This window comes from Mytilus edulis, chromosome 11 (genome assembly GCF_963676685.1).
Source record: "Mytilus edulis chromosome 11, xbMytEdul2.2, whole genome shotgun sequence".
Classification (NCBI taxonomy): domain Eukaryota; kingdom Metazoa; phylum Mollusca; class Bivalvia; order Mytilida; family Mytilidae; genus Mytilus; species Mytilus edulis.
In genome coordinates, this window is record NC_092354.1 from 58,298,941 (window position 1) to 58,371,029 (window position 72,089).

The 72,089-nt window shown below is 32.7% G+C and overlaps 5 protein-coding genes across 5 annotated transcripts; 3 read left to right on the top strand and 2 right to left on the bottom strand.

Moving 5' to 3' along the window:
* Window positions 1-10,165: 10,165 nt before the first annotated feature.
* On the top strand, window positions 10,166-22,913 carry LOC139494423 (uncharacterized). Its single transcript, XM_071282586.1, has 6 exons — window positions 10,166-10,196; window positions 12,116-12,358; window positions 17,121-17,232; window positions 18,206-18,567; window positions 22,183-22,614; window positions 22,816-22,913. Exons 1-6 carry the CDS (start codon window positions 10,166-10,168, stop codon window positions 22,911-22,913), a joined length of 1,278 nt encoding a protein of 425 aa, XP_071138687.1.
* A 2,874-nt stretch (window positions 22,914-25,787) lies between these two features.
* LOC139494424 (uncharacterized) lies at window positions 25,788-28,796 on the top strand. The gene is made up of 4 exons (XM_071282587.1): window positions 25,788-25,968; window positions 26,323-26,637; window positions 27,333-27,407; window positions 28,333-28,796. The coding sequence occupies exons 1-4, from the start codon at window positions 25,788-25,790 to the stop codon at window positions 28,794-28,796; spliced, it is 1,035 nt and encodes a 344-aa protein (XP_071138688.1).
* A 9,385-nt stretch (window positions 28,797-38,181) lies between these two features.
* Window positions 38,182-41,050, top strand: LOC139494901 (short-chain collagen C4-like). Its single transcript, XM_071283041.1, has 3 exons — window positions 38,182-38,647; window positions 39,676-39,750; window positions 40,566-41,050. Exons 1-3 carry the CDS (start codon window positions 38,305-38,307, stop codon window positions 41,027-41,029), a joined length of 882 nt encoding a protein of 293 aa, XP_071139142.1. The 5' UTR covers window positions 38,182-38,304; the 3' UTR covers window positions 41,030-41,050.
* A 6,261-nt stretch (window positions 41,051-47,311) lies between these two features.
* On the bottom strand, window positions 47,312-47,773 carry LOC139494425 (uncharacterized). The gene has a single exon (XM_071282588.1). The coding sequence runs from the start codon at window positions 47,771-47,773 to the stop codon at window positions 47,312-47,314; it is 462 nt and encodes a 153-aa protein (XP_071138689.1).
* A 15,430-nt stretch (window positions 47,774-63,203) lies between these two features.
* LOC139495911 (procathepsin L-like) lies at window positions 63,204-68,845 on the bottom strand. The gene is made up of 8 exons (XM_071284318.1): window positions 68,825-68,845; window positions 67,313-67,452; window positions 66,439-66,544; window positions 65,781-65,927; window positions 65,358-65,481; window positions 64,973-65,073; window positions 63,923-64,194; window positions 63,204-63,383 (listed from the first exon to the last, which is right to left on the bottom strand). Exons 2-8 carry the CDS (start codon window positions 67,450-67,452, stop codon window positions 63,284-63,286), a joined length of 990 nt encoding a protein of 329 aa, XP_071140419.1. The 5' UTR covers window positions 68,825-68,845; the 3' UTR covers window positions 63,204-63,283.
* Window positions 68,846-72,089: the final 3,244 nt, after the last annotated feature.

The window sequence follows — 72,089 nt, forward strand, 5'->3', positions numbered from 1 at the left end:
TACATGTATAATGAAACTGTAAGGATCCAACATAATTTTAATTAACTTGTAGTGGTATTGACACAGGTAGTTCTAGAGTGGGTCTTTGCCAATGAGATGTAGTCATGACCAGATGGAGTGTGAAATTCATCTTTCTTAAGTAAGGATTGTGGCAATTTAGACCAATGCAAACTGGACTGGTGCTGCTATAGAATTTACAACTATTTATTGCCTTTATAATAAGCTGTCAGGTTGCTACATAAAATATTATGATTCGATCAGATCAGAACTTTTTCACTGGATGTTTTTCACTTGTCACTCTTAACCTGCTTATGAAATGAATTCTTAAACATCTTTATATTATTGGTTGATATTATACTATAATATACTATATTTTATGATATACAAATACAATCAACTATTTTATGGTTTGCTGTAGTTTTGGTAAGTATTTTTATCTGTGTAGGTAAATATGTTTTGAACAGTTGTTCACAAAACTTCATCTAGATTATTTAACATTGTACTTTAAATAAAAATATCTATTTATCTATCTAGACATTATCATATATATGGACCAAGTTGTACATCCGGTAAAATATCTATCTATCTATATATGTACCAGTTGTTAGTTAAAAAATATCTATCTATCTATCTAGATTATTTAATATTATATGTACCAGTTGTACGTTAAATAAAGATATCTATTTATCTATCTTGACATTATCATATATATGGACCAAGTTGTACGTTCAGTAAAATATCTATTTATCTATTATGTACCAAGTTGTACGTTAAATAATATCTATCTATCTATCTAGATTATTTAATATATATATGTACCAAGTTGTACGTTAAATAAAAATACCTATTTATCTATCCAGACATTATCATATATATGGACCAAGTTGTACGTTCAGTAAAATATCTATCTATCTATATATGTACCAAGTTGTACGTTAAATAATATCTATCTATCTATCTAGTTTATTTAATATATATATGTACCAAGTTGTACGTTAAATAAAAATATCTACCTATCTGAGTTATCTCATATCTGGTTCACAGCTTTGCAGCGAACCGCCCTTTTTATGGCGGTTGACAGAGTCTCTGTTTTCCTCCGTCAATGTGGCAGAATTCGCTGCATAGAATCTTAATGTTAACTATGAAATTTTAGGTTTTTGGATAATACAGACTACACTTGTGTATCCCACGGTGTTTTCTAAATTTTAAGCACCAGTGTATCCCACGGTGCATTTCATATATATCTATCTTCACATATATCTATCTATCTACCTGGTTGCCATATTATCTTCGGGTAACCGACCATAGATCTATCTACATATACATGGTCTATGGTCTATATATCTATCTACAACATATCTTAGTATCTATCTACAACATATCTATCTACATGTATATATATTATATATTATATGAATCTATCATATTATGAATAAAAGCTGTGGCCAGATATCGCCAAACCATATATGTATTTTGTTTTAATGGCACCATCTGAGATAATTGACAAATATAGTCCCTAGTGTTGACAGTGGGTTACTTGCCATTACATTTTATACCCCTTCGAAATTTATTTCTCCATGTTTAATGCCTCAAATTGAAGGTAAAAAGGGGGTGTGTGAAATTACACTGTAAAAAATTGGGTCCAGAATTTTAAAGGAAAGTAGTGATTTAGTCCAACTGAAAAAGGTTAAAAATTAGCACTTCTTTAATGTTGATATAATTTGTCCCAAAAGTAGTACAACACACTATAAAAATTTCATTGAGAAAGTGCAGGTGGGATTTTTTTAATTTTCATTTATGTTCTAAAAGAAATGCACTACGAAATAATTGTGGTCTCGGACCATATACAAAAATGTACCCATCCATGTTTTGGTTCTGACGGCATAAAATTAATTAAGGAATGACTGTAATATTTTTTCTGTCTATGAAGTAATAACATAAAAAGTTTGGTGCACACTGAAAAACGCGAGTAGCGGGTTATTTAACAGTGTGCACCACATTTTTTATGTTATTTCGAATAGACAGAAAAAATATTACAGTCATTTCTTATAATCTAATTCTAAATTCCATTTTAAACCGTAGAAAACCGTGAAAAAACGTTGATGACGTCACGGTCACATGACTAAATTATGTCTATGGGCTGATTCCTGTTCTGATAAATGAATGCAGATACATGCATATTAGAATGTGAGGTTTGTTATTAATGTTTTTATGGTATTACAGCCGTGGAAGGACATCCTTGAAGCTTGATAAATATAATTACTACACGGACAATAACAGTTAATGGATGATTATTTAATATTCTAGGAAAGGGATGTTGATTGATTGGTGTTTAATGCTACTTTCAACACTATTGGGCTATTCCGTGGTGGTCAGTTTAAATATATAGATAAAGGATAGGGAAGGGAAGAGAGGACATTATTATTCATTTTAATCTGTCGCTAATCATGCCTATTTATCAGCTCTTACCAGGCAACTATATTCCTACAATGTATATGAAACCCTCCCCCTAACCCCAGAGGCCCCTCATGGGGGGGTCCTAGTAATCACATAATCACCATTTTTTTGCCAATATAATCACATAATCATTAAATATTTGCTTATCTTTAGTAATCAAATAATCATAAACTAAAAATACAGTCCTATGTAATCAAATAATCATGAAATATTTGGCTTAATAATCAAATAATCATTAAAAAAACGGCCAAGTAATCACATAATCAAAAACCCCATGAGGGTCCTCACCCCAACAAATAAATTGATATCAAATGGTGTTATTCTTATTTAACATACGTATACATTGATCAATTGTTTGTAGCTAATTTTTAATGCCCAGTGACAAATATATCATGGTCATTCAGGAAAACACGATATTAGAAGTCAGGTATATACATGTAATACAAAAACGAAGAGATGGGATATGATTGATAATAGGCAACTATCCACCGCAGTTCCAATACGAAGTGGAAGTAAGCAATACTAGACAATCGTAAGGCCTTCAACATTGACAAAAAAAACCTGATACTGTAAGGTCGTATTTTAAATTTATACAAATCATGAATTGCTCCGAGATTCAGCCATTTTTATGTAAAAGTATTCATAAGTTTTTTATGCGACGTAAATTATTTACATACATTTTTTGTAATTTTAACTATTTTCATGCGACATAAATTGTTTACTTAGATTTTTAACCGTGGAAAATTATTTTAATTCATTCAGTTTATGTAAATTATGCATATCAGTTGATATTTTCACATATATGTGTAAAGTTTTAGATGTATGTAAAGTAAATATCTTTTTTTCTCGAAACATTTTTAAATATTTTTTTCTTAAGTTTTATTCATCATGTTGAAAATACTCTAAAATCATAGTTATTAGTTTTAAAAATACAGTATTTTTAGGTATCGTTGGATTTTTAAGAACATGTATATATATTTTGTGCAATGTGTCTCATAAGCCAAATAATATGGCTGGGTATTGATTGTTTTATGTATGTTTTGATATTGTTGTATGATACATGTATGTATGTCAATCAATATGTGACACAATAATAAAATAGATTATTATTATTATTATACATTGTAAAAGGCCCGACATGAAAGTGTGAACAATTCAAACGGAAAAAACAACGACCTAATTATACATAACAAAACAATTTACAAAATATCTTCAAGACACGAACCAACGATAATCACTAAACTACAGGCTCTGGCCTGGGACAGGCAAATAAAGAATATAGCAAGGTTGATAAAAAAACGAAGATGTAACAGTACAATAAAAGAGCAACCTGAAGAAGTTGCTGATGATGATATGGAACAGTACATTGAGTATCCGTTTTTACACCCTTCTAGGAAACTTCTAAGCAAAGTTCTTGACGGCTTGCAAGAAAATGCCTTCATAGTTTTTGAGAAGTTTCCAAAAGAAGAATGTTGAAAAAGACTGTAGTAATAAAAAAAGTAAACAATTTAATATGTGTTTGAATATTTGCTTTATCCAATTAAAACAATTAAAACAATCATTTTAAAACTTTTTAACATTGCTACATATAAAAATGAGCTTGAAACGATATTCCTTTCAGCTATTGGATTGCAATTAGTTGTGAATAAAACACATTGCATTAATCAGACTGCTGTCTGAGTATATCTTTCAGCAATAAGGAAATATTTAGTAAAAGAGAGAGTAACCTCAAAAAGTCCGCAGTGTCTGAATGTCCAACGCCTCAAAACCAGACACTATGAACACTCGGCCATCATATATAATGCATCGAAATGGTTTATTGACAGATCTTATTTTCAACTTTCATTCGCAGTTATTTTTTTTTTACCCTGGCTGTTATATATAGATTGGTACTTTCATTGATACTAGTGGGTTATCGGATTTATCCAATCGAGATAGTTAAATTATCAGTTTTTAAAGTCCGAGCCTCAAAATAAATCTTGAAAATCAGGTTTATTATTTTTTTTATATTTTGCATCTACTATGAAATAAGATAACCAATATCTATAAAAAGTAAAATCACAAAAATACTGAACTCAGAGGAAAATCAATTCGGAAAGTCCATAATCACATGGCAAAATCAAATAACAAAACGCATCAAAAACGAATGGACAAGAACTGTCATATTCCTGACTTGGTACAGGCATTTTCAAATGTAGAAAATGGTGGATTGAACCTGGTTTTATAGCTAGCTAACCCTCTCACTTGTATGACAGTCGTATCACATTCCATTATATTGTCACCGATGCTTGAACAAAACAAACAGACACAATAGTTAAAAATGTCAAAAATAGGGGTACATCAGTCAACATTGTGTTGACAAACCACTGACATGACTTATATCATTTGGTATATTATTGTACTTAAACAGATGATAAACATTTCGTTACTCGATGTTGACATAACAACTTTAAACAAGATTGGACTATCGTAAATAAACATGTTTTACAAATGCGTATCTACAGAGAAGTCAATAACACAAAAAAAAACAACAACAAAAATCGGCACCAGATGCACATTTCGACATAAATGTCTCTTCAGTGATGCTCGTGGCCAAAATATTTGAAAATCAAAAGGTCATTTAAAAGATGATGAGCTATTATCCAAACAGGTACAAAAAGTTTAGCCAAAGTCGTGCAAGGAATCAGATTTACAACTTTTTGTAACAGCAACTGACTACATGACTGGTGATATACCCTGGGAGTAACAGTCCACCAGCAGAGGCATCGATTTAGTAATAGTAATAACATTGAAGATACTAATTGTTCTGCACCAGATTCACATTTCGACAATACATGTTTCTTCAGTGATACTCGAGTTCAAAATATTTGAAAATCACAAGCTTATTAAAAAGATGAGGAGCTACAATCCAAACAATGTTGTTTGCTTTGCATACAGTGGAAAACACTGAACACTGGAACACATCAATCCGTAATACAAAATATTGTGTCTTATGTGCTGTTATTTGTATGTTTGTCTTTATTATTTTTTAGCCATGGCGTTGTCATTTTTTTTCTATCTATGTGTTTAACTGTCCCTCTAGTATCTTTCGCCCCTCTTTGGGACAGATAATTTTTATGTTATCTAAGTAACTGTGAAAATTCTGTTAAACTGTATTGTATATTTTATCCTTGAGATTTTGGTATGTTATTATATATTTCCGTGCTCCTGATTAGTCTCGAGTAAGTGTGTTCGCCTCGAGAGGCGGTCGTTGGTTCGAATTCCGACCGGTTCAAACAAAGACGTTGGAATTGGTATAAGCTGTTTCAAAGCTTAATTTGCGGAATTTTAGAGTAAGAGCACAGATTGCTTAGCTGTTCGAAAAATCTATTATATTTTGTAAACGAATTGAAAAGTGAAGTTTTGTGTTTTTATCCATTATAATCACGTAAATTCAAAATATTTAAAAGGTATATATATGTAGTCATGAAGGTATTCATGTTACCCTTTGGCTGCGCTAAGGACATGTAGGTCCTTTTTCGACAGAACACGCGATATATATGTATGTGTTCTTGTTAGATAAGAAAAAGAGAGTTTTCAAAACATAACTCAAATATACTTACAAACTGGAATACTAATATAAATTACATTATATGGTTTCTTCAATTTAAATGCCCTAATTTGAACGCATAACGGTAAAACGTCATAATGATATATATCACGTTAGAAAAAGAAAATTGACGTTTCCTTAAATTCGTTGCATAACGTAAAAAAAAACGTGTTAACTACGTTCTTCATTCTATAAAATTATCACTAAACGGGATGTACTTTTCGACGTCATCAATCTGATACCAATGCCAAACATTACCACAAGACGTTTTTTAAGCTTCGTGTATTCGCAGGTGAAACATGTGTTACTTTGAAAATGATCATTGACCTAATTAATAGCAAAATGAAATAGTAACACATTGTTGGACATTAAAATTAACTCATTTGTTCTATCACTTATTCATTACACACTTTGCTAGTTTGGTACAAGAAATATCTATTAGAGCGGTTAGCATTAACTAGATATAGGCCTAGCGCATTATCTTGCACACATTGGGTAATTAATTTTTTTCTTGGTTGTTCATGAAATGAATTTGAACCAAGTCGTATAATAAGCGATTAACAATAAAATCCAATTTTATCCATTTTTGTTTCAGTTGCAATTACTTGCTGTGCGGCTGCCTCAACCGTAAATAGTAATATGATTCTTAAATTTGCCAATGAAAAATATTCAACAGGACCGATAGATATAAATAGATTCAAAACAACTGGAATTTTTCGTTGTGAATTGGCAGGACTATATATTATTGCCCTGACAGTAATGACCAACCATGAAGGACGTGTTTACGTACGCCGAAATGGATATAAACTTGTGGGCGTTTACATTGCTCCAATAGAGTGTGGTAACTATCATACAGGTTCCGGATTTGTTACGATATATTTGGGTACTGGAGACTATGTTGCTGTGGTTGCCGATAACCAATTAAACATATATGGTCACTTCGAAGAATCATGCTTGACTATTGTTAAAATAGATTAGCCTTTATTCTGAAATTATAGTGACTAGAAAATGATGTTTTCAAATCGGGATATTTTGTAAATAGTAGCTACGAAAAGCATAGAATAACACAAATAACAAACTCCGAGGAATATTCAAAATGGAAAGATCTTAATCAAATGGCCAACTGATATTAAAATTAACTTTACTTCTTTGAAACAATTCTTTATAAGGTTACCAAAGTGCCAGTGAAAACCACATTACAGGATAAAAATACCAAAACTATATATTGTTCGTATTATAGTGTTAACGTTTTTGTGCCACCCTTAAAATGTTTTTTTTTTCTTCTGAGAAACGTATGCTTTGATATATGTGCAACTGGGAACAAATATTCTATTACGTTGGCCCTTTTAAAAGGAACAACATAATAATATTTCTTGCAGTGGACTTACTTTTCTTTCATAATTTCCCCTAGTTGTAACAAATATTACTAAAGAACTTCTGTTCCATGCGAATAACAGGTAAATAGTTAAACACAATGATTTTCATTTGTGAATTTTAAAATGTTGCTTGAATTTCCATAATTAATATATTTTTTAAATTATCAAGTGCTGATTTTAGGTCTCATCTATGCCAAAAGTGTTACAGGAAATTCAGATCGCATTAAACTCTGAGTTGTTGAGCGATAGGGTAACAAATAGTCGAAAAACCTCCTGTATATGTAGAAAGTAAAATCACAAAAATACTGAACTCCGAGGAAAATTCTAAACGGAAAGTCCCTAATTATCAAATAGCAAAATCAAAAGCTAAAACACATCAAACGAATGGATCACAACTGTCATAGTCCTGACTTGGTACAGGCATTTTTAATGTAGCCGAATTATCTGACATGGATAGCTTCTGTATTTATAAGCTTTATATAAGAATGGATCAGTGTACACATTTTTAAGAAAAGCTTATCTATTATGTATTAAACCGTTTTTATGTTCAGACCAGAATTTGGAGAGAAAAAAAATCAATGTTGAAATGATTAATTATCAAAAGGAACACATTTATTGAAATAATGCACAACTGAACAAATGACGGTGTGAACTTTTGTCAACAGAATATGTGCAAATCAGAGGAGCTGCTACCATTGCCTAAGAAGCAAAAAAAATCAAATATAAAACAATTTAGAATGATATTTATATAGGCAAAGAAGTTGAATTGGTTCAAACTATTTAACAATTAAATGTATAATAAAGGGTTAAAGGCCTTATTTAAACTAAAAACAATGTTTCTCAGGTCATAAACTAAAAATTAAAACTCTACTTCATGTTTTTGACCATACAGTTAAATCAGTCTTAATGGATGGCAGTGAAAAATAGGGTGACTTTTACTATAACAAACTAAACACCCAAAGGGATAACTATTTCAAAAAACTATGTTGAGACCTGGCAGTAGAGAAGGCTCATTTAAGCTCTTGTAAATTTATACTTGTAGTAAAAAAGCAACAAATATTGCAGTTATGGGTGAACTGGGCAGATATCCTCTTTTTTTGGAGGTTTTCTTAAATATGTTTAAATATTATATATATTAAAACCTGATGATTGATTATTAAAAGAGATGTTCACCCTCTCAAAGTCTCTACTTGAGTAGCAGAAAAATAGCTGGTATTCAAGTATTCACACTTTATGTAAAGACTTCAGCATCAATGAAAATTATGCACTTAATATGAAGACAAATTTTAAAAAAAAATTATGCAAAATGATGCAATCAAAATATGATTTAATATGGCAAACTGAGCTTAATAATGATTTCAGAGGCAATACACTATATGGGAACAAGCTTAGAACTTATAGACTTTTTAAAAGCAGATTTTGCTTAGAAAATTAACTTTCTGCAGGAAAATTTTGAATATAGAAATTACAAAATTCAGTATCAGTGATTACGATTTAGAGATATAAATGGGAAGGTACAGAAATCTGACAGTGTCAGAACGTACCTGTAAATTGTGTGATAATAAGGTTGAGGATGGAATCTCTTCTTCAGTGCCACAAATTTTCAACTATTCGTCTCAACTTTTTAAATGAAATAAAACAACGGTATACAAATTTTAGTGGTTTAGATATTAAATCACAATTTATTTGGCTTATGTCTTCTGAAGATATTTTCATACTCCAGAGGCTTATGTCTTCTGAAGATATTTTCATACTCCAGTGGCTTATGTCTTCTGAAGATATTTTCATACTCAAGAAACTCGGAGAATAATTGGAAGATTTATCCACTTGTAGGTAAGTTTCCTTAAATAATATATGGATGTAGTAAAGCCCAGTGAACCCCCTTTTCTTAACCTAGTTATATTAATAACACTGTGCTTGTTGTATTCTTTTGCGTGACTTAATGAATATTTGTTATTACATTGTGTCTTAATCATATTGAATTGCTTGTAATCATTAGTATGTAATTAATGTTGATTGTTCTGCTCCTTGTTGCTGCTTTGATTAGCAATAACGTATTTGATTTGATTTATTACATAAGAAGATATCTAACTGTATGTATTACTTGGGCATTTTTTTTCAAATTGCAGTTGAAATTCTTTCGGGTCATTCTATTTTATTATTTCTACATATATTTATAGAATTATTATTAACTTGATCTGGTTGTGAATGTACATATATAACATAATTAAATAGGTGTCTTTATTGCACGAAAAAGACTCCCAAACCGTATCACGGTTTTTTGAATTCACTCTCAAGAATCGACTACTAGTCTCATGCTGGCTTCAAATCGTTTCCACTGTAATAAGCGTAACACTATTTACGTTACTTGTTACGATAAACAAAAGTTCTATAATTTCTTTCATTAATAGATTAAAACATAGGTTGTAACGGTACCATTGCACGTGAACTAAGATAAGACTTCTTTATCATTTTGGCCGACCAACATGGTGAATATGTATGTTTGTCTTATTGTTGTTATTAGTTTTCAGTATCAATTTACCCTGGCAGTTCAGAAACCGAAACGCCTTCTTATAACATACCCGGATTATACTGGTCATCAACAAATCCATAGAGATATCCAGGCATTAAAGGCTGCACTAGATGTCTTTAAACAACTCATTCAACTTTGATACAACAACAGGCTTCTGAAATCGCAAACCTTAAGATCAAGTTGCAACAACGGGAAAGGGCCCAGTTAGAAATGGAATCAAAACTCACTCAAATAGCATCAGGTACATTTGTGCAATTGAGTTTTTTTAAGAGATCTTGACTAGTCCAATGATTTATAGGTGTAACATTAAAACGTTTTGTACTGCTGAAACATTTACGCTTGTTTGTTTTAAAAATATTGTGATCTGTTTGTATTACTACACATAAAAGGAAAATGTTTCTACAGATTCGAACAATTTAATGTGCGCAAGATAAGAATAATAAACATTTCAAAGTTGTTTTCAAGTTTATCACTACGAAGTACCCGAGGTCGCATCACTTTCTCCATACAAAGTGTTGACAATGCTGGAGGATGTTTGAAAGTCCTGTCTATACCGTCTATTAAAGACAGCATGTTGTCTATGTATATATAGAGGAGGACAATTAACAACAACATATGAGATGACAATATTTTCTTCAATCTAAACAGATATGCACCCGTTTTTGTTTTTTTTTAAGTCATCATAGATACCAGGATTGAAATTTTGTATTAACGCCAGACGCGATTTTCGTCTACAAAATACTTATAAATGACGCTCGAATAAGAAAAATGTTAAAAGGCCAAATAAAGTACGAAGTTGAAGAGCATTGAGGACCAAAATGCCTAAACGTCTTGATGATCAATGTTAAATTGATTAAAAAAAAAGAGCAATATTTCTTTTAAATATGTAACATTTTATTTCATTTTTTAAGTCAATGATTAAAGTTACAAAATAAAAGGATTTAATTTTTTATTGATCATTTATTTCACTTTATAAACTAGAATTGTTTTTGGGGGGTATTTACCTCTTTTATTAAATACCTGTTTTTGAATTCAGAATAGTAAATATATTGTGTATAATACTAAATTATGATTGTATGAAGTACTTCTGTACTCCAGATTGTATTGTTTTCTGTTATCATCACGTTAAATGGAACGATGTGAATGTTTCTCAACTCTGTCGGAACATGTTTTCTTGGCCATAATTTTAAATGAGAGAATTGTAAATTATTATGGAAATTTAGTAGCTGTATCCTAATCCCTGTTTTGACGTTTTACTGATAATTGATTTGTATGAGGTTTATACAAGCCTAGCAGGAAACACATACCTTATCCATGCATCAGGTTCCATTTCTTCTGATTGATGCAGTTCTCTCAGGATTGATTTTTTACATTGATTTTTATATTCCTAAAAAATAAAAGAAATTTGAACATTACTATTTATTACTGTACAAAAAATCAGGAATAGAAGACACAGCAAATACAATAAATATAATACAAAACGATGCAAAACACGCAACAGTGCAATTGAATATTGACCAATACAATATATATATAATGCAATACAATACCATGTAATTAGTCAAGAAAAATCGTATATATTTATTACAGCTTCAAGTGGATCAGTTAATATACAGTGAGGGAGAAAATCTTGTACCAGAAATGGTACCGAACTCGTTTATTCAGGTTTGAAAATAACACAATGTATATTGCTACGTTTCTATTTTTCTGTTTAACATGTCTGCTGCGTGTGGTACTGATGATTTGTACTACGAGGCACTCGTAGATCCAGATATACTATAACGACACCCGATATCATTGATACTATATATCTATTGCCTTTTTAGACGTCATTTTGCGTATTTTTATCGTTGGATTGTGTATATAAAACACACTCTTTTTTAAGATTTGCTGTAAAAATATACTTGGAATTAATTTTAATTGTGAAATACCTATTCCTCGTGAAAACCTCTGATTCTATGCCCGGCTTTAACTTAGTATACGTTTTTAATTGGCTTGTGAAAACCTAATTGTTTTGATAATTTTTGAATTTCTAAATATTTCAAAAGACTTGAGCATCACCGAAGAGAGCTTTAATTTAGAAAACTATATTTAGTGCAGAAATATTGGTACCGTTAACATTATTCTACTAAAGTTATATTATCATTGGTTTTTTTTCAGGTATGAGAGGAGGTAGGCATTATAGTGAATCAGGAAGATCTGCAAATCCGGTATGCGTACCTCATGATCCTGACTTAGGCCCTGTTATTTCTACGAATGATGTTGGAACTCTCTATGGTATGGAATATAACGAACCATCACTCGGAAAAACTCTCAAATATCAAGATGTACCATGTGCTGTTTGCAGATCCAAACTAGTTTCATCCGTTATAATGATGCCAGGAAAAACAAGATGCTATCATGGTTGGAATTTAGAATATAAAGACATGCTTACAATTGGCTACTAGAACCATAATGGTCCATCATCATACATTTGTATTGATTATAATCCCGAAGTTATAGAAGGAGGAGTGAGGAACGACGATGGATACTTGTTGTTCCCAGTTAAAGCTAATTGTGGATCTCTGAAGTGTCCAACGTATGTACAAGGAAGTATGGTGAAATGTACTGTTTGCTCAAAATAACTATGTGATCAATATCTTTTATAATTTTTTTAAATACCGCAGTAAAAAAAAACTGCATTTAGATGATGAAGATGCATTTGAAAGTTGTTCAGGGTAATGATATTGAGAAAATGCAACAAAGTTCAATGTTTATCAGTTATTCTACTTTCACTTTGGTGGGGTTCGTGTTGTTTATTCTTTAGTTTTCTATGTTGTGCCATGGGTACTATTGTTTGTCTGTTTATCTTCTTTCATTTTTAGCCAGGCGTTGTCAGTTTGTTTTCGATTTACGAGTTTAACTGTCCTTCTGGTATCTTTCGTCCCTCTTTCAAGAACATGAAGAATGCACATCGGAACGGTTTATTTAAAGTTAGGTTCACAACCCTGTTTTTTTAGAAGGTTTGATTCTTATTTGTTAGTGTTCTGTATAGTTATAAATGACCATTTCAGATGGTATAAAATAAGCTATATTAACTACCTAAGAAATAACTGTTAAACACTTATGTTATGCCTTCGTAGAAAACAAGCGACATTCATTCACCTTTCTATCATTGAATAATGATTTATCAAAGAACAGTAAAATTACCGAGCGAGTGCCTTTTGAGAAACACATCTGGTGACTCTTCCTGACAACTTACGGCTAATCCTGATGCTTAGTTGCGTTTTTATTGCTCAGTTTACTTTTTGGGGAATTTCGGCACATGTTTGTGGACTGAATTGAATTTAAAATGGAAATTGGGAATGTGTCATAGAGACAACAACCCAACAAAAAATGCAGAAATCTGCCAAAGGCCACCGATTGGTCTTCAACATAGCAATAAACATTCGAATTCTGAGGCGGGCTTCAACTAGTTCCTAATAAAAAATGGAAACTAGTTCAGTGAAAATGGACTTCACACTAAACACCGAAACATAAAAATAGACTGAAATCTAAAAAAAAGTACAATACTACCAAGGGACTGGCGTATACTTGCGGATGTATTACATTAGTTTTATGAGATCACAAGGCTCCTTCTTTACCTCTAGCCAATGTAGAAATAAACAAAGACACTGCATTACACAGTCCAACTCAGTTAATAAGAAGTCCTAGTCTGATGTCAGAATAGGTTACAGAAGAAGCTAAGCAAAATGGCGATGATGCATCAATTAACAAAGGACTATTATCAGTTACTGATTTGCCAGCTCCAGACTTTAAGTAAACTGATTGAAAGATTATGTCTTCATTATATATACATCAAATACAATCCCGTCCATAATGGGTTTTAGTATACACTATCACAAAATATACGGGTAGAACAAAACCCGTATTTAATCAACACCTTTTTTTAGAATAAATGTTTTTATTTCCAATATTAAGACCCTATGAGTGAATAATTATTAGTTCCAAAATATGCCATCTTAAGGATGTACTTAGGTGAAGTTTTGGAATTTGTGTCGGATGTTCGGACTCCTTTGTTTTTTTTACCGTAGGATACAAGGATACATTTTTTGCCCCATAACACCCGTTTATCGTTTCATATTTAAGATTTGATAGCTCAGAAAAGGTAATTTGCCGAAAATTAAGCAAAATCTTTTTTTTTTTAATTTGATTTTGGACCCAAATAATACCAATTCAAATATAAGGAAAAAGTTCGAGTCAGCCTTTTCCCGCCATATTTTGAAAATCAAATATCTCAAATAGGAGCTCCATGTGACCTATCGATATTTTTAGCTTAATTTGTCCCTTAACTAATGCTCTACCGACTTATATCATCAGTTTTGAGTTCTTGACTTTATTCATTTCACCTAAGTACATCCTTAAATGATCTGACAACAGTATCGTGACTATCTATGTCCCTTCTCATTAAGTATGTTTAAATGTTTTGTTTTCTCTGGAGATGAATGACGCAATATTAAGCTTTATATCAAAAAATAAAAGATTGGAAGTGAAATACTTGATATAACAATACAATACAATACAATTATGAAACCCAATAACTGAACAGTACAATTAAATTCAATTTCATACGTCAAGTGATTACAAATGTATTACATTGATTATTTAACAATTAAACAAAATCAAGTCTTTTTCAGCAGAATCATTTCTACAGGAATATTACAAGATGTCTGCATGTTGATTTATGCTGAAGAATGATTTCCTTGTACCGATGATACAATTTAGTAAAAAAAATCTTACGTTAAAAGCAAGTACGTTGTTACATACAAGTCTTCTTAATAAAATGGATAATAACAATAGGAAATGACAAAACCTTTGTTATCGTAAATTTTCATTGTATGTTTATTTTGGTTTCTTTTAAAAATCAATAAATTCATACACTAATTCTATTAAAGCCAGTATATGTATCTTATAATTGTAGATCTTGGTTTTGTATGATGTTGGGTTGCTTCCCAATTGTCGTATACTGCACATATTGCTTTATTTGGTTTTGATATTGTTTATTTCTATTATGCTAAAATATAAATATTGCATTACGTTCAAACTTACAAAGGTGGGGGGGGGGGGGCTACTATTCCCCATCTTAAGATATAAAAATAACAAGAAAAGAGATAATCAAGTGTAAACGAGATGTTGCAAACTGTCAATTGATAAATACTGTACTGTATACAATATAATACAAATATCACACCTACAGTTTGGAAAGTACATACGATATCAAAACGTTATTGACTTAAAAACAAAAACACCTGAAATAATAAGACAGCGTCATTGCATTGATGTTCCTTAAAACAGTTAAACGTCCTGGTGCAAAAACCGCAATCAAAGTCATACAAGAAAAAACATACAAAATAACAAATACTGACTTTATGAATACAAATAAAAAAGGGAGCAAAATATAATGTCTTCCAACAAGACATGCCAGCAGTGCATGTTAAATCTCAAAGAGAAAAATATGGATTGAATGACATAATATAAAGATAAAAATCCGTTGTCGTATACATGACATTAGTAATGGCCAGAACTGTCATATATATTCTGATAAATTTGGTATTTTATTATGGAAGTATCACAGCAACACATGATGAAAAACGCATTCTGCTTACAGATCCTGGTTATGCGGATAATTTACAATTACACCGAGATATTTAGACATTGAAATCAGCCACCGAGAACATAAAACAGACTGTAGTTTCCCAGTCTACTTTGATACAGAAACAGACGGCTGAAATTGCAAATGTGAAGACAAGGTTGCAACAAAAGACGGCTGAAATTGCAAATTTACAAATTAAGTTACAACAAAGAGAAAAGGATCAAGTGGATTTGGAAACTAAACTACAAAAGATCATTTCGAGTACGGTAACATTTTCAATATATTTGTAATGACTTATTTTTATCCAAATAATAAACTGTGTATCCTCCGTTTGACTTTTTACGGATGTTGGTCTTCCAGTAATCAGGATTAATGTAAGGGAGGTTTGTGTGCTTATTTAAGTAAGAAAACACGTCAGTTGTTTCTTTTGTTACTTATAGTTTTTAGTTTGTGTTTTGTGTACACGGTTTTTGAGGAATTAGGAAATCAAATATATTTTTTAACGATATGGTTAATTCCCACACGTTCTTATCATATGGTACAATTAAGAGCTGAAGAGCCATATTTGAATAAGTATGTCGATATTCATTTATTAGGATACCTCCAAGTTTTTCTTTAGTGCAGTATTTTCATTTGTAGTGTTGTAAAGTTTGATCTTGATTCCCAGATTTGTCGACCTTTTACAGGTAGTTATGTGGTATAAGTTTTTGTCCTTGTTGAAGGCGGGTGTCTGACTTATAGTTTATAGCTTCTATGTATTCTATGTTGGAGGGTTGTGTCATTGAAAATCAAAACATATCTTCTTAATTTTAACTTTTTGAAAGGAACATGCTTTGGTTTGTTTTCAATGCATAAATACCGATTTTACTTGGTACTTGGGTATATATATATGTATGGTGAACTTACGAACACAACAGAATTACCTGATCCCATAAAGCACACTTCATAAGGCAAGGATAGCCTTTGTCATTTTCTCAGTTTAGGCAAGCACCCAATTTTTTCACCAACTAATTGTTTGTCTTGGGTAGAAAGCAAGAACAAAACTTTGAAAGTCATCAAGTTTAAACGTTTTAGTCGTATTCTTTTGTTTTAAATCTCATTACATAAAGCAAATCAGTTTAATAGGTTTGTTTTCTTTATTCAGACATGTGGGCACACGTGTTGTATTTAAATGAATATATGCGTTAACAATTTCGTTTTTTTTAGGTCCAACGGGTTCAGTTTATATACAATGGGGAAGGAAAACGTGTACAAAAAATGGAACGGAACTTGTTTATTCAGGTTTGGTATAATTTCTGTTAAATATTTGTTTTATAAACTTATTGCTTATGGAAGGATGAACGCTTATGTTTATATCGATTGTTTTATTTAGTATTACTAGTAATACATCTGAACTATCCAAAATGACAAAATAATCTGTAAATATATGGCAGCATTCGAAAAAAGGTTAAAAACACAAATGGACAAATATCTATTGAAATTATGTATGTGTTTATTGTAACTGTTTTTTTTTTAATTTTCAATATTCTATAGGTTTAGGCGGAGGAGGTTATTATAACAATGGGGGACGATCTGCGACTCCAGTTTGTGTACCTCATGATCCCGACATTGGACCTGTCAGCTATACTAATGGTTACTCAACAATGTATAAGATGGAATATAACGATGCAGCTTTTGGGAATAATATTGACACATTCCCCTTTTCCATTCTCAATTTTATTTATGTATGTACAAACTACAGTTAACAATAAGAAATTATGACATGTACCTTCTGTTATGTGTTTTTTATTCTCTGTACATATAAATACTTTATTGTAACACAGTCAACCATTTTCGTCAAAGTTTTATATACGCCTCCGGGTGTAGAATTCTCTCGCTGTATTGAAGATCCATTGGTGGGCTTCGGTTGTTTTCTTCTCTTCGGTTGGGTTGTTGTCTCCTTGACATATTTCCCATTTCCATTCTCAATTTTATAACAGGGGGAGAACTACAATGCCTCTTCTTAAGATGCACTCTTAACAAGAAAAGATATAATCAATTGCAAGTAAAAACGAGATGTTGCAAACAGTAAATTGATAAATACTGTACTGTATACAATATAATACAAATATCACATGCTGTGTTCTTACTTTATTTATATAAATTCTTCACATGGCTCTAACACAATGAACTAAAAGTGTTTACACGTAGCATTTTTGGCAGCAAGTTTTTTGAAATATCGGTCTCTGGTTCGTCCGCGACCTAGAGTTTGGAAAATAAATACAATATCAACACGAAGGTGGCTTAGAAACCAAAACACTTGAAATAATAAGACACCTTCATTTATGTTCCTTAAAACTGTTAAACATCCTGATGCAAAAACCTAAATCAAAGTCATATAAGAAAACAAAATACATAATAACAATCACTGACTTCATGAATACAACTAAAAATGAAAGCAAAAATATAATGTCTGCCCGCAAGACATGCCAGCAGTGCATGTTAAATCTCAAAGAGCAAAATATAGTTTGAATGACCGAATATAGAGATAAGAATTTGTTATCGTGTATAGCATACAAGATAGAAATAATGGTCAGAACTGTCATATTTATTCTGATTAATTTGATTTCCTTTTCTAGCAGCATCTTAGAGACACATGACGAAAAACGTATTTTGCCTACGGATCCTGATTATGCGGATAATTTACAATTTCACCGAGATATCCAGACATTGAAATCAGCCATGGAGAACATAAAACAGACTGTATTATCACAGTCAACTTTGATACAGAAACAGACGGTTGAAATTGCAAATGTTAAGACAAAGTTACAACAAAAGACGACTGAAATTGCAAGTTTACAAATTAAGACGGCTGAAATTGCCGATTTAAAGACTAAGTTTCAACAACAGACGGCTGAAATTGCAAATTTACAAACAAATTTACAACAAAGGGAAAAGGCTCAGTTGGATTTGGAAACTACACTGCAACAGATGATGTCAAGTACGGTAACATTTTAAATTTATATGTAATGACAATACCCTGCTGACTTATAATATTTTTTTCATAAAATAAATATTGTATCCTACGTAATTACCGCTCGATTTTTCTAGATGGAACAATTCTGCACTTAACAGCCATTGTTAAATGCGTATATATTGAGATATCTCTTGATTTTGTGTCATGTGGTATTTGGTTTTCGTTTCGTATTATTTGATCTTGTGGTGTGCTGTTGCACCACTATCCCGGATTGGGGTTTCTTATGTCTTTCAACTTTTCGTAGAAAGATCATTTTTTTCTGTTCTGATTTTTTTTTCTACTGCAGCTTGTGCAGTCACAGATGTTTATTGTTTTACCACATAATTGAAGGATAGTTTGCCAATGATGTCGTACAGTGATGGGAATTTCCCTATTCACCCTGTGTAACTAAACACTAACTCATATAGGAGTTATCTCCTCGTTTTCCCTTTTTCTTGTTATCTTTATTTCTCTTAAACCGTAAAAGACATGTTTCACCAAATTGTGTGTCTACTCACCTGCTGTTTAGGTTGAGTGTAACCGAAATCATCCAATGACATCTTATGGGAGTTATTTCACTTAAAAAATTGAAAATAAGTGATCTGATGAATACATTCATACACCATATTCATAGAGGTCTAACGGGTTTTGATATGAAGTACTTGATCCGTTTTAAGGAAATTGAGGTCAAGGTTAAAGGTCAATGTCATGTTCTTGATTTTGAACTTTGCTTGTTATGTGTATTCCGTAGAAACTGTTACAGTTAGGGATATGATGTCATCCTTTTTTATAAGTTTTCTTCCCTTATGTATTTGAAATCGCTATTTACCCCAACCATTCACGTGAATGACATGATATTTTTCGATTTGAGATCACTGACCGATGACCCTGAAAGATAATTCAAGGTCAAAGGTAAATTTTACGTTCCAGATTTTATTCTTTATTAAAAATTCATATAGGTTCATAATAAACCCATTAGTTTATTTGCATTTGATTTTTATGACATTTGACCTTTAAAAGGTTAACCGGATGTGAAATTATTTTTAACGAGAAGTATCCTTTTTTGTTGAAAAAGTACTTAATTTAAATCAGTTTGAAGTAACAAATTACACCTAAAGTGATACCTTGTAACACTGTTTTTCAAATTTCAATTCTTATTATCGAAGTTCAGGTGTAAAGACCTTCAATTGTTCTCTGAACGATTGTTTTTTTATTTTGAATATTTTTATCTATACATATATCAGGCCGTTTTCTCGTTTTAATTGTTTTACATTAGTTATTTCGGACATTTATCATGTTTATAGCTTGCTATGAGGTATGAGTTTTGTTTCTTGTAAAAGGCAGTTGTTTGACTTCTAGTTGTCAGCTTTAAGGTTATTTGGTCTCTGGTGGATGGTTGTCTCATTGGAAATCAAACCCTTTCTTCTCATTTTTATTTTTATTTTGGAAATACTGATTTTACGACAACGTGTGATTAAATACAGTCCGCCAAAAGTTAAGCACCACCTCAATATAACTGGCAATATTTGTTTAACTATTTCGAAAAAGTTATTTATGTTTGATGTTATGAATTGCCTTAAACCAACACTAAGAAAATTCGTCATGACTAAAACGATCGAACTCCGATAAACCCGTCAGGCAACTTTTATTAATGGTCACGGACATAAAGGGATTTGCATTGGTGCTTGGAAGCATCGTAGACCCTCATTTTGACAACTTCTCACTTTCGTCAAGACCATTGTTCATGGACGACAGCGCTAGACCACAAGGTGTAAGGATTGTAACCGAGTACAAAGAGCAAGAAGCCATTGCCACTATATGTTGGCCTTCCATGTCTCCAGACATGACACCTATCCAACATGTCTGGTATACTATTGGCAGAAATCATAATCGCAAAGATCCACCATAGCTAATCGTTGCGATTCAAGAGTAAAGGTTTTCTCTTTTTTTAGGAGTAACTGATTTTTAATATAAAAAAAAAATGATTTACAATAAAAATAGGTGGTGCTTAACTTTTAGCGGACTGTATGTATGGGTGATGCACTTACGAGTTCAAAATAATTACTAGCCGATATAAGGCACGTAACCCTTGTGCCATTGCCTTTGATTAAGCAGGGATCATGTTTGTTTTTACAAACTACAATCTCTTTTCCCTTGCTAAAAGGCAATACAAATTGGAATGTCCTCAAATTGATAAAAACAATCAGATGTAGTCTTTTGTTTTAAATGTCAATAATTAAGCCTATTAGATAAACAATGTGTTTTGTTCAATCAGAGACGTGTCGGCACACGTGTTGTATGAAAATGAATAAATGTGTTATTGATTTCATTATTGTTTTTAAGGTCCAACGGGTTCAGTCTATATACAATGGGGAAGGAAAACGTGTACCAGAAATGGAACTGAACTTGTTTATTCAGGTTTGATTTAATTTCTGTTAAATATTTTACATGAATAATTGCTGTTCGTATGGATGAAAGTTTATGTCAATTTCTTGATAACACGAAATAGTCACTTAAGCTATCTAAAACTACCATAAAATCTAAAATATATGAAAAAGCAAATATCATAAATACAGTTATATTAAATAAAATGTAAAAAAAATATTAATTCCAAAAAAAAATATGACATACTTAAGCTGAAAAAAAAGAAAATCACACAAAAACCGACCTCCGAGGAAACTTCAAAACGGAAAATCCCTAATTAAATCGCAAAATCAAAAACTCAAACACATTAAACGCATGAATAGCAATTACCATATTCCTGACTTGCTACATGCATTTTATCATGTAGAAAGTGGTAGACTAAACCTGGTTATGTAGCTAGCTAAACATTTCACTTGTATGAAAGTCGCATAACATTTCATTATTTTGACAACAATGTTTGCACCAGACAATTAGACACAAAAGATCAAAAATGTCAAAAATGAGGGTACATCATCCAACATTGGGTTATAATTTTCTTCACTTAAAAAAAAACAAATATGTAACAACGAATCGAAAACAGGCATATAGATACATGTAAAGCTCATTAGCGAAAATGAAAGACAAAATACAAAAATTTACCAGAACACAACGGGACGTATAAGCACAGAGCAAATTCATATGTAACAAAGAAACACAGAAAACATATATATACAAAGCACATTAGCAAAAATGAAAGTCAAGAAAACAAACATCTATCATAGCACTACAACACAATGACGGCATGTATGAAGTTCATAACCTCGTCTTATTGTATAATATACAAAAGACTATATCTTTCTACAACTTTAAACAGTGAAAGTTATATCAAAAAGGACAAATAAATTAATACTATATCATATTAGTCAGATGACAAAAAACGTCACTACATAGACTGTATACTTCAAGACCATCGTGTATTATTTGTAAAGTTGATACAGAATCATCATGATATAAGAAGCTTCCTATGAACGGTTCTAGAAAAAGGACAAGACGTTCCTAAACATACCATTAATTCATCAACAGTTATCAAACTGTAAAGATGTGTCAGCGTTTGAAAAAAAAGGTTAAAGAACAAATCTCTTTTAAAAGCGTGTATGTGTTTAGAGTAATTGTTATTTTCATTTTACATTTTTTTAGGTATAGGAAGTGGAGGTTTTATGGACAATAAAGGACGATCTGCGACTCCAGTATGCGTGCCCCATGACCCAGACCTTGGACCTGTCAGCTCGACTGGTGGTTACTCAACGATGTATGGGATGGAATATAACGATGCAGCTTTCGGTAATAACCTTTTCGATAAAGATGTTCCATGTGCTGTTTGCAGGGCTATTCACAGTACATCTGTTATAATGATACCAGGAAAAGCAAGTTGCCATAAAGGATGGAATATGGAATACAAGGGATTACTAGCATCTGGTAATCGTTTTGACAATGGAGCATCGACATATATTTGTATTGATCAGATACCTGATGTGTTAGAAGGAGGAGTTCAGGATGATAACGGATATATCTTATTCCCTGTCAAGGCTATTTGTGGATCTCTCAAGTGCCCACCTTATGTACAAAACAGTATTTTCAAATGCGTTGTTTGCTCAAAATAAAGTGTTGGTGTGTACTAGTACGTGTCTGTTTGTCATTTTCTTTTTTAGCCATTGGTTTGAGTTTGACCGTCTTTCTGGTATCTTTCGCCCCTCTTTTAAGTTGGCATTGTAATGTATGGTTACTAGTATAATCTATGTAATCATTTGCTGTCACATTATTTATTTACAGTGCATAGAGGGATCGACATCTTTATTTTTGAACCAGAATGTATGATTTTACTTCCATACTTCCAAATTATTACTGTTCCAGCCATTGGTCGAAGATGAAACTGTAAATAACATTTTTATCAACTTATCTTGGTGAGGCAGACAAATATAGTCGTTGTCAAGGAAAGCATTGATACAAATACTAACGTATATATAATATCAAACAGCAAAATACTTAATTCAAGACATGGGGTGATTGCATACTTAACTGATTACTAAATAATACGATATTCGTACCCTTGGACGAATTATTTGCGTTTGTTTTTTAGTTAGTCGAGTTAAGTCGACTTCATTGTATATCGTGAATTCCGAAATTTTTGCGATGTTTTTATTATTGCAAAAAATACATCTTATTGAAGTCAATAACTGTAAATTATAACGTGTAGATCTTGGTTTTATATGTTATTGGGTTGCTTCCCTATTGTCGTATATTGCACATATTATTTTATTTATATGTCATTCTGTTTTGATATTGCTTATTTATGTTATGCTAAAATACAATTATTGCATAATGTTGAAACTTTCGGGGTTTAGTATGATGTCCGTTATCACTAAATTATCTTTTTTAATTTAGAATCCAGCTGTTGTATATTTGACACATTTCCCATTTTCATTCTCAATTTTATTACAGGAGAGACTTAAGATGCAATCTTAACCGAAAAGAGATACATAGTACTCAATTGTAAGCGCGATGTTAAAAGCTGTAAATTGACAAAAGACTACTGCATGCGATGTAACACAAAGATCAGATTGCAAATTATTTTCTTTAGTTATATAAATTCTTCAGATTGTTTCTGTAACACAATGAATACAGTTTTTTTACGCGTAGCATTTTTGGTCAGTGAAATAGAATGTTATATGAATCGTGCATGAAACATGTGTCTTTTTAATGACCATCCCAATGTTCTTCCTCCACCCAGAAGTAAATACAATATCAAAAAGTTGCTGGCTTAGAAGCCAAAACAAGTGAATAAAATAACACAACTTCATTGTTGTTTCTTTAATGTCCTGGTGCAAATACCTTATTCATAGTCATATAAGAAGAAAACAACAACACTGACTTCATGACAACAAATACAAAAGGGGAAAAAATATAACGTCATTCCAAAAGACATGCAGTCAGTGCATGTTAAATCTCAAAGAGCAAAATATAGTCTGAATGACCGAATATAGAGATAAGAATCCGTTATCGTGTATAGTATACACGACAGAAATAATGGCCAGAACTGTCATATTTATTCTGATAAATTTGGTATTTTATGATGGAAGTATCTTAGCGACACATGACGACAAACGTATTCTGCTTACGGATCCTGATTATACGGATAATTTATAATTACACCGAGATGTCCAGACATTGAAATCAGCCATGGAGAACATAAAACAGACTGTAGTTTCCCAGTCTACGTTGATACAGAAACAGAAGATTGAAATAGCAAATTTACAAATTAAGACGGCTGAAATTGCAACTTTAAAGACTAAGTTACAACAACAGACGATTAAAATTGCAAATTTACAAATTCAGACAGGTGAAATTGCAACTTTAAAGACTAAGTGACAACAACAGACGACTGAACTTGCAAATTTACAAATCACCAAGTCGGCTGAAGTTGCAAACTTACAAACTAAGTCACAACAAAGAGAAAAGGCGCAAATGGATTTGGAAACTGAACTACAAAAGATCATTTCGAGTACTGTAACATGTTTTCAATAAATAATCTGTATATCCTTCGTTTAAAACCGGCTCTATACGGATGTTAGTCTTCCAGTAGTCAAGATTAATATAATGGAAATTCGTTTGCTTAACTGTCGGTTGTTGTCTTAAGTTTTGTATTGTTTGTTTTGTAAACATGTTTTTTTTAGGTGATACAAAAACATTTTGGCGGTATGTTTAATCCCGCACATTCTTGCCAGACGGCAAAATTCAGAGCTTAAGAGCCATGTTTTAAATACGTATGTCGGTATTAACATATATCTTAGTTTTTCCTGATTGTGGTGTTTGTTTTTCGTTTGTCGTGTTGTAAAGTTTGATATTGTGACGTGTATTTGTACCAATGTTCCAGATGTGGGGAGGATTAATATGTTTATTAATCTATCTATAAATAAGGCCGTTTGTCTTTTTGTAATTTCTGGGCCTTTAATAGCTTGCTAAATGATACGAATGATAATCCTTCCTAGACCCCGGGTGTATAACTTATAGATGATAGCTTCTTTTTTTCTATGGGGAGTGTTGTCTTATTGGAATTGATAATATATCTACTTATTTTAAAAATCTTAAAGGAACATGCTTTGATCTGTTGTACATTTTCAATCCATAAATATCGGTTTAACGAAATCCTGTGTTCATATGTTTTTGATGCACTTACGAAGTCAAAGCAATGACCTTATGACAGAAAGCACACCTCATAAGGCACTGAAAGCTTCAATTGGTCATTTCCTTTGTTTATGCAAGCATCTTGTTTTCTTAGCTTGTAATTGTTTGTCTTTGCTAAAAGCCAAAAAAAAAAAAAAAAAAAATTAGTCATCAAGTTGAAAGTTTTAGTTGTATTATTTTGTTTAAAATGTCATTCCATTATAAGCATATCAGCTTTTTTATTCTGTATGCAAACATATGGGCACACGTGTTGTGTAAATGAATGTGTTGATGATTTGATGATTTGATGATTGTTTTAAAGGTCCAATGGGTTCAATCTATACACAATGGGGAAGGAAAACGTGTACAAGAAATGGAACGGAACTGGTTTATACAGGTTTGGTTTAATTCATATTACATATTTTTTGAAAACTAATTGCCTTATGTTAGAATGAACGCTTATGTAAATATTCATTGTTTTCTTTATTGTTAACACATCTAAACCATTCCAAATTATCATACACAATAAAACAATATGTCAAATGGTACCAGGAAAATTAAGTTGTTACAAAGGGTGGACTATGAAATATCAGGGAATTCTAGCATCTAGTCAGCATGTTGATTCTGGAGCATCATCATGTATCTGTGTGGACCACTCACCCGAGGTTTTAGAAGGAGGTGTTCAGGATGAAAATGGGTATACTTTATTCCCAGTCAAAGCATATTGTGGATCACTCAAGTGCCCTCCTTATGTACAAAACAGTATGTTCAACTGCGTTGTTTGCTCAAAATAAATTTTTACAAACATATTCTCCTATGCTTATATTTTATATAGAGATGTTGTAACATATATATATTGTAAAAGGTACATCGGAATAAAGCTTTATACAAGCGTAATTTGTTTAAATCTATTACACATTTCATGCTTTCTGTCAATTTGATTCTGTAAAATAAAGGTCAGCAAATATCGTTTAACAGTAAACAGGTGATTATAAAAACATATATAATGTTATAAAGCATTCGACAAGACATGCAATCAGTGCATGTAAAATGTCAAAGAGCAAAATATAGTTTGAATGACAGAATATAGAGATAAGAATTCGTTATCGTGTATAGCATACAAGACAGACATAATGGCCAGAACTGTCATATCTATTCTGATTAATTTGGTATTTTATTATGGAAGTATCACAGCGACTCATGACGAAAAACGTATTCTCCTGACGGATCCTGATTATGCTGATAACCAACAATTACATCGTGATATCCAGACATTGAAATCAGCCATGGAGAACATAAAACAGACTGTAGTTTCCCAGTCTACTTTGATACAACAACAGACGGCTGAAATTGCAAACTTACAAACGAAGTTACAACAAAGGGAACAAGCTCAATTGGGTTTTGAATCCAAACTTCAACAGATCATCTCAAGTACGTTGCCACTTTTTTGATATATTAAAATTGACAATACCTCTTATACTTTCTTATTCAGATGAAAATCTTTCTCATGCGATTTAGTCTCCTTATTTCATCTTTTACAATTTTTATTTACACTGCTTTTTTCATGATTTTGAAAAAATCACCATTTTTGTAGTGTACGAACCTGACTTTAAATTTTTTGGTTTAAGTTTTTGCAAGCATTATATGAAAAAAGACGAGTAATTTACTCTTTTTTTGTTGCATTATTAAATTGTTTATTGTAGTGTACTGATTTATAACGTTTACAATGTTGACCGTTATATATCTTTTGGATAACTCTTTTGGTTGATTGCTGTGTAATATCCTCTTTCTCAATATCAACTTGAAATTTAATACATGTCTTTTTTTTTCCCGAAAATTCAACCAATTCCACTTTACATCGGAAGTTTTTATATGAGCTTTGCATTGCAATCAATTATACTTAATCCAACACATCTTGGTAAACAAAATACAGATATCTGAGAGCCAGACACAATCATGAAAATTTGTATTGACCAATAAGCGCTGAAAGTATGGTAAATGTTAAATAAACCCTGTCAGATAGACATGTACACCTTACAATTATTTCATACACATGTAGCCAAACTAGCTTCAAGCAAATGCATTTTAAATTTATTTGGTTTGATAAATCTAAATGATTTTTATAGCTCCAACGGGATCTGTGTATACACAATGGGGAAGAAAATCATGTACCAGAAATGGAACGGAACTTGTTTATTCAGGTTTGCTTTGTTTCTTCTATAAACAATACATATATCGATGTTCGAACTATGAGCGATATTGTCAAGTTAGCATGTTTCTTTTCAAAATAATACATAAAAAGGATAAAAGAAATTACAAGTTTGTATTAAAACATTCTTATCAACTTACTGTCTTATAAAATCTATTTGAAAAGGTACAAATAAATACAAACAAGAGCAAAAACAAACAAGGTTTCGAAAGCGCGAACAGATACAGTCATAACATTTGGTTGGTTAAAACCTACATACACACCTGTCCGTTAATTTAGACCATATGATGTAAAAATTAAATACACAATAAACAAGAATGTACCTAGTTTACGGATGCACCACTCGCACTATATTTTTTCTGTTTTCAGTGGACCGTGAAATTAAGTTTCTGACTCCAATATAGTTCTGAAATTAGAAATTTTACTCGTATCCTAGTGAAATTGTTAACTAATGTTCAAGTTGGTTGGACTGAAACAAAATAAAAAAGTACCTTAACTAAACATTTTAACCTGAAGCGGGACATACGGAGCAACGGCCGCACTGACCGATCAACATAATGCCCATGCATGGGTTTAAAAACTTGCAACTTACAGATACCAACTGAATGACCACTTTTTCTGAAAAAAAAATAGAGGCTGTACATAATTTCGTGAAAAGAGTCATAAGTAGGTCGATTTAACATGAAGCTAGACAGTTCAATGTGAAATATACGAAACTGAATGAAAGAATTTCAAAACTATTTTTCAACCGAATAAGGCTAACTGTTTAAAATCTATTAGCAAATTTCAACATATGGAAACAGGTTAAACAAAAAAATATGAATGAAACACATAGAATGTCGATTAATTATGTGTTACTTTCCAATTGATAGCTTGTAAGTACTTCATGTAACTGTTTCATTCTCAAACATTTTAAGGTTTAGGCGGAGGTGGTTATTATAACAATGGAGGTCGATCTGCGATTCCAGTATGCGTACCACATGATCCCGACCTTGGACCCGTTAGCTCAACTAGCCTTTTCTCAACTATGTATGGGATGGAATATAACGATGAAGCTTTTGGTAAAAACCTTTACGATCAAGATGTCCCATGTGCTGTTTGTAGGGCCATTCATATTACATCTGTGTTAATAGTGCCAGGAAAATTAAGTTGCCATAAAGGATGGAATTTGGAATACCGTGGAATACTAGCATCTGGTCTTCATAATAACAATGGTGCGTCGTCATATATTTGTATGGATCAATCACCCGAAGTTTTAGAAGGAGGAGCCCAGAATGATAATGGATATACCTTATTCCCAGTCAAGGCTTATTGTGGATCTCTCAAGTGCCCTCCTTACGTACAAAACAGTATTTTCAACTGCGTTGTTTGCTCAAAATAAAGTTTTGTTGAAACGTTCTACTTTGTTGGTGTTTGCTTATATTTTATATGGAGAAAATTGTAAAAAGTGTCTTTGAATAAAACTGTATTTTTATTTTATGAATCGAGTCCCCAAGATTCCTTGGAGTTCATTATGTTTGCGATTTAAATGTTTACTACAACCAAGTTTATGTCAAGTTTCTTCCTAGAAGAAACTATACTGCTGGTGGATTATTCCCCGTGGACATCATTAACTTGGTAGCTTTATGCATGATGAATACAAATAATACAAAGAACAAACCGGCTAGGAAGTCGCCCGTGTTCCTCGGAGTGCAGTATTTTTGTGACCTTTTTATCATCTCTCCTGAATTTTGATTTTGAAAAAGAAACATATCAATTAAGACTTACCATAAGAAGCTATTTACGATTGGAGCAGCAGAAAAAAATGAATAGAACTTTTAATTGTGTCGAACGGTTGCTATTCTGCATGAAAAAGTGCTAAAGTGATGGTCAATCTTTCGGATTGTTTTTATGTGTATATACAGTGGAGATCACTTCTAACCTCTCATTAAATCTGTCAGGAGAACTGTTCTAGACCAGAACGTAGAACTGTCAGCCTGACACCTTTTAGTCAGTTCTAGGTTAGAACTGTTCTAGCTAGAACTGATTTGGTCAGTTTTTTTTTTTGGAAAAAAAAGTTTGTTTCCAGTTTTTGGTGAAAAAAATAATTATGTTTTGCACCCTGAGAAAAAAAAATGTTTGTTTCATCCTCAGCTGCCACTATCTGTAATGCTAAAATTGAAAGAAAAAAATTGTTTTCGGTTTGTCGCTAAAAAAATAGATTGTTCTTCGCCGAAGTCGAAAAAAAAAGTTTGTACAGAAAAACAATCCATAGCCCCCCTCCCCCTCCCCCGAAAATCAAATGGTTGCTGCCTTAGAGAACATGTTTAACCTGTTAACCCCGCCATATTCTGCATGTTTGTGCCTGTTCCAAGTCAGGAGCATGTAATTCATTGATTTTCTTTTGTTGATGTGTTACATAAATTTTAGTTTTTCTCTCAATTTTTGTACATTAATTAGGCCGTTAGTATTAGGGGGGGGGGGCATTATTATTTGAATTGTTTTACATTTGTTATTCCGGGAGTCAGGATGGCTCATTATCACATAACAAAATTATCGGACCTCAATAACCAATATAATATCTGTTTACGAGTAGTTTTCATACCTCGGACGACCTGTTTAACAAAAATCTTTTGGCCGCATCAATCTAAACTGCCTTTATTTGCTTTCATTTCTGCAAATCTATATAGCTGCACAGTACTTCAGTTTTAATTTTAGGTCTAGAGGTACTGTAATATACAAGTAACAGCAATTTTGGAAAAAAAATGTAATTGTTCACATCAATTTATAGTGCCAGCATGCAGGGGCAGCTAGATCCAGGCTGGGGGTCCAACTATATGCTCCCATTCATATGCATTGATGTTAAAAAAAAAAGTGGGGTTCCAACCCCTGGACCCCCTCCCCTGGATCCCCTCCCCTTGATCCTCCAATGAGCATGTCCTTGTTTTATTCAAAATATTGAATCATAAACAAATATCAGTAGTTTTTATACTTCAGACTGAGTCGTGTAATAAAATATTTTGACTGCATCAACCAAAACTTACCATATTTGCTCTTTATTATGTAAATCTATATAGCTGCACAGCAATTCAGTTATAATTTTAGTTTGAGAGGGACTGTAGTATATAAATAACTGCAATATTGGAAATCAATGACCACAAATTTTGTTTCCCGCATTCATTGAGGGTGCCAGCATTTTCTATTTTTATTCAAAATATCGTATCAGAAACAAATATCAGTAGTTTTCATACCTTAGACTGACTCATGTTACAAAATTATTTGTCTGTATCAATCAAAACTGACCATATTTGACAGCATCAACCAAAACTGACCATATTTGACCACATCAACCAAAACTGACCATATTTGCTCTTTTTTATACAACTCTTATAGTCTCATAGTAAATCTGTAATATTTTTATGTAAGGGTGGAGTGTATAATCATTATAATACAAATGATCTATATTATAGGGTTATTGCATGAATATTGGGGAATATTGTTCCGAGTAGAATTTTATATTGCGCGTGCTTATATTTTTATATCAGGATGGATTGTTCAACATGTTCAATATAAACATGATAAAGGAAAGCAACATTGGAAAACAAAATTATGCTCGCATCAGTTTAAAGTGCCAGCATGTCCTCTTTTTAATCAAAATTTTGAATGGTAAACTAATTTCAGTAGTTTGATATCTCAGACTGACTCATGGATATACAAAATTATTTGTCTGCATCAACCAAAACCATGAAAACTGACCATATTTGACCGCATCAACCAAAACTGACCATATGTGACAGCATCAACCAAAACTGACCATATGTACACTTTATAATGTAAATCTTAATATATATATATATATATATATATAGCCGCATAGTAAATCACTTATACATGTAGTTACATATCACGATGGATTGTATAATTCAAATGACAGCAATATTGTAACACATTGGCTAAAAAAAAAATTCACATCAATTTAGAGTACCAGCAATTTTCTGCAAGTCCTTTTTTTATTCAAAATATTGAATTTAAACAAATTTCAGTAGTTTCGATATACATGTATCCGACTGAGTCGTTTTAACAAAACTATTTGACCATATCAACCAAAACTGAACTTATTTACACTTATCATGTAAATATATATATGGCCTCATTGTAAACTAAAACCAATAATATTTCTATGTCAGGACGGATCGTATGATAAAAATGACACCAACGTTGGAACACAATACACCTATATTGCTAATCCTGGCTGACCCGGCCTCTTGAACTTTTAAAGCATACAACAATCACTTTTCCATTGTGGCGTCAGATATTTTGTTTTATGATGTCAAATTTTTACGGGAACCTGTGCGATATCCAGTAATGGCAGACAAATAGCGGTAAGGTGTATTTATACCATATCTAAAAATTTAGCGCACCCTTATTTTCTCTCTATATCCATAATAATGAACCGTCACTAAAGTGACTTTTTAAGTCAGTTAGTTTGTGATGGTTTTTTTTTTAAACAAAACTATTTTACGGCATTATCCAACACTCACATGACTGATTCATATACTTTATTTTAAAATAAAAAGTACATGTATTGGAAGTTTTCTTCTTGGAATAGTATACTGTTAATATAATTTGAAGACAAATGGAAGAAGGCAAAGAAAAATGCATGATTTTGTTTGTAGCCGAACGTCCAGTGGCAAATGCTTCATTCATGTTCAGATGAGTATACTTTTCTGAGTTTCAGACTCCCAGATATCATTTATAATCGTTATGGATAAGTCTGGCTAAATTGACGAGATGGTGCAAATGTATATAGTTTTTTTTTACGTTATAATAATACAACACTTTTATCATTAATATCCCATAATTCATCCACTGTACAATTTTCGTATGAACATTTGTCAAAACAGAATCTTAAATGAATGTAAATCCAAGGCAAACAAGGTAAATTACGATTAAAATTCCATGAATTAAATGCAGAGATATATTTATGACATGTATGAAGAGACTGTTAAAAACGGGGAACGAAGAAACGTAAACAATGATGTTTCCTATGCAATCTTATAAAAATATTTCTCCGATGAGTTGGATAACCTCCTATTCACTTCGATATTTGTACATGTAACGTATGATCAGAAAGAAATATAGAAAATCTGCTATTATATAGCAAAGTAATTGGAAGTAATTTATTTCTTTTAAATTCTAAAGTGCATGCCCTTCCTGCAGTGACGTCAGTTTAGAACTGTTCTACAGTCCTGACTGATTTAGTCAGTTCTGCTGACAGTTCTACGGTTAGAACTGATTTGGACAGTTCTACCTAGAACTGATTTAGACAGTTCTACCCTAGAACTGATCCTGACAGTCACTACAAAACATTAAAGTCTGAAATGGCCTATATCTGTACTCGACTGTACTGATTTTTACTCGACCAGTCTGAATTTGTCTGACTTTTTCTTGACATTACTCGACCCCAGTCAGAACCATACTTGACTGTACTGAATCGTACTTGACCCTTATCTTTGCCGTTGAAAATAGTCTGAACTATTACTCGACCAGTCTGAAACAGTCTTAACCCATTCTCGACATGTACTCGACCTATTTTTCAAGTCTTAACCATACTTAACCAAAGGTCTGAACAATACTCGACCAGTCTGAACCATACTAGACCAACAAACCTCTACTTTTTTAACTGTTAAAATAAATTTCTTTTTAACTGACATATATAACAACAGCCAACAAAATTTATAAAAAACATATATTATATTTAGGATAAAAAAAAATATATTATATATAACTTATATCAAAAAGGGATAAATTTAAATAAATAAATAAAATTGTTTTTCTGATTAGTGGTGAAATATAAAGTATAACCTCTGCATGGGGGCAAACTCATAACTAAGATCACACCTGGTCAGAGGTATTAAATTCTAAATAACATTGATTCAAAATTGCAACATCCTGTTTAAATTAAATAACAAGGCCTTTCGAATATACATGTATGTACTAGATAAGTAATACACGAATTTAAGAAAATAGGGCTTTCTTTTTACCTGTAAAACACACATGTACTGAGGTAATTAGAACATGTTAAAGTGCATGTTTATTTGACAAAAAAATACCTAAATTAATTGAAAAATGTTTTTACTGTTACTTTGGAATACATTTCCTTTTTTAAAAAGGTTATCAAGGATTGCTATGGAAATTCTATTATCTTGATTATATTCAATTCTTGATTTAATAAAACAAAACAATTAAGCTCTCATTTTTTTTTAAATTATTAAGTTGTTTTATATACTATTTTATATATATCTTAATAAAAAACATTCACTGTATTATTACCTGAACTCAACTGACACCATAAATCTATACTAGGCTTAAGTTAATGGTGAAAATAGTCCAGTTACCATAAAATACTTCCAAAATATTCATAACATTTTGAATAATATTGAAAATATTAGTCACAATTCATTTTTTTTAGATTATTTGATCAGCTTGTTTTATTTATATTTTAAAAGCTGATACATATTATTATGTAAGTGTTGATTAATATTGAGTTGAAGTTATATTATGATTGATTATTGTGAAATTTTAATTTCAATACTGTATTGAATACATTTTTAATTTCAAGTTGTTGTTCAAATTTCATTTTTATTAAAAAAAAATCCTAAATTGATAAAATTCAGTTGATAGATACAAAGAATAGGTCTAGTTTGGTTAAGACTTGGTCGAGTATGGTTCAGACTAGGTCGAGTATGGTTCAGACTAGGTCGAGTACGGTTCAGACTAGGTCGAGTACGGTTCAGACTAGGTCGAGTACGGTTCAGACTCGTATAAAATGGTGAAGTACTGGTCAAGTACACATTCAGACTGTTTAGTATGGTTCAGACTACAGTCGAGTATTATCAAGTAAATCTCAGACGAATTCAGACTGGTCGAGTAAAAATCAGTACAGTCGAGTACAGATATAGGCCATTTCAGACTTTTAATGGTTTGTAGTGAGTTCTACCTAGAACTGATTCGGACAGTTCTACTTAAAACAGTTCTAGGGTAGAACTGTTCTACGTAGAACTGTTCTAGGACAGGTTAGAACAGTTCTATGACAGTTCTCCTGACAGTTCTAATGAGAGGTTAGAAGTGATCTCCACTGTATGGTCAAAAATATGTTTCCCAACTCGAAGACTAGAAAAGTTACGTAAGAAATACGCATGTTTGTGAAACGTCTAAAAATGTTTGCGAGTTAACATATTGGTTTACGCCAATGAGCCAGCAGTCCAACAAAACGAATAATCGTCCAAAACGTCTTAAGTTCAACACACGAAATATTACTTTTGGTAAACACAAATATCATGCATTTTTTTGGGGCATAACATTCATTTACATCCTAAATTAGACATTATTATAATATATTTTCGTTTCCTACACGGTCAATCAATCAGTCTTCTCCCCGGCCGGTTATCTCTTTATGGCATCCTATCATTTTTTATAAATGTCTGTACCAAGTTAGGAAAATGACAGTTGTTATCAATTCGTTTTATTTGTTTGAGATTTTGATTTTGCCATTTGATTAAGAACTTTCCGAATTGATTTTTCATTCAATGGAACGTGTACAATTTAGCTTCTAGAAACTTCATAATAATTTATGTGTTGCCTTAAGCTTGATCAACAATACTTTTTTTAACAAAGTGATTTGCTTAGAAAGATTGATTGATTATTAATGTTTTTCTAGCGCCACTTTTGACCGTCTCTATTAAACAAAAAAATGTCAATAGATCTAAATATGAGCAAGGGAACAAAATTCAAAGACATATGTATTGCCCGTGTTAATTTTCACTATGTTTATATAAAAAAAACATTTTTGCATTGTAATGTATAGTCATTGATATAATATATAAATTATTGCCGAAGGTAAACACATTCACTGTTTTAAAATTTATTTAACGATAGAGGGACAAAAACCAATCGACATCTTTATTATAAAACCAGGTTTATCCACTATTTTCTATATTTGAAAATGCCTATACCAAGTCAGGAATATGACAGTTCTTGTCCATTCGTTTTTTATGCGTTTTGTTATTTGATTTTGCCGTGTGATTATGGACTTTCCGAATAGATTTTCCTTTAAGTTCAGTAATTTTGTGATTTTACTTTTCAAGTTCAAAATTATCACTTTCCAGTTGAGGATCAAACCTGAAACTGAAAATAACCTCTCTACCAACTCAACTATAATACACAGTACTACGTCAGAAGATCATCTAGGGAGGGCGGATACACATCGTCTAAGCATTGATAAAAATACTAAGTTAAACGTGAATATATCATCAAACTGCACAACACCCACATGATAGAGTAATTGATTACTGTATAAGACGCAATGCTGGTCCTTATACGACTTTGTTTAGTTTTGGTTGATTTAGTTTGATTTACTGCAATATTCAAAATGTTTTCCTCGAAAAAACAATCACTCCAATTACATATTTTATCAAAGTCAGTATCGCTTATAGATCTTTTCTGGTATTGTATTTTTCAGGGTGGATTCCACATTGACCTTTACTGCACATATTACTTGATATAATATTGCTTATTCCTGTTTTTCTAGTATATAATTATTCCATTACGTTGAAATGTTACTACAAGGGAAGGGAAAGTATTACAATTCCACATCATTAAGATGCACTATCAAAGAGAAAAGACACCGGAGAATGAAATCGTAGATTAATCAAAGACGTACTATATAAAATTTATTTCGTCGTACGTTAATGAATATTCCGTTTGTCCGCACTTAAAACCCGTGCGGTCACCTTTCGGATCATCGACGTCGCTATAGCCTAAAGAAGACACGTGTATTCACGGGTGATTTAATGTGAATTTGTAATTGGAATTATGATATTATTGTTATGTTTTTATTTGATACATACAGCGATGTATTCTATAGAATTTAAGGTTATAGCGAGTAGCACACCTACATTATGTCGTTTGTTCTTTGTTAAGGCCATAGAATATAATTAGTTTATATTCGGACGAACGTAGTGAGGGAGAATATAAACTCAATGTTATTCACATATCACATAAATCAATTGCAGGTTTCTTACTTAATAGATATAAAGTCTTCATTTTTCTTCTGCAACACAATGAACTAAAAGTGTTTAAACGTAGCACCTCTGGTAAATAAAATAGAATGTTATAGTAGGGGTGAATGCAGCATGTGTTCTGTAATGACCATCCGAAGGTTCGTCCGTGACCTAGAATTTGGAAAGTAAATACAATATCAAAACGTTTGCGCCTTAGAAACCAAAACAAATTATATAATAAGACAGGTTCATTGTTGTTCCTTTAACGTCAAGGTTTAAAATGCATAGTCATATAAGAAGAAGAAAAAAACTCACTGACTTCATGAAACAACGCTCACCTTTGTCTATGAAGGACACAGATAGATTCATGACAAAATTGTGTTTGTAGATCATACTTGACTGAACATTCTTGCTACTTACAATTTTCTGTTTCTATTAATAAACTTGGCCTATTAGATACAGAGGAAAATATTTTGTAAAAATTTACAAAAACTTACAAATTTATGAAAATTGTTAAAAAATTGACTATAAAGGGCAATAACTCCTTCAGGGGTCAACTGACCATTTTGGTCATGTTGTCCTATATTTGGATCTTACTTAACATTATTGCTGTGTACAGTTTATCTCTATCTATAACAGTATTCAAGATAATAACAAAAAAACAGCAAACTTTCTTTAAAAAGTACAAAATGGTGGGGGGGGGGGGGGTTGCAGCAACCCAACAATCAGTTGTCTAATTCATCTAATTCATCAGGGCAGACAGATATTGACTCGATAAACAATTTAACGCCTTGTCCGATATGCTCTAAATGCTTTGGTTCATTGGTTTTAGAGTCATAAGCCAAAATCTACATTTTACCCCTATGTTCTATTTTTAGCCATGGCAGCCATCTTCATTGGTTGGCTGGGTCACCGCACACAGTTTTTGAACTGCATGCATTATTGTGACCAAGTTTGGTAAAATTTGATCCAGTAGTTTCAGAGGAAAAGATTTTTTGAAAGATTACAAAAATTAACGAAAAATTGGTAAAAAATAACTATAAAGGGCAATAACTCCTTAAGAGATAAATTGCCCATTTTGGTCATGTTGACTTATTTGTAGATCATACATTTCTGAACATTATTGGTGTGTACAGTTTATCTCTATCTATAATAATATTCAAGATAATAACAAAAAACGGCAAAATTTCCTTAAAATTACCAATTCAGGGGGAGCAACCAAACAACTAGTCCGATTCATCAAAATTTTAGAGCAGATCGATCGTGACTTGATAAACAGTTTTACTTTGTCAACTATGCTCTAAATGCTTTGGTTTCAGAGATATAAGCCAAAATCTACATTTTATCCCTATGTTCTATTTTTAGCCATGGCGGCCATCTAGATTATTTGGCCAGGTCGCCGGACACATTTTTAAACTAGATACTCAAATGATGATTGTGTCCAAGTTTGGTTTAATTTGGCCAAGTAGTTTCAGGGAAGATTTTTGTAAAAGTTAACGACGACGACGGACGACGGACGACGACAGACGACGGACGTCAAGTGATGAGAAAAGATCACTTGGCACTTTGGGCCAGGTGAACTTAAAAGGAAGCAAATGATATAATGTCATTCCACAAGACATGCAAGCAGTGCATGTAAAATCTAAAAATATAGTTTGAATGACCGAATATATAGATAAGAATCCGTTATCGTGTATAGCATACAAGACACAAATAATGGCCAGAACTGTCATATATATTCTGATTAATTTGGTATTTTATTATAAAAGTATCTTAGCGAAACATGACGAAAAACGTATTTTGCTAACGGATCCTGATAATGCGGATAATTTACAATTACACCGAGATATGCAGACATTGAAATCAACCATGGAGAACATAAAACAGACTGTAGTTTCCCAGTCTACGTTGATACAGAAACAGAAGATTGAAATAGCAAATTTACAAATTAAGACGGCTGAAATTGCAACTTTAAAGACTAAGTTACAACAACAGACGATTAAAATTGCAAATTTACAAATTCAGACAGGTGAAATTGCAACTTTAAAGACTAAGTTACAACAACAGACGACTGAACTTGCAAATTTACAAATCACCAAGTCGGCTGAAATTGCAAACTTACAAACTAAGTCACAACAAGGAGAAAAGGCGCAAATGGATTTGAAAACTAAACTACAAAAGATCATCTCAAGTACGGTAACATTTTAAATATATTTGTAACGACTTACTTCTTTTTTCAATAAATAATCTGTATATCTTTCGTTTAAAACCGGCTCTTGACGGATGTTAGTCTTCAAGTTGTCAAGATTAATATAACGGAAATTCGTTTGCTTAATTGTCGTTTGTTGTCTTAAGTTTTGTATTGTTTGTTTTGTAAACATGGTTTTTGAAGAATTAGGTGATCCAAAAAAATGTTGGCGGTATGTTTAATTCCCGCACATTCTTGCCAGACGGCACAATTCAGAGCTTAAGAGCCATGTTTTAAATACGTATGTCGGTATTATCATATATCTTAGTTTTTCCTGATTGTGGTATTTGTTTTTCGTTTGTCGTGTTGTATAGTTTGATATTGTGACGTGCATTTATACCAATGTTCCAGATGTGGGGAGGATTAATATGTTTATTAATCTATGTATAAATAAGGCCGTTTGTCTCTTTGTAATTTCTGGGCCTTTAATATCTTGCTATATGATACGAATGCTTTTCCTTCCTAGACCCCGAGTGTATAACTTATAGATGATAGCTTCTTTTTGTGTTGTCTTACTGGAATTGATAACATATCTACTTTTTTTTTTAAATCTTAAGGGAACATGCTTTGATCTGTTATACATTTTCAATCCATAAATATAGGTTTAACTAAATCCAGTGTTCATATGTTTTTGATGCACTTACGAAGTCAAAGCAATGACCTTATGACAGAAATCACACCTCATAAGGCACTGAAAGCTTCAATTTGTCATTTCCTTTGTTAATGCAAGCTTCTAGTTTTCTTAGCATGTAATTGTTTGTCCTTGCTAAAAGCCAAAAAAAAAACAAAAAAACAAAACTTGAAAAGTCATCAAGTTGAAAGTTTAAGTTGTATTCTTTTGTTAAAAATGTACATGTCATTACATTATAAGCATATCAGCTTTTTTATTCTGTATGCAAACATATGGGCACACGTGTTGTGTAAATAGAGATATGTGTTGATGATTTGAAGATTTGATTTTTGTTTTAAAGGTCCAACGGGTTCAATCTATACACAATGGGGAAGGAAAACGTGTACAAGAAATGGAACAGAACTGGTTTATACAGGTTTGGTGTAATTCCTATTGAATATTTTTTGAAAACTAATTGCCTTATGTTAGAATGAACGCTTATGTAAATATTCACTGTTTTCTTTATTGTTAACACATCTAAACCATTCCAAATTACCATACACAATAAAACAATATCGTCGCTGGGCTTCTAAAATGTCGTATATGACTTTTTTGGCTAAAAATACTTTTTGACACCAATGGTCTGGGCGGGAGGAAATCTTTGTTATCACAAAATAGCATACAGTTAGACCAATCAAAATGTGTGAAATAAGACATATTACAAAATTGCCAATGTCAGTTGTTAGTAAAGTTTGCTTCCAAAATGTTGTATGAAAACTTGAAAATCGTTGTAGAATGGTTTTGGGAAAAAAATAATTGTACATTTCTTTATTTCTGGAAAAATAATTTAAGTTCTTGGTTAATCCAGAAATGTCAACGTTTTTATTTCACTGCTATTTACAAAAATGTTCAAGTTCACATACGACATTTTGGAAGCATGCATTTCGCCAAAATTTTCAAAGCCTGTTTGTGAGAAATTTTTTTCTTGAAAAAATCGTAATTTACAACATTTTAGAAGCCCAGCGACGATATGTCAAATGGCAAATATTACATCTTTTGTTTATATAAAACAAAATGCCAGAAATCTAGTGCTAAAATTAGAAATGTGCATAATGTAAGGTTACATAAATTAATAATCTGCAAATATATGATAGCACTCAGCAAAATGTCAAAAGCACCAATGAACTTATATCTATTGAACACGTATATGTGTTTATTGTAAGTGATATATGCATTTCAAATATTTTAAAGGTATAAGCGGTGGAGGTTTTATGGGCAATAAAGGACGATCTGCGACTCCAGTTTGTGTACCTCATGATCCCGACCTTGGACCTATTAGCTCTACTAATGGTTACTCAACGATGTATGGTATGGAATATAACGATGCAGCTTTTGGTAACAATAATTTTGATAAAGATGTTCCATGTGCTGTTTGCATGGCCATCCACAGGACATCTATCATGATGGTACCAGGAAAATTAAGTTGTTACAAAGGGTGGACTACGGAATATCAGGGAATTCTAGCATCTGGTCATCATGCGGATGCTGGAGCATCATCATATATCTGTGTGGATCACTCACCAGAGGTTTTAGAAGGAGGTGTTCAGGATGAAAATGGGTATACTTTATTCCCAGTCAAAGCATATTGTGGATCACTCAAGTGCCCTCCTTATGTACAAAACAGTATTTTCCACTGCGTTGTTTGCACTAAATAAAGTTCTGTTGACATGTTCAAATTGGTTGTTTAATGCATATGTTTTATATACAAATAATATTATTCTGACATAGGACTCGGACTTCATTTAAACTGAGTTAAACTGTGTTTATTGCTATGTGTGTCTTTATTCTACATTGGCTAGAGGTATAGGGGAATGGTTGATATATCACAAAACATGTTTAACCCCGCCGCATTTTTCCGCCTGTAACAAGTCAGGAGCCTCTATCCTTTGTTAGTCTTGTATGCCTTTTTAAATTTTAGTACATTTGTATGTTTTGGAGTTCAGTTTGACGTCCATTTTCTCTGAACTAGTATACAATTTCATTAAGGGCCAAGTGAGGACCACCTACGTTGAAGAACCATTGGTGGCCTTCGGCTGTTGTCTGCTTTTTGGTCGGGTTGTTATCTCTTTGACATGTTCTCAAATTCCATTCTCAATTTGATAATATACACTAGTATGACGTTTATGTTCGTGTAGCTTTCATGCATGGGTAACCCAATGTCTGTGTTATATTGGCACTTACGTTTTAATATTGTATTCATAGTGTGTCATAGATCCCACGTATACGTTAAGTGTATGTCCTCTTTGTTTAAATGTCTTTTTGATCAAGTTAAACTATTTCAATTGATATTTTATAGTGTGTCTTTTTATTTTGCAATGTGACACTACTGTCCCATATTAGGATTAAGGTGGGGCCTGTTAAAACGTTTAAACCCGCTGCATTTGTATGCACCTGTCCGAGTCCGTCGCTTGTTGCTCAGTTGTTGTCGTCTGTTGGTGTGGTTCAAAGATGTTCTTCGTTTTGTGTGAAATAATACGTTGCACTAAGAAATAAGAAGACATCGAAAAAAGTTCTATTAAAATAAAGTCAAACATATATTACATGATATAGGAGTAATACACACAGAATTAATGTTTATGGTAACAGAAATCCCACCATCAGTACCCAAAATTCATATTATTTATCTGCCACAGAATTACAAAAGCAATTGACATTTTTATTATTTTTCTTTCAAATTAATCATTCTACTAGCCGGAGATAGAAAACGGGATGTTTGGCACAGCAAACCACTACTATACCAACTTTGAAAACGAGTTACCAAGTACCGGCTATGTAGGTCTGATATATTTCACGAACTTATACAATGCAGATATAATGTCAGTTTCAAACCAGTACCTTACTTTAAAACTTCACATACATTTAATGTAGAGTGGAGGCGATTTAGGGTTCAACATACTGTATAAACAACTTTTTACTGATTTCGACGCTTTGCTGACCTAGTATGGAACGTCAACGATCGAAGTGAAATGTTTTAAAGTCAAATTATCGAATATGTACCGAAACAAATGACTACAAATGTGTTATTCCGTTTTCGAAAGACATCGCAAAAATACTGAACTCCGAGGTAAATTCTAAACAGAAAGTCCCTAATCAAATGGTAAAACTAAAAGCTCAAACATATCATACGAATGGATAACATCTGTCATAGTCCTGACTTGGTACCGGTATTTTCTTATGTCGAAAATGGTGCATTGAACCTGTTTTTTTCACTAAACCCCTGATTTGTACGACAATTCACAACGATGCGTGAACAAAACAAAAAGACATAATAGATAAAGAAGTCAATAAGGGGAACAGTAGTCAACATTGTGTTATAACATCCCACTTTTCATTTCACACAGAAATTAATTAACAAGTAGATTATGAATGTGCAATCCACGCCTGTCAGAAACGACAGCTATACAATAAACATCAGATTTAATATTTTCACCATCAATGTATTCCCCAATATATCCCATTTATACTTATTCAAATAGTATATGAATATCTCCTTTGTAGATAAATGTCAATATAATTTATTTCTCAAAATTCAAATTATTGGGTAAGACTTTAACGAAATGTAATTGCGAGTCCAGGTGTAAATATTTCATACATATTCACAGAGAAGGCCATACAAAGCAACAAAAATGATTGAATGAAAACAAATAAAAGGTGAACATTCCCTTTTTTAATATAATTCAATATAATGTCATTTCACAAGACACACAGTGCATGTCTAATCTCAGATTACAAATATTGTAGGGACCGATCTTTGTTTTGAACGACATGTCAATATACAGATAAGAAATACTCTCACTTCGTAAAACAAAGAATTGATGGCAGGGTTTTTTATATACTTATTGATTGTTATAATATATCATTATGACAGTCTTTTAGCCAAAACGTTTTAGTTATACAGATCTACGATTTACAGATAACCAACAGATATATCGAGAAATCCCAGGATTGAAATCAACCATACAGAAAATGAAGCAGATAATTCCAAGTTTACAATATGAAATTGTTGAATTACAAACTAAGTTACAACAAAGGGAACAAACCACATTGACCTTAAAATCAAATGCAGGAACACTCAATTTAGTTCGGTCTGTGTATTTGTCATTAGGAAGACACACATCTATAAGGATACATTTAATTAATTCACCGCAGTTAGTTTAACTTTACGAATTAAAGTAAAAGTATAAATCTAAACCTTATTTGTCAATGCATATGACTAAATAAAGCCTTGTTTGTGACGTTAACAACTTTGAACTTGTTTGGCTTTATCATGTTTATAACTATTTTGATATGAGCGTCACTGATGAGGCTTGTGTAGACGAAACGCGCGTCTGGCGTATTAAATTATAATTCTGGTACAATGTGTGTTAGGAGAATTTCATCAGTATTTATGAAAGCAACTGTAACATGTCATAAACATAATTTATCATGTGTTTGTTTATTTGTGTTTATTTGTAATTATTGTATGTAACATTCTATTTATTGGCTGAAATTGGTGAGGTAAAGTATTCTTATTCGTATTCTATAGCCTGGTAAATGAATGCAGATTTTTTAAATCAGTCAATTCACATTCACAATGCATTTTAGTAAATTTTTGTTTGTGTTAAACGCCTTTTTTGTAGATTTTGCCTTAATCATAGCGATCAGGGTTTTTTTTTATGGAGAATGCCAAAACAACCGATCTTCGACAGAAAAACTGACAATCTTAGTTATTGAAGATAGCTACCAAACACACCTGAATTGTGAGGGTTCGAATCCACACAAATATATTTTAGACAATGTATAATTACACTTTATATGAGAGAGTCCTTGTGAATGATAGCACAATTAACCATTGTCAATATATCCATGGATTTGTTTCCGGACAAACTTTCTTTTTTTTTGGCGACTAGTCGAAAACAATTTTTTTCTTTCAATTTTAGCATTACATATAGGGGCAGCTAAGGGTGAAACAAACATAATTTTTTTTCGCGGGTCAAAAACAAATAATTGTTCTCCAAAACCTGGAAACAACTTTTTTTCCAAAAAAACATAGTCCCTTCCCCCACCCCAAAAGAAAGAAGGTTTCTGTCTTAGTAAGCTGGTCAGTTGTCGTCTGTATCTCTGTTTTTAAAAATGTTTTTTCTTGTTAAGGTCTTTCCTTTTTCTATAAGGAAAGACCTTACTGTATTTCTTCTGTTTATTATTATTCTTTTTCCGCCAAACTTTGACGAAGTTAGCAGCCTAAACCGTAAGACGTGTCGCTTTCATGTTCTCACTTTGTATCGGTGTCATGAATACCTATCCGGAACTCACCCTGTTAGTCGAAATATTTTGTCGGTTCGGAGTAATCCCTCCGAAACCAAAAAACCTTGTTATCGTTCCAACACCGTAACCGTAATAGATAGAAAAAAAACGAAGGGTGAAATTTGTTCAGGACCAGACCCCGGTTCTTCGTTACATTTGATTCGAAAAGATTCAACGACTCATTGGTAGGGTTATGCCCCTTTGAAAATTAACCGGTGTCGGTGGACCACCAAAACTCAGAAACCGTAAATCGTAGAGACCTAGGATCTTCACCATTCATCAACAATTCATGAGACTTTCAAAAATACCTCAAGGTCAAATGTGTATGTTGACCTTGACCTTTGACCTAACACCTTGTTATGGGATAATCTCAGAAACCATTATACTTACAGAAGTTTTGAATAGTGGAAAATGTTTGGGTTATTAAGGCGCAACTTTGTTACATTTTGACCAAAGAGGTTTGACCTTTCTGTAAGGGGCATAACCCCTGATTTAGGTTTCTGAAAAGACAAAATCAGCTTTTACTATATAACCAAAGGTCCTAGACCCATGGGGTCTTCAGCAATGACATTGGGGACTAATGACCTTGACAAAGGTCAAAAGGTCAAAGGTCAAGGTCATGTCCTATATAGCGAATTATGTGTTTTTGACCTAATTTAAAGGATTTTCAGTGTGTTTTAAACATTTTCAGTGTGTTTTAAAGCTTTTTAAGGTTGACCTTGAACTTTGACCTTACCACTTTTTAGTCGATATCTCAAAAACGATTGTACTTACAGAAATAGTAAACAGTGAAAAATGTTTAGGTGACTGAGGCACATCTTTTTTACATTTTGACCGAAAGTATTTGACATATTCTTAAGGGGCATAACCCCCGTTAACGGTTTCTGAAAAGGTAAAATTAGCCTAAACTCTTGAACAAAAAGTCCTAGACCCATGGGGTCTTTTACAATGACATTGGGGACTAATAACCTTGACAAAGGTCACAAGGTCAAAGGTCAAGTCCTATATAGCGAATTATGTATTTTTGACCTAATTTAAAGGATTTTCAGTGTATTTTAAAGCTTTTCAGTACATTCGACGTCTATTGGAACATGTATTTTACATTACAAAAGGAAAGACCTCTCAATTGTTCAAGAACAATTGACATTTTAATTTTGTATATATTTCTTTTCAATTTTGGTTAACATGCATTGGTTTTAAATGCCAATTTAAGAGGGCAGATAGAATATATAGTTTTATGTGTCTGATAAAATTTATATTTATTTCATTTAATTAATTGCTGATTTGGTTTTAGCTCCAACGGGATCAGTCTGTAACGGTGCCTTGAAAATCAAGTTGCTACAAAGGATGGAACATGGAACATAAGGGAATACTAGCATCCGGTCATCATGGCGATGCTGGAGCATCATTATAAAAATTATATTTGTATGGATCACTCACCCGAGATTTTAAAAGGAGGGGTTCAGAATGAAAATGGGTATACTATATTCCCAGTCAAAACTTATTGTGGGTCTCTGAAGTGTCCTACTTATGTACAAAACAACATTTTTAACTGCGGTGTTTGCTCAAAATAAAATTTGACTGACATATTCTCCTTCACTGTGTGATGCTTATATTTTATAATTAGATGATGTTACATATATAATGTAAATGGTAACTAAAGCTTTATACAAGCGTATTTTGTTTAGCTTGATGACATATTTCATGCTTTCTATGCATTACAATTCTGTAGAATAAAGGTTAACAGACATCATTGATCAGTAGACAAGTGATTATAAAAACATTTATAATATTATAAAGCCATGTTTTTAAAAAAAATATGAGACAAATAAAAAGGATAAAATTGAGAATGGAAATGGAAATGGGGAATATGTCAAAGAGACAACAACCCAACCAAAGAGCATAAAACAGCCAAAAGTCCCAATGTCCCATGGTGTATATTTCTGCATTCTATGTGTTAATGTGAATATAGTTCAACCCCGTCCAATTATGTAAGTGCCTGTCCCAAGGCAGGGGCTTGTTGTTCAGTGGTTGTCAGTGTTGCTCTAAATCATATTTGTTTTTGTTCATTATTTTATACATTATTCAAATCGTTCGTTTTCTCGTTTAAGTTGTTTTACGCCTGTCCATTTGGGGTCTTTTAAAACTGACTAGGCTGTACGGGTTTTGCGCATTGTTGGATGCAATACAGTGACCTATAGTAGCTATGGTCATTTGGTCTAATGTGGAGAGTTACCAATTTTCTAATTTCTATATCTAGTGTATAAATATTCAATTGCATACATGTAGCAAAATCAATCATCAAAGAAACCAAGGATATAATTCTGTGCGCCAGACTCGCGTGTAGTCCACACAATTGATTGATTAAGGTGCAGATCCAGTCATTATATAAACACAGTTGTTTATTCTTATTTGTTTTATCGTCCACAAATTGTGTCTTATGAACGACGTTGCTACTATAGCTACTGTTTACAAGAGTCATATAGATGTTACACAAAACATATATTCCATTCGTTTACCCTTTCAATACATGGACTAAATGGCTAGAATAGTGCCATAGTTCAACACACAGAGAAAAGGGTCACTTACAGAGAAAATTAAACTCTTATTGATTGACTTTTGATTCTAATTTGAAAACAACTAATGGTAAGTTTTTATTTCGAGCACACCACACAATTGAACAACGTATTGTGTTTATATGGTGGACAATGAAGTGACGTGCAGTAGGAAATAACTCCATACAACAGGTATCCACTCAATGCATTGTGGGTCCCATTTACTAATGTATCAGCAGCGCCATCTACACATAAGTAGTTCGATGAACCAGCATGCCCGAAGTGACCGGACATGAGATGCCCGCTGTATTCTTTTGTCCATCCATCTTTACACTGCGTATGTCCTGGGATCATTAAGAATGTCGGTCGTTCTGTGCGACAAACAGCGCATGGCACGTCCTTTCCTTTCATGTGTTTACCAAACGAGTTTGTCTGGTACTCCATTCCAAAGACAGCTCCAAATGCTCCATCTGTGTTTTTTCGTCCAACTTCCGGATCATGGGGTATGCAAAGAGGATTTGCATTCCTACCAATATTTGCATAGTTGCCACCAGCTCCCATTCCTAAATACAATTGCAATACTCCAATGTATTAATATACTTTTCTTTAATTATTTATTACATATACTATTGATTATAACTGCATAAAATATCAACCATCACCAGACTCAAGCTGGCGACCAATCCTAGACCAATCCTAGAGACCAATCAATCTACCGAATAATTCTACCGACCACTAAAGAACACAATGAGAATCAACTTGTCAGAGAATCATTATGTGATATATAAGAAAACCACACTACTAAATAGTGAAACAACGTTCTGTTAAAAACAAATAATGAAATAACGTTACTAAGTATGTTAAAACAAAATGTTGCGACCAATACGGTTTATATTGTTTTCTTTCCTTTATATGACTAGAGATATCCATCATATTGAGTCAGAATAGACACTTCAACATGTCGTCTATAGCCTAATGTACAGAACTTTATATGACCAGAGGTACCTTCATATTAAGTCAGAAGGGAGACACTACAACATGTCGTCTGTAGCCTAATGTACTGACCTTTATATGATTAGAGATATCCATCATATTGAGTCAGAAGTGACACTACAACATCAATGTCGTCTGTAGCCTAATGAACCGACCTTTATATGATTAGAGATATCCATCATATCAAGTCAGAGGGGACACTACAACATGTCGTCTGTTACAGTAGCCTAATGTACTGACTAGTTTGGTTGCTAAATGTGTCCATCAATATAAATCAGTAGATAAAGATCGTCCCAGAAAATCGTAAAAAGTAAAAACATCATGATTATTAGTAGTATTAATAAATATGTAGGTGTAAAGGTTCAAAATAAAGACGAATGACAGGGGTTCTTTTAGGGCACACTGGCTGCATCCATCAATAAAAACTGAACGCCACGATAAAGTCAATATAGTACTGTAAGTGGGGTTTATCACCAACAATCAAATAGTCAATCGATCAATCAATCAATCAATCAATCGATTCCAATGATGAATACGTAATGCGACAATATATTCATTTAAATTGGAATAAATACGAAAACATATAACCAAGTTCTACAAGGAGATAAATTAAATTAACATCTCGAACGATTAACCTTTTTCAACTTTTTATAACATGTAGATCGATTGATAAGTAGAAAACAACACTTCTGTGTGATATGAAATATAATTGACATTGTCATATCTGTAAATTAATGTCTACAAAACTGGGAATTCTTCGACAAACTAAGGATTGAGCTGTATTGAAAAAAAAAACTTTTGGATTGTTTTTACACTTTATTAAATGATATATGAGCAAATAAGCCCGAATACGAATAAATAAGCATGTGCAATACTGAAAACGTTCCACTGTCGATATAAATCAAGATTTAATGTTGCTCTTCGAACAGGGCCAATACGGAAAAAAACAGGGCCGATACAGGAAAAAGCGGGAAAAAGCCGTATTGCCCCTGTATTGATTACGGTTTTTATTTTTTATTTTTTATAATCATTTAATAAAAGTGTTATGAACTGACTGTTTCTGTATTGGCACTGGTATAGATTTTCGGTCACTTGTATTGGCCCTGGATCCTACGGGTCTCGACGCTAATACAGCAAACCTTGAATCTATATCAGTGCCAATACAGAAACAGCCAGTGAATAACACAATGTAATGGTCTTCAACTTTGTACTTGTGTTTACCATTTGAATGAGTATTTTGAAGTTTCTAAGCCTAATACATAACATTTTATATATTTGTCTAACATTGACCTAATATTGAATATACATGTATGTATTGAATATTGAATATCGATGGTACTTCGAACTGCGAGGGTCACGATGGTGTGGGATGGTTTGACGCTGAAGTTTGTTTTATTGGTTGCATCGAGACGCTATATTGTTGATAGCTACCACGATGTTCGATAGACTATACAAATAAATTGAGAATGGAAATGGGGAATGTGTCAAGAGACAACAACCCGACCATAGAGAAGACAACAGCCGAAGGCCAACAATAGGTCTTCAATGCAGCGAGAAACTCCCGCACCCGGAGGCGTCCTTCATCGTACAACCAGGACCTTAAATGGACTCTTCGTGTTTATGATATTACGGTAAACAAGGAATGAGAGAAATAAAGTACAGATAATATATCAATGCAGAACTATGTCCACATGTAAAAAAAAAAATAAAATGAAATAAACTTTATTTTTTGCAACTGTACGAAGAACATAAATTTGCGAATGAAATTGGGGATTGTGTCAAGGGACAACACCCCAAAATAGAGCAGGAAAACATCCGAGGCCACCATTGGGTCTTCAACACAGCAAGAAAATCCTGCACCCGGAGGTGTGATTTAGCTGGCCCCTAAACAAAAATGTGTACTAGTTCAGTGATAATGGACGTCATACTAAACTCCAAAACATATAAATTAACTAACAAAAAGCATACAAGACTTAAAAAGGTCAGAAGCTCCTGACTTAGGACAGGCGCAAAACTGCAGCGGGGTTAAACATGTTTTGAAAGATCTTAGCCTTCCTTTTATACCTCTAACCAATATAGAAAAAAACATACATAGTCGTACATGGACACTAACAAACGCATAATTATCTACAAAATGTATTACTTTTAAAAAATCTAGCTCTCATTAACCTAAGGTAGATATTTTTAACTATCCATCATGCGTAGTATATAGACTCCATCGCACACCAAAGAACGGACTATCCCACTGCAGCGTGGCCATCACACGTCAACGTGAACATCTCACTTCAGCATCCTATAACAACTCCGAGGCCTACACATGTTTTTAACAAATGTTACCTGTATAAACTATGTCTGTTCCCTTTGACGGACAATCTTTCCGTCCCCATCTGATGTAAACACTTCCACTTGTAGCTAAAATCAAATTTAAAAAATCAATGAATTATACTGTTGTTACCAAATGTCTGGCCAAGTTGTCAAAGCATTCGTCCAAACACGATTTTAATAGATAGATGAAGAGAATTTAAATCAACCGAGGGTTGGCTATGGTTGTCAAAGTATTTGTTTAGAGATTATCGTCAACCTTGAATTCCATTGTGCGTATGTGTCGTTAACATGCTACAAGGCCAATAAGGATTGCAAATGCCGGCCATTTTGTTTCGCCTGCGACAGAATTGAGACATATTCATGTCAACCGCGTCAACAATTGTTAAGCTTGTAATATGTTACGGAGACGGATTTATAAAAGTTTTTCCAAACTTGTTTCCAAATCCCATGTTTGATTTTTAGGTAGCATTGTACTGATTGATTGCTATAAATTTTTGTTAATAAATACTGTTTAAACTAATATGTTGACTTGAATAGGCGAAACATAACTCTTTCTAACAGCTTGCTTTTATATATCTTTCATTCAATTATATTTTAGTTATATAACTATTGACCCCCCCCCCCCCCCCATACGGACTGGGGAATAAAATTATGGTGAAATCCCATAAAAATGTTTTCTTTCCCAATTTCTAACATATGTATTTTTTCAATCATTAAAATATGTCAAAGAAGTTGAAATGATATGCCTTTTGTTCTTTAAAGAGAGAAAAATTCCAAATTGACAAAATTGACAACATGGTAAGTCTGACCCGAAAGAGCTACAAAATTTTATGAAACTTTCTTATGTTAAAACCTACATTTTGAACCTATAGTTTTTTTTTTTTTAAGTTAATAGAATGGAGAATGGAAATATATTTATGCATCTTCACCGAAAGTATGAAAAAAAAAAGTTTGATTGTGAATTTCTTAATAATAATATAGCCCAAAATTTTGTGAAAAATGGGAAAATCATCAAAATTGGGTCTTTTCAAAGGGCCGTAGCACAAAAAAAAGAAGTGTAACACCATCTGTTTTGTTTCTCCAATTTTATTTACAGTCATATTAACCCAAAAGTTTGTTTATGTGATACATAGGTGTAAGTGTTTCTCGTTTCTCGTTTTTATATAGATTATGGTTTTCCCGTTTGCATGGTTTTACACTAGTAATTTTTTATAGATTATGGTTTTCCCGTTTGCATGGTTTTACACTAGTAATTTTTTATAGATTATGGTTTTCCCGTTTGCATGGTTTTACACTAGTAATTTTTTATAGATTATGGTTTTCCCGTTTGCATGGTTTTACACTAGTAATTTTTTATAGATTATGGTTTTCCCGTTTGCATGGTTTTACACTAGTAATTTTTTATAGATTATGGTTTTCCCGTTTGCATGGTTTTACACTAGTAATTTTTTATAGATTATGGTTTTCCCGTTTGCATGGTTTTACACTAGTAATTTTTTATAGATTATGGTTTTCCCGTTTGCATGGTTTTACACTAGTAATTTTTTATAGATTATGGTTTTCCCGTTTGCATGGTTTTACACTAGTAATTTTTTATAGATTATGGTTTTCCCGTTTGCATGGTTTTACACTAGTAATTTTTTATAGATTATGGTTTTCCCGTTTGCATGGTTTTACACTAGTAATTTTTTATAGATTATGGTTTTCCCGTTTGCATTGTTTTACACTAGTAATTTTTTTATGGTTTACTTTTGAACATTGTGATTGGATGGAGTGTTGTCTCATTGGCATTTATACCACATCTTCCTATATCTATATATAATCCAGACCATATGAGTATTTGTAGCATTCGCGCATATGAAAACTATCCAACAGAATCGAAATGAAGCCGATTTAAGAAACTATATTTCACTGTTTGACTTTCCAACAGTGAGCAAAACCCATAACGTATAATTAGCTAAAAACGGTCCCGATATGACAAAACTAGAGGCTCTTAAGAGCCTGTGTCGCTCACCTTGGTCTATGTGCATATTAAACAAAAGACAAATGGATTAATGACAAATTTATGTTTTGGTGATGGTGATGTGTTTGTAGATCTTGTACTTTACTGATCATTCTTGCTACTTACAAATATCTCTATCTAGTAGATCTTACTTTTACTGATCATTCTTGCTACTTACAATTATCTCTATCCATAATGAACTTGGCCCATTAGTTACAGAGTAAAATATTTTGATAAAATTTACAAAATTTACAAAATGTATGAAAATTGTTAAAAATTAACTGTAAAGGGCAATAACTCATAAAGAGGACAACTTTAGATCTTACTTTGCTGAACATTATTGCTGTTTACAGTTTATCTCTATCTATAATAACATTCACGATAATAACCAAAAACGGCAAAATTTCTTTTAAATTTACCAATTAAGGGGCAGCAACCCAACAACTATTTGTCCGGTTCAACTGAAAATTTCAGGGCAAATAGATCTTGACTTAACAAGTGAACTCCTTGTCCAATTTGCTCTAAATGATTTGGTTTCAGATCTAGAGTTATAAGCAAAAATCTACACTTTACCCCCTATGTTCTATTTTTAGCCATAGCGGCCATCTTTGTTGGTTGGCCAGGTCAACTCACACATTTTTTTAACTAGATGCCTCAATGATAATTGTGGCCAAGTATGGTTGAAATTAGGCCAGTAGTTTCAGAGGAGAAGATTTTTGTAAAAGAACAAAATTTACGAAAAACTGGTTAAAAATGACTATAAAGGGCAATAACTCCTTAAGGGGTCAACTTACCGTTTTGGTCATGTTGACTTATTTGTAGATCTTACTTTGCTCAACATTATTGCTGTTTACAGTTTATCTCTATCTATAATAATATTCAAAATGATAACCAATTAGCTAAAGAGCCTGTGTCGCTCACCTTGGTCTACGGGAAATATTAAACAGAGGACACAGATGGATTCATGACAAAATTGTGTTTTATGATGGTGATGTGTTTGTAGATCTTACTTTACTAAACATTCTTGCTGCGTACAATTATCTCTATCTATAATGAACTTGGCCCAGTAGTTTCAGTGGAAAATGTTAGTGAAAATTTACAAATTTTATGAAAATTGTTAAAAATTGATTATAAAGGGCAATAACTCCTTAGGGGTCAATTGATCATTTTGGTCATGTTGAGTTATTTTTAGGTCTTACTTTGCTGTACATTATTGCTGTTTACAGTTTATCTCTTTCAATAATAACATTCAAGATAATAATAAAAAAGACAAATTTCCTTAAAATTACCAATTCAGGGGCAGCAACCTAATAACGGATTGTCCGATTGATCTGAAAATTTCAGGGCAGATAGATCTTGACATAATAAACAATTTTACCCCCACATCAGATTTGCTCTAAATGCTTTGTTTTTTTGTGATATAAGCAAAAAACTGCATTTTACTCCTATGTTCTATTTTTAGCCATGGTGGCCATCTTGGTTGGTTGGGAAGGTCACCGGACACATTTTGAAAACTAGATTCCCCAATGATGATTGTGGCCAAGTTTGGTTTAATTTGGCTTAGTAGTTTTAGAGGAGAAGATTTTTGTAAAAGATTACTAAGATTTATGAAAAATGGTTAAAAATGACTATAAAGGGCAATGAATAAAGGCAACAGTAGTATACCGCTGTTCAAAACTCGTAAATCTATGGACAAAAAACAAAATCGGGGTAACAACCAAAACTGAGGGAAACGCATTAGATAAAAGAGGAGAACAACGACACAATATTAAAATGTAACACACACAGAAACGGACTAAGCATTAGACAAAATCCGATGAGAATAACAAATATAACATCAAAACCAAATACATGAATTTGGGATAGAAAAGTACCGTGACACGTCTCATAGTAATGTGAATTCACACTTAAATATAAGAGAAAACAAACGACACAACGTAAAAATGTTACACACACAGAAACGAACAATGATATAACAATGGCCATTTTCCTGACTTGGTACAGGATATTTTTAAAGAAAAATGGTGGGTTGAACCTGGTTTTGTGGCATGCCAAACCTCGCACTTTAATGGCAATGTTAAATATAACATTGAAATGACAACGTAATATTACAGGACTACAATACAAATAAATAGGAGAACGTATTAGGCAAAGACACACATGAATAATAGATAACAAAAGGCATCAGGTTTAAAATTCAATACACCAAAAACGCATCTCGTCCACACAGAACTTACCATTGACGCCCAGATATAAAAGTTCGAAAGTCAAAAAAGGGTACAAAATTGTACAGCACTGAGGATCAAAAGTTGAAAAAAGTTGTGCCAAATACGGCTAGGGTTTTCTGCTTGTGATAAGAACATCCTTATTATTTAGAACAATTTATGCTATTGCAAACAGTAAATTTTAACAAATGAATATAAAAGATGTACATGATAAAACTGAAGTCTAAACTAATTTCAGAAAACAAAACCCGAATACATAATACAAAGACCGAAAACGTATAGAAAATACACCCGACTAAGTCAATAACTCCTTAAAGGGTCAACTGACCATTTTGGTCATGTTGACTTTTTGGAAATCTTATTTTGCTGAACATTATTGCTGTTAACAGTTTATCTCTATTTATGATAATATTCAAGATAATAACCAAAAACAGAAAAACTTCCTTAAAATTACCAATTCAGGGGCAGCAACCTAACAACGGGTTGTCGGATACATCTGAAAATTTCGGGCAGATAGATCTTGACCTGATTAATAACTTTGCCCTATGTCAGATTTGCTCTAAACGCTTTGGTTTTTGAGATATATGCCAAAAACTGCATTTTACCCTTGTGTTCTATTTTTAGCCATGGCGGCCATCTTGGTTGGTTGGCCGGGTCACGGGACACAATTTTAAACTAAATACACCAATGATGACTGTGGCTAAGTTTGGTTAAATTTGGCTCAGCAGTTTCAGAGGAGAAGATTTTTGTAAAAGTTAACGACGACGGACGACGACGGACGACGACGACGGACGCAAAGTGATGAGAAAAGCTCACTTGGCCCTTCGGGCTAGGTGAGTTTATGAGAAACTGTTGAAAAGAAAAAGGTAATAACTTGTTTAGTGGCAAACATGGTTTCCGAAGAGCCAAGAGAAGTTAAACAAAAAATTAAACTAAAAGCGAATAGATTAAAAAAAGCCCCAAAAATGAAGATAAATGAGCAAAACTAATAAAGAACAGATAAAAATAGGCCTAAAAACTGATGATTAAAATTTAATGATAATATTAATACAGATTTAATTTTGATAAAAATTTGCAGATTTAAGGGCAGACTAATAAAGAATAGAAAAAAAATAGTGCAAAAAAACACAGATTAAAGGGCAAAAGAATAAAGATAAAAAAAGGCCACAAAAATGCAGATTAAACTAATAAAGGGTAAAAACACACAGATTGAAGGTCAAAATAATTATAGGTAAAAGAGGCCACAAAAATGTAGATTTAACTAATAAAAAGTAGATATAAATAGGCCCCAAAAGAATAAAAGAATAAGGGGATTTAAATCTAAAAGGAATATAAAATGGAGAAAGTAAATAAAAAAGTAGTAAAAAAAAATCTAAAATTAAAAGATAAAGGACATGCAGACCCTTATAACTGAAACAAGAACTGAACCACCAACCTGCATGTTTCTGTTGAAGATCATTTTGTAGAACTGATATAGTTATTTCGTGCTGTTTTAAGTGACTGTATAGCTCCACCAATTTGTCGTTGTGATTTAATATCACATTATTTAATTGGCTAACAGTTGTTTTAAGGTTCTGAATCTCCAGGTTTACATCCGGGGTTCCTAAAGTTTGGGAAAAAAATAAAGCAAAAATAGCAACAAAGGCTACAGGTTTGAACTGGTTATATACCATATTGTCAATGAAAGTGTTATTGAGTTCAATCTTAATCTAACTATTGTACCTCGATTGATAAGATCATAAGGTTGACATGTATTCCAACAGTTATATGTTATTATGCATAAATTTACTTGTGATAACGCAAGCATTATTTACTTAAACCTTCGAAGTCCGAAAGAGTTGTAATGTCGTTTCTGCTAAACCTTCGAAGTCCGTAAGAGTTGTAACGTCGTTTCTGCTAAACCTTTGAAGTCCGAAAGAGTTATAACGTCGTATCTGCTATACCTTGGAAGTCCGAAAGAGTTGTAACGTCGTTTCAGCTAAACATTCGAAGTCCGAAAGAGTTATAACGTCGTTTCTGCTAAACCTTCGAAGTCCGAAAGAGTTATAACGTCGTTTCTGCTAAGTTGTAATGTCGTTTCTGCTAAACCTTCGAAGTCCGAAAGATTTGTAATGTCGTTTCTGCTAAACCTTCAAAGTCCGAAAGATTTATAACGTCGTTTCTGCTAAGTTGTAATGTCGTTTCTGCTAAACCTTCAAAGTCCGAATGAGTTGTAATGTCGTTTCTGCTAAACCTTCAAAGTCCGAAAGAGTTGTAATGTCGTTTCTGCTAAACCTTCGAAGTCCGAATGAGTTGTAATGTCGTTTCTGCTAAACCTTCAAAGTCCGAAAGAGTTGTAATGTCGTTTCTGATAAACCTTCGAAGTCCGAATGAGTTGTAATGTCGTTTCTGCTAAACCTTCGAAGTCCGAAAGAGTTGTAGTGTCGTTTCTGCTAAACCTTCAAAGTTCGATAGTTGTAATGTCGTTTCTGCTCAACCTTCGAAGTCCGAAAGAGTTGTAACGTCGTTTCTGCTAAACTTTTGAAGTCCGATAGTTGTAATGTTGTTTCTGCTAAACCTTCGAAGTCCGGAAGGGTTGTAGCGTCGTTTCTGCTAAACCTTCGAAGTCAGAAAGAGTTATAACGTCGTTTCTGCTAAGTTGTAATGTCGTTTTTGCTTAGCCTTCGAAGTCCGAAAGAGTTGTAATGTCGTTTCTGCTAAACCTTCGAAGTCCGAAAGAGTTGTAATGTCGTGTTTCTGTTACACGACGGTGAAGTTTAGATAAATTACTTATAATTTATAAAAGAGAGGCGAAAGATACCGAAGAAACATTCTAACTAACAAGTCGAAAGAAAATTGACAACGCCATGGCTAAACAAAAAAAGAAAAAGACCAAGATACAAACAACAGTAAACAAACACAACATAGAAAACTAAAGACTGAGTAACACGAACCCAACTAAAAACTGGGAATTATCTCACTGACCCAAGAATGGTAAGGCAGCAACCATTTGTGTTTCGGAAGGGGGAGGGGTGCTACGGATTTTTTTATTTTTTTTTGTGGACAAACTTTTTTTTTTCGCCTACGGCGAACAACAATCTATTTTTTTCGCAACAAGTCGAAAACAATTTTTTTTCTTTCAATTTTAGCATTACAAATAGTGGCAGCTGAGGGTGAAACAAACAATTTGTTTTTCTCGGGGTCAAAAACAAATTATTTTTTTCTCCAAAAACTTGAAACAAACTTTTTTTACAAAAAAAATCCATCAATTGATGAATAAAAGGAAAAGATTTCAGAATTTGATTATGAAAACAACTACCTCTTACAATTTGTATCTTATATGCATGTAATGGGTATAATTTATGTACGCCTTATTATGAACGTTCAAATGTGGACGTGGCACACTTTTCCAGAGTGAGTCGATGGAGAAAAAAGAAAAGAATCAAAGACAATAAATACATGAGACGAAAAAAGTGGCGTAGTTTTCTATGTCCTTTTCGGACTGCCGTATATTTCGTCCCAAAATTTTACAAAGCAAATTCTTTTTTTCGCGAATGAGTCATAAAAAAAATAACTTATAGAACCGACATTATACAATATCCAATTTAAAAATGTAAGACAACCTTTCTTTTGTCAATTGGTTCTTATGAATGATTGGTTTTGGTTGCTAAACGTCCAGTTGAAAATATTTCATGAATGTTCACGACGAGAATAGTAAATGATAAATACAATTGGAATGTTATATTATGGTTGCCATCCGGGTGAAGGCCGGAAACGTTTGATTTGCCAACGGACATGGAGAAGTGAGAGGGTTAGCGCTATAAAACCAGGTTTAATCCACCATTTTCTACATTTGAAAATGCCTGTACCAAGTCAGGAATATGACAGTTCTTGTATATTCGTTTTTGATGCGTTTTGTTATTTAATTTTGACATGTGATTATGGGCTTTCTGTATTGATTTTCCTCTAAGTTCAGTATTTTTGTCATCTTACTTTTTAGATGGTGACATTTTGCCTTGCAACATGCCATCCTCGGATACCCAATATCCCCTTCTCCACAGAGATGTTGCAAAAGTTGACTGTCCATGGCATTAAACACCAGACTCCTGGAATCTGTTTTATTTGATTTTAGTCTCTGATGTAGGATTTTTTATAATTAAAACTTTTTGTCGTTTAACTAGCTTTCAGTAATTTCGAATACTCTTAAGTCGAGTCTTTTGTGTTATTTTGACCTGTTGACACTTATTTAATGCATGTATGTTATGCAATTTTTTACTTATTTTGCGTTATATCTCGTCTCACTAAAATATGCACCACCTTTAATAAGTATTAAGTATTATGAAAAATGTTCACTTCTGTGAACAACAACTTTTGTTTCCGTACCCTCGTACGTCATTTTATTCAACGCCATTTTGTCTCGGGTTATAGTTGGGTTTTTTTTACATCGTTCATACAACTTTTGTATTTGTAATGTGTCATAGATGAAACTTTTTCTCTCAATGTATGTTTACTTGTTTTTCTTTATATGTCTTTTTAATCGAGTTAAGCCATTTAAATTGTCTGAATTGATATTTTGGTGAGTGTATTTTTATGTTGTAATGTTGAACTACTGTTCCAGGTTAGGGTGAAGGTCGACCTCTGATAAAACCTTCTGCATTTGTATGTTCCTGTCCTAAGTCAGGAGCCAGTGTTTGTTTCAGTGGTTGTCGTTTGTTGGTTTGGTTCATTAGTGTTTCTCGTTTCTTGTTTTTTATATAGATTTGGTTGGTTTTCGTGTTTAAATGGTTTTACATCATGATACCCCTTGTAGCTTGCTTTTCGACGGTATCCAAAGCTCCATGTTAAAGGTCGTACTTTGATCTATAATTGTTAACTTTTTATACAGTGTGACTATATATAAAGTATGTTGTCGCAAATTTCTTAGGAATAACAAATCGTAGCTCCTAAATTTCAGCATCAAAGATGTATGCTCTTCTTGTTTTTGAAATGTTTTCAGGTACTCGGAAACCTCTGGTTTTACCTATATATACATACTGCCATTAAAATGATTTCCCTACTTACCCCGACATTTCTTTCATTATTTCATTACATATAGTGTAAAAAATTATTTTGAAAATGCTATAAAATCCCTGTACGTTTTTCAAATTTATTCAGAATGATTTCCCTTCAAATTCTTAATGGCTTATATCCCAAAAGCAAGCACACGGATTTTTTTTTCTGCTAATAAATAGCTCACAGTTAATCATGTTTATGTTCTAGATTAAGGACAAAACATGTAGCGACATCAGTTTTGGTGATACTAATACACTAAATCTTGTTTATGTAGTTTGACATTTTGGGCTCCTTTATTGACATACTTTCCTATTTCTGCGTAAACGACATCAAAATGTTGATAACATACTGTCCTATTTTATCATTAAAGACATCATAATTTATAATGTAAAACATTGTGCAGACAGTTAATATTGTTTGCTTTAGTAAAACTTGAATATCTTTTTGATGCATGACATCTAAACATACTAATTTAAGTAGAATGCTTGGACTGCACAAGTTACTAACATTGACGTAAACACTGATTAATGCACGTAAGAATATAGAATGCACAATAATGTCTTATAGTAAGGGCAACGAAAATAAATACAAGCTAGCAAAATGCGATCAGAGAAGAATTTGTTGCTAAAATATAATGAACAGCAATAAAAAAATTAAATAAAGAAAAGAAAAAAATGTCTTTAAAAATTACACAAGAAAGAATTGGCGGATCCCTAAGACAACCCCTCATGTATAACGTTTAGCGGGGAAAAGAACATACATACATACAATTGAAAATGGAAATGAGGAATGTGTCAAAGAGACAACAACCCGACCCAAAGAACAGACAACAGCAGAAGGTCACCAACAGGTCTTCAATGTATTCATGACGAAAATTTGTTAGTGTCAAAGAAATGTTTACTAGATCGTATAACAGGTGATACCAGAATCATGCTTTGACCAGATTTTGCCAAGATTGGTAGGCCGAAAGAGGACATTGTTCACCATTCAACGATTGGTTACTACAATGAAGCTAAATAGTTTTTGCACTTTTTCTAGTCTAAGATTGCCTTATGCTCAGTGTAGAAGCATTGAAATATTGCGTATTACCCAGCCGGACACATAGTCATTAGAGTACAGACAGGTTTTAAATGGAGTATACAATAATAATATTTATAATAATAGTAATAGTTAATAATCCATAATAATAGCAAATAAAACCTTAATATAAAAATAAGAATATATAATAGAGTATAAAAAAAATTCGACAACTCTTCACGAGAAAAAAAATTCAAAGGGACATAACTCATAAGTCGTAGAGAACTGAAACATCAAGGCAAAACACGAAAAAAAGATTTGAAGAAGCAATATATTTCTGTTCAAAACATTGTATCCGTAGTACTCATGGCAAATAAAACAATAGCCAACTACACCAAGAGTGTTACCACCTAGAACACTAAAGGTTACCATACGTGCAGTAGAAAATCAAAATGTTCTCAACAGTATTATACGCACACTGTTTATAATAAACCATACATATAAAAAAGAACATGTTGTATGATTGCCAATAAAGTCCGTGTCGAATATTGACTGCTGGTTTTATTTTATTTACGTATAATTCTAAAGTAACACACTATAATATACATGAAATACTGTCTGTATAGGAGCATGACAGAAAGTGAGAATCTCTACCCAGTAACATTTGTAGAGTTTCATTATTTTGTCGTCTACTTTTGATAACTCCATCGACCAGATTCAACTTTCTGTTTGTTGACTTTGTGAAGGCATGAAATATACCCGAGTAAATAAACATTACGAGAAACCTATTCATGAACAAGACTTTAATGATACATCATACAATAACCTAACGCGATGCAATTGAATGAACAATGAACATCTAGTAACCATAGGGTCTTTAACAACAAATCAGGCTCTCAACTTAGCTATTAATAATTATGTATGAACAAATTCTGAATGAATTCTACAGAGTTGTCTCATTGGCAATCATTCCACATCTTCTTTATATATATATATATATATATTTGTAGGATCCTTAACTATAGATAATTTAGCTGATCTGTAACAATAACATCTCCATGCCTTATATATCATGTACTGTAGTACGCCGCTAGATTAAAACTGACGAGGAAAGGTAACACACGGCCAGCGAAAGCTCTTTTTTTTTAGAGCCCAGGTGGTCGTGTGGTCTAGCGGGACGGCTGCAGTGCAGGCGATTTGGTGTCACGATATCAAAGTAGCATGGTTTCGAATCCCGGCGATGGAAAAACCAAAAATTTGCGAAAGCAAATTTACAGATCTAACATTGTTGGGTTGATGTTTAGACGAGTTGTATATACATTATGTACACAGCCATGTATCACCATCATTGATGGCGATCCGATGGATACATCTGTTGTAGAGTTGTCACTGACTCAGACGTACTTATAAATATAAATTTTTTTCTGTGACTGTATATTACATTAATTTGTAGGATCCTTTACTATATATAATTTAGCTGATCTGCAACAATAACATCTTCATGCCTTATATATCATGTACTGTATGTAGTACGCCGCTAGATCAAAACTGACGAGGAAAGGTAACACACGGCCAGCGAAAGCTCTTTTTTTTTAGATCCCAGGTGGTCGTGTGGTCTAGAGGGACGGCTGCAGTGCAGGCGATTTGATGTCACGATATATATCACAGTAGCATGGTTTCGAATCCCGGCGAGGGAAGAACCAAAAATTTGCGAAAGCAAATTTACAGATCTAGCATTGTTGGGTTGATGTTTAGACGAGTTGTATATACATTATGTACAAAGCCATGTATCACCATCATTGATGGCGATCCGATGGATACATTTGTTGTAGAGTTGTCACTGATTCAGACGTACTTATAAATATAACTTTTTTCTGTGACTGTATATTACATTAATTTGTAGGATCCTTTACTATAGATAATTTAGCTGATCTGTAACAATAACATCTTCATGCCTTATACATATCATGTACTGTAGTACGCCGCTAGATTAAAACTGACGAGGAAAGGTAACAAACGGCCAGCGAAAGCTCTTTTTTTGAGAGCCCAGGTGGTCGTGTGGTCTAGTGGGACGGCTGCAGTGCAGGCGATTTGGTGTCACGATATCACAGTAGCATGGGTTCGAATCCCGGCGAGGGAAGAACCAAAAATTTGCGAAAGCAAATTTACAGATCTAACATTGTTGGGTTGATGTTTAGACGAGTTATATATATATATAAGACAACAAAAGTTAGATCACTGTTTAGCCTTCAACAATGAGTAAAACTAATACCGCACAATCAGCTATAAAAGGACCCGAAATGACAAACGAAAAGCATTTAAAATCAGAAAGCAAACGGCCTCAGTTATATACAAAACAATACATGAAAAACAAAGTTAAAAAAATAATACACATGTATAACGAAAAATAATAGCTTTATTTATATATGAATATCAGATCACAAATACAATGAAATGTTATGAATGATTTGAATGTCTTTAAACTAATGGATAACTGGCTTGTGTTGCAATACCGCACATATTTTTATCGTTTCTTGCCATTTCAAAATATCCTTTCATTCCCCAAGATGGACCCCAGCTGAAAGTAGAATTGATACAGTTAACTTTACTTCAATTTGACTATAAACAAGTTTTTTTTTATATTAGTTTTATTATATTTTCATCGATCTGATTATATATATAAAAGATATTTTTTTGCAAATTAGAAATATTTTGTTTGTCAATAATTTTACTGGTATTCTATGCAGAAAAAGCAGGGTATTTCGGATGAGCTGAACAGAGAGCATCATTCTTTTTTACAGTTATATTTTTTATCTAGTTCATCAAACTACCATATAAATTTATCAAGATTAGAGCTTGTTCAAATACAGATATATATCTACATACATGTACCTTGATTAATAAATTATATAATAAATAAATAAACTAATATGTCGCGTGTTTGTGAGATAAACGCTATCAATCAATGCTCGTGTTGAACAAGTTACCGTATTAGAAATATTTAAATTTCTTTTTTGAATTATGGGTATAAACAAATAAATGACAGATAAGCAGTTAATAATGCATAAATCAATAAATAAAAAAAATTAAAAAATGTATTTTTAACTTTCTGTTTACCTATTTTTGACAATCCAAAAGTCTTTGCTGCCTTCAGTTCCATATCCGACGGCTAGTACTCCGTGGTCAAGTCTTTTGGAACTACATTTCTTCTCGGAGTAAACACCACTTCTGTACATCTGGAAAGATGGGTGACTAGCATCCATGGCAACAGAGATTGGACCAATGGTAGCTACGGCTTGTTGGAGATCTTCTTCACTTCCGGTCTTGACATTGGTGAATCCAGTGTCTGTTCCACCAACATCAGCTTTTTTGAATTCACATTTGCCATTCTATAAAGACGAAATGTAATTAAATGGAGACACATTTGAAATGTGTGAGTGACGCAATTACAGCTATCGAAAATGGTTACATAATAATCTATGCACTAAATCGCAATAATCTTTACAGTATCATATCAAGATCGTTGCGTATGTTTCAACTTTCAATGGAATGACTATATTTTAAGGCTAATTTCAGGTTCATGGCGAATTTTAACCTTTGGCTATTGATGTGGTCGAACATGTGACCATGTCCTTGGTAAACGTAAGTCATGTCTTCAACAGAAGTTCGTACTTCTTTGCTGATAATATCCTCGTCGAGGAAAACTCCATCAGCAGTGACATCGACTCAGTAACTGTAAAGCTTACCAAACTGTATGGATTTTTTTTTCATTGCTAAAGGCAGTACGGTTACATGTTATTACTAACTTTGGTCGTTAGTTGTCTCATACTTACATCAATTTCATTTAAACTTTGGTCGTCAGTTGTCTCATTGACAATCATACCACAACTCCTTATTAGAGCATTTGCATTATTCGGGTATCAGGATACATGTACGTACACGGATCGACGTATACGTATCGAACAGATTTGTTTAGAGTAATGATTTAACCCCGATCTCAATTAAGTTTAAATGCGTTAAATGATATTTTTATCGGGACCAATTTGATTTAATTCATTCTCTCCTCATAGACGTGTTATACGATACGCCGATACGGATACGACAGCAAATACTAGATTAATGCAAATGCTCTATTTGTATACTAAATTTGTATGCGCCTTTTCTTACCTTTCCTTTGTATGGGTATGACATTTCAGTATCGATACCATCATTAACTTTAATGTAGGTGAAAGCATTGTTCATTAATCCACCTTGACAACCTTTGTTTCCTGAAATATGAAAAAAGATATAATGCATCATTCTATACGAAAAAGTTGTAAAATATTTAGACATGAAACTAGAAAAGTTGTCGAAAATAAAAACATACTAGTCAATCATTATGTTAAAATAGACTTTAACATAAGGATGAGGACTTTTGCATCCCACTGCTCAAAAGTATAATTCGTTTACTTCACAGAGAAATATCAAAATTGAGAATGGAAATTAGAAATTTCAACTGTACTTTCACGCATCTTGTATTATGTGATGTATATGATGTTTATGCTGTACATACCTTGTTTCTTGGAACAATCTACCAGATTTTGTTCTGATAAAGAGGGAAGTTTCTGTGTTTTCTTGAATGTCTGACCCTCAAGAGATCCGGTAGTTGAGAAAGCCCAACAAGATCCACATTGTTTCTGAAAATAATCAACGAAATTGAAATGACAAAAGAAAAAGAAAACTGTGTTGTTGGTTCAGGTGTGTAAAACTTTTCAATCTCATAGTTTAATAGGTCAAAGTACGGTCTTCAACTTGTATATCCCAAGACACAGGAATGCTATTATAATTATTTCATAAGTTACTGTAACTTAAACTTTAATTGTTATTATTTGCATTATGTATTTTTAAATGTTCTCCTTCACACTATGTATACATGTTACACATGGTGGTGCTCCTACGAAAGGTTGATTATACAGAGCATACATGCGTTACATACCTGGTTTTTAACTTCAGTAACATATCCTTTAGTTCTCCAGTCGACAGATGCAGGGGGGTCAGTCAGACCTTCAGTTGAAAACAAGTTACCTCCGGTAGTGTTTTGCATAACGAAACCATTCATCAAGGCATTGAACTCAGCGTTGGTCTGTAATTAAAATGACTGTATGAAACACACAAGAAGTGGCGTATAAATTTTGTTTATATACATTATGTACATGTAACTACTGGATGCTTGTTTCCATTTAGTAAATTTAGATATTAAGTCTAGGATTTAAATTCTTATGTATTAACAAAATTCTAAGAAAAGAACAAAATAAATCCAAAAGCTCATGCATTTGAGATAATAATTTCAAAAGCGTACAACAGTAAATTTCAGAAGCAGAACCGGAAACTCTTCGAAGGAGACCTATTAGTGGGTCCACTCCAATCATGCTTCAGTGATGTCCTAAATAATCAGCAACATTTTCCCCACAAAAGGGGGGCGGGACCTATTGATAACCCTCTAAATCAACAACTGTATTTTTAAGCTGTCCTTACAATTTTAACAAAGTATATTCGACTAAATAAATTATCGTTTTGTTGGTTTTACCTTTATATTAATGTTGAGCGAATATTGAATTGTCAATAGCCTCAAATAGAACCTATAAGAACCTTACCATATCACAGTATTCGTTTTCTCCTAGGATGTATGTGTGTTCTCCTCTATCGGCCTCGATGTTATGTTTCTGGATGTATCTCAGATTGCTTTCCCAAATTATACGCCTGAAATTATTATAAACTTATTTACAATACCTGAATAAGCTTCAGAAAACATGTATAACATGCATGATAGCTGACTATGCGGTATGGGGTTTGCTCATTGTTGAAGGCCGTATGGTGATCTATAGTTGTTAATGTCTGTTTCATTGTGGTCTTTTGTGGAAAGTTGTCTTATTGGCAATCATACCACATCTTCTTTTTTATATTATAATGTGTAAACAGGTAACGTATGATCTATTGGTTGTTCGGTGCTAGGAATTGTTTTTTTTAACTGTATGTAAACTTAAGAAACTAAATTCAATAACGGACCTCTTATATCATGAAGCACTATTTTTAATTGTGTCAAGAGATCATTTTACAACATGAGACGGCTAACTTTCATTCGGCAATCCTCGGTAGAATCTGCTACTCTCGGAATCGGCCGAGTTGCAACGAATGGGCTAACTTTTCGAGACAACATGATGACTGTTACAATAGTTAATTATCTGGTCAGCATTATATTCGGTTTTTTTTTGTGTTTAACACCCCTTTATGCACTATTGGTTAATTTATGGCTGTCGGTTTTAATTTTATAGTGGATTCATAAAGATGTTAAAGAATTGAAACAGTCTGTGACCAAGAAGAACCTTATAGCCAAATATTTAGGAGATACATGTAGCTGTATTATATTTTGAATGAATTGATGCCATGTAAAATGGGTGACGTTATCCAATCAAAATGAACGTTACAAACGAGGTTGCATTATAAATTGTTTTTCCCGCCAATATTTACCTCATGAGATGCTCCTCTTCTCCATATTGTTTGCCATACAAGTCCTTGAAGCTTTCCCATTGGTCATCGAGCTCCCTGGTTACCAGGGATGATGATAGGGCAACTGCAAGAACGGTAGCTATGACAGATAATCGAAGCATCTGAAAGGAATATAAAATATAGCATAAAAAAACTAAAATCACAAAAATACTGAACTTAGAGGAAAATCAATTCGGAAAGTCCATAATCACATGGCAAAATCAAATAACAAAACACATCAAAAACGAATGGACAGGAACTCCTTAACTAAAAGAGACGTTTCAGGGGGTTTTGCATTATTTGTTGAATTTGATTGAGATATTGTTATATGAGTATTTTTTTTTACTTAAAAGCACTTTTTTTATTGCAGGTCTTTTACATAGAAACTTGTCATAAACTATGATGTCGCAATTTTTGTTTAAATATTTTTTTAGAAAAAGTCTTTCTTTATTCAGCATCATATAATATATCAAGATCAGCCTAGATAAATGAAATTTCGACCAGTCTTACGTTATGGTAATTGATATAAAAAAATAAAACATGAAATTCCCTACCTTGCTGAAAATATTATTTAGTTTTTAAGGTTATAAAAATAACTACGACCAACTGATGAACAATTAGTTGCTTTTAACATGCTAGTGATAAATTAGTTGATGTCTAATAAAACACAATAAGTATTTTCTGTATTTTAAGATTGGCATCGCAAACATCGGTCGGTTTTCCGTGTACAATTTTTTGTTTACAAATACCTCAGACTGTTTATAATGTCTGACCGCTTTGTCTGACATATTTGCTTAATCAAAATCATTAACAACAATTTAAGGAGGTAGACCTAGGTTAAGGGAAATAACTCTTAAAATCATTAGTACGTTTGTGTCAACCATTTTCAAAAATATATTCTAAGCTTCTAGGTTACATAGATTATTTTCAATCTGTTTCAGGTGAATGCTTAAAATACATTGATGAACTTGACTTTTACATACGCTTAACTGATTTAAAGAGTTATCTCCCTGAATCAAGGTCTACCCCCTTAATGTACATTTGTTAACGATTTGTTTGAATAGATGGCTCTCGCGTTGGATTGCTGTATCTCGTTGACATTTACCTTGAATTTGTTTTATTTACGGTAAAAAAGCGAATATGAATCTAAAAAAATACAATCATGCATTAAAACAACAATTAAAACAAACATTATGTGTTATCATCTATGCGAACAAAATAAATATAGTGCGTTCAAAAAGTGAATTACCCGATGGAACAAATCGTAATTAATGCAACTAGAAACAACCCTTTTGAAAAACAAATATGAGCTTTCAACAAGATTTTAATTAAACGGACGCATTTAAAACTTATTCATTAACATTGTTTTGTTATATGAAAATGAACTATATACATGTCATATACTTATTTAATGCATTGATTTTTGTCATCAATTTTAATATGTTGATAGATGCAATACGAATGCCTTTGCAAGAATAAAACAAGTTGACCTACCTTTAGTTAAAGAAATCAAAGTAAACTATAAATTCCATATGTACCCTTATATACATTCGGCCAGATGGTCTCGAGATACAGCACGTGCTTGTGGTATGTATTCTCACATGATAAATTGTACCTAATTCAACACTAAATTTGATTAAACTATCAGAATTTATCTGAACAAATATTTACTTAGATGATATAGTGTAATGTGTATTACAAAACTTTAAAAGTTTGGTCTTATAATGATAGTAACAGAGGCATTTTGACAATTACAGGTTTGGTAAAATATGTTTTTCTTGGCCTTAACTGTCCTTGATCAAGTTCGAAATAATTCGGCCGAAATAAACAATATCGAATAGTAAAGATAACCATGCTTCTTTGTTTACAAACACGTTTAAATTAAGAGGAACCACGCATGTTCTAAATATTGAATTCAAATCCTAAGCAAATACAATAACATAAGAGTGTGTCCGTAAATAAGGTCACAAAGAAACCCTTACGTAAGCTATATTATGTAACTATCTCAAATTAGATGTAATTACAATATTGAATTAGACTATATTAAAAAAAAATGGCGCAATTAGATGTTTTTTTATTGACGCAATTGATACCTTTTATTCTTAAATTGAAGTAGCGCAGAAGTAGCATTGGCGCCAATGAGTTCATTTTTTGCGCAAACAGATATCGCCCTTGAAAACTCCGCAAAAACCCAACGGTAATTACATGTGCTCCAAAAGTGTTAATGCGCGTCTGATGCAAACAAAAAATGTTATTATTATTGTTAAAACGTCACATAATAGTGTTAATGGTTGACCTTCGGAACTGTTTTCTAAATGAAATGTTAGCATACCACACATACACCAGCAGTTGCGTCAATTTGTTCAATGTGTTAAGGCGCTTTGTAACTTCCGAAGTTTGGCACTATACTTACTTGCAATGAGCAAATTTAAATTAATTTTTTAAGAGAAATTTTAAAATGTTCTTCTTGGGAAGTTATTTGAATCCGTTATAATACTTAAATAAATTATCATTTTGTGGAATTATCTCCATTGGAACACAAATAATTACTCTTTATTATTGCAGAAGTAACCATTTAGTAAATGTTCCCCTGGGGCATTGTAATTTCCTCTAAGTAACAGTTACTATCTAGTAGTATAATGGTCAACTGCGGAGAACATAGCATATTATCATCTCGGGGATCACATGGTTTAATGTTCCTCTTGGAGTACATGGCTTAATGTTCTTCTTGCGAACAGCGGTATGAAAACAGGGACCATTTAGTGTATTTTCCTCTCCGGACATTATCTAAATACATTAAAAATTTATCACTTAGTCGAAACACTAAAGATTTGTACAGTTTGGAGGAAATTGCTTATACATGTAATTGCTTATATAGATGCTACTCTTATTGTTTACTCATGCTTGTGGTCCGATATCTATTTTCGCGTATCACACTGGACGGCGGGTTATATTACTTGTATCCGGTTGGCCTATCTTGTAATCATGTAATATGTTACCACAATGCGATCTTTCCATTGGCTATTTATTAGGTCAATGATAACTTTCAACAGTCAACATGGAGCCGTAATTTTGGATTTTTGTAACAAATGCAAAACAATATCAATCTTCTCCAGAAAATATATTTTTGTTAGATTTGATTTCATTCTGGAACTTAAAAATCTGCATATATATACAGTAGTATTAGTTCCTGAAAACATTTTCGTTATAACACACGTCAACTAATTTTTGGAGCGAATCTTCCGAATTAGAAAAAAAAATCCAGTGATTTTTTTTAAACCAAAAGTAAAAAAGATTAAGTCTAAGATGCATACTTTTAAAAAAAAAAATTATCGGCTTTGAACTAGCTGTCAGTAACTGCGAGAACTCGCAGATCTGTACGTAGTGTGTTTTTGTTGTTGATGGGATGTACATTGTATATGTCCCCGTCCACGTCCACCCCGTTGTTTATAAACATATAATTTTTTTTTAATTGTATCCATCTGATGATTTAAGTTTAATTAATTTATAAAGTTTGATCTTATGTTGGCACCTTCAAACTTGTTTAACCCCGCCACATTTTGTATATGCATGTGTCAAGTAGCCTGTATATCAATGGTTGTCCCGTGCTGTGCAACATATTTGTTTGTCGTTCATTACTTTAAACATAAAAATAGCCATTAGTTTTCTCGTTTTAATTGTCTAACAATTGTCATTTCGGGGCCGTTAATAGCTGACTATGCGGTACGGGCTTTGCTCATTGTTGAAGGCCGTGTGGTAACTTAGTTATTAATTACTGTGGCATTTAGTCTCTTGTGGAGAGTTGTCTCATTTGCAATCATACCACATTTATCACACAAACATATCACAATTATTCTTATTTGTTTATCAACAACTCGTGATAATTCGATATCGCTTGAAACCAATTCTCAATCGCTGTCTTGTATCAATTATAATAAATTATAATAATAAACTCGCCACAGAATCTTTAAGCTATATATATTGAAACCAAACATCTCAAATTGTAAGCATGCGAAATTAAATTTTAGCTCGTTTTGAAACCCATATATTACATCGTATAAAAGTGAAAATGATTTAAATATGTGTAGTCGACATGTATGACTTCAAAAAGGTATATTTTGTTAATATACATGTACTATATCCCATCGAAAATGTTCTTGTTAAACTCCTACGGAATTGGTCAGGTTAGGCAGAGATCAAAAATAAAAGTGACCCACTTAGACATACGAGTTGACACTAAACGCTAAAACATTGTTTATCAATCTTGATGTTGTTTGTGAAGAGCTTTGAGTGTCAAACTTGTTTAATAGTAAGAATAATAACTCTTTATCTTGTTAAAATAAAAACTGGTACATGTATACCTGAGATCAAAGTCCATACATTTCTGTCTTCAATGATCATTTGTCGGTACATGTACACTTGTCACATATTAGGGGAAAACATATGTTCTAATTGTTGTCGCCACGTTCCGGTCATCTTTGGTGCGATTGTGACATCCCGAAATGAGACTAAGCACCGAATTTGCACTCACAATTGAGAATGGAAATGGGGAAAGTGTCAATTAGACATCAACCCGACTAAATAAAAAAAAAAAAGACGAAGGCCGATACCTTTTCTCGTTTGAATTGTTCTTGTTAATATATTATATTCATTGAAGACCAAATATATTTACTGTAGGGCCAGATTGTGTCACATGCAGACTATAAAAAGCACAAAGATGTTCAAATTTTAACTAATTGCAGTTCGCAAGCTTCAATAG

What these genes read in the sequence shown, in the direction of transcription:
- LOC139494423 (XM_071282586.1), top strand. Translation starts at nt 10,166, where the DNA reads ATGGAATCAAAACTCACTCAAATAGCATCAG. An exon ending in ACTCACTCAAATAGCATCAG is followed by an intron (nt 10,197 to 12,115) that starts GTACATTTGTGC and finishes GTTTTTTTTCAG; the next exon opens with GTATGAGAGGAGGTAGGCAT. An exon ending in CCCACCTTATGTACAAAACA is followed by an intron (nt 22,615 to 22,815) that starts GTATTTTCAAAT and finishes ATTTATTTACAG; the next exon opens with TGCATAGAGGGATCGACATC.
- LOC139494424 (XM_071282587.1), top strand. Translation starts at nt 25,788, where the DNA reads ATGAAATATCAGGGAATTCTAGCATCTAGTCAGCATGTTGATTCTGGA. An exon ending in CCCTCCTTATGTACAAAACA is followed by an intron (nt 25,969 to 26,322) that starts GTATGTTCAACT and finishes TATCGTGTATAG; the next exon opens with CATACAAGACAGACATAATG. An exon ending in AACGGAACTTGTTTATTCAG is followed by an intron (nt 27,408 to 28,332) that starts GTTTGCTTTGTT and finishes AAACATTTTAAG; the next exon opens with GTTTAGGCGGAGGTGGTTAT.
- LOC139494901 (XM_071283041.1), top strand. Translation starts at nt 38,305, where the DNA reads ATGCAGACATTGAAATCAACCATGGAGAACATAAAACAGACTGTAGTT. An exon ending in ACTACAAAAGATCATCTCAA is followed by an intron (nt 38,648 to 39,675) that starts GTACGGTAACAT and finishes TTTGTTTTAAAG; the next exon opens with GTCCAACGGGTTCAATCTAT. An exon ending in AACAGAACTGGTTTATACAG is followed by an intron (nt 39,751 to 40,565) that starts GTTTGGTGTAAT and finishes AATATTTTAAAG; the next exon opens with GTATAAGCGGTGGAGGTTTT.
- LOC139494425 (XM_071282588.1), bottom strand. Translation starts at nt 47,773, where the DNA reads ATGGGAGCTGGTGGCAACTATGCAAATATTGGTAGGAATGCAAATCCT.
- LOC139495911 (XM_071284318.1), bottom strand. Translation starts at nt 67,452, where the DNA reads ATGCTTCGATTATCTGTCATAGCTACCGTTCTTGCAGTTGCCCTATCA. An exon ending in GAAGAGGAGCATCTCATGAG is followed by an intron (nt 66,545 to 67,312) that starts GTAAATATTGGC and finishes TAATAATTTCAG; the next exon opens with GCGTATAATTTGGGAAAGCA. An exon ending in TTACTGAAGTTAAAAACCAG is followed by an intron (nt 65,482 to 65,780) that starts GTATGTAACGCA and finishes GATTATTTTCAG; the next exon opens with AAACAATGTGGATCTTGTTG.